The sequence below is a fragment of the Diuraphis noxia genome, unplaced genomic scaffold, assembly GCF_037042655.1.
Source record: "Diuraphis noxia isolate RWA-SAM2 unplaced genomic scaffold, SU_Dnox_SAM2 contig0010, whole genome shotgun sequence".
Lineage (NCBI taxonomy): Eukaryota > Metazoa > Arthropoda > Insecta > Hemiptera > Aphididae > Diuraphis > Diuraphis noxia.
In genome coordinates, this window is record NW_028301720.1 from 2,246,601 (window position 1) to 2,318,689 (window position 72,089).

A 72,089-nucleotide genomic window follows, 5' to 3' on the forward strand; every position below is an offset into this window, starting at 1 on the left:
TTTTTATATTTTTATCGTTAAGTTCACATTATTTTACATCTAAAACACGTATTTACAATACATTTGGGTGAATACAAAAAATAGAAAAAAAATTTGGGAAAAAATGGTGATAATTCCGCTAAATATCGTTTTAAGTCATTTGTATTGAACTAATCATACTTTTTATATTTTTATCGTTAAGTTCACATTATTTTACATCTAAAACACGTCTTTACAATACATTTGGGTGAATATAAAAGGTCGTAAAAAAATTTTAAAATACAGGTGATGAATCCGCTAAATATCGTCTTAAGTCATTTCTATTAAACTAATCATACTTTTTATATTTTTAACGTTAAGTTCACATTATTTTACATCTAAAACACGTGTTTACAATACATTTGGGTGAATACAAAAAATAGAAAAAAAATTTGGGAAAAAATTGGGTAAAAAATGGTGATTATTCCGCTAAATATCGTTTAAAGTCATTTGTATTGAACTAATCATACTTTTTATATTTTTATCGTTAAGTTCACATTATTTTACATCTAAAACACGTCTTTACAATACATTTGGGTGAATATAAAAGGTCGTAAAAAAATTTTAAAATACAGGAGATGAATCCGCTAAATATCGTCTTAAGTCATTTCTATTAAACTAATCATACTTTTTATATTTTTATTTTAAGTTCACATTATTTTACATCTAAAACACGTGTTTACAATACATTTGGGTGAATACAAAAAATAGAAAAAAAATTTGGGAAAAAATTGGGTAAAAAATGGTGATAATTCCGCTAAATATCGTTTAAAGTCATTTGTATTGAACTAATCATACTTTTTATATTTTTATTGTTAAGTTCACATTATTTTACATCTAAAACACGTATTTACAATACATTTGGGTGAATACAAAAAATAGATAAAAAATTTGGGAAAAAATTTGGTAAAAAATGGTGATAATTCCGCTAAATATCGTTTAAAGTCATTTGTATTGAACTAATCATACTTTTTATATTTTTATCGTTAAGTTCACATTATTTTACATCTAAAACACGTATTTACAATACATTTGGGTGAATACAAAAAATAGAAAAAAAATTTGGGAAAAAATGGTGATAATTCCGCTAAATATCGTTTTAAGTCATTTGTATTGAACTAATCATACTTTTTATATTTTTATCGTTAAGTTCACATTATTTTACATCTAAAACACGTCTTTACAATACATTTGGGTGAATATAAAAGGTCGTAAAAAAATTTTAAAATACAGGTGATGAATCCGCTAAATATCGTCTTAAGTCATTTCTATTAAACTAATCATACTTTTTATATTTTTAACGTTAAGTTCACATTATTTTACATCTAAAACACGTGTTTACAATACATTTGGGTGAATACAAAAAATAGAAAAAAAATTTGGGAAAAAATTGGGTAAAAAATGGTGATTATTCCGCTAAATATCGTTTAAAGTCATTTGTATTGAACTAATCATACTTTTTATATTTTTATCGTTAAGTTCACATTATTTTACATCTAAAACACGTCTTTACAATACATTTGGGTGAATATAAAAGGTCGTAAAAAAATTTTAAAATACAGGAGATGAATCCGCTAAATATCGTCTTAAGTCATTTCTATTAAACTAATCATACTTTTTATATTTTTAACGTTAAGTTCACATTATTTTACATCTAAAACACGTGTTTACAATACATTTGGGTGAATACAAAAAATAGAAAAAAAATTTGGGAAAAAATTGGGTAAAAAATGGTGATAATTCCGCTAAATATCGTTTAAAGTCATTTGTATTGAACTAATCATACTTTTTATATTTTTATTGTTAAGTTCACATTATTTTACATCTAAAACACGTATTTACAATACATTTGGGTGAATACAAAAAATAGATAAAAAATTTGGGAAAAAATTTGGTAAAAAATGGTGATAATTCCGCTAAATATCGTTTAAAGTCATTTGTATTGAACTAATCATACTTTTTATATTTTTATCGTTAAGTTCACATTATTTTACATCTAAAACACGTATTTACAATACATTTGGGTGAATACAAAAAATAGAAAAAAAATTTGGGAAAAAATTGGGTAAAAAATGGTGAAAATTCCGCTAAATATCGTTTAAAGTCATTTGTATTGAACTAATCATATTTTTTATATTTTTATCGTTAAGTTCACATTATTTTACATCTAAAACACGTCTTTACAATACATTTGGGTGAATATAAAAGGTCGTAAAAAAATTTTAAAATACAGGTGATGAATCCGCTAAATATCGTCTTAAGTCATTTCTATTAAACTAATCATACTTTTTATATTTTTAACGTTAAGTTCACATTATTTTACATCTAAAACACGTGTTTACAATACATTTGGGTGAATACAAAAAATAGAAAAAAAATTTGGGAAAAAATTGGGTAAAAAATGGTGATTATTCCGCTAAATATCGTTTAAAGTCATTTGTATTGAACTAATCATACTTTTTATATTTTTATCGTTAAGTTCACATTATTTTACATCTAAAACACGTCTTTACAATACATTTGGGTGAATATAAAAGGTCGTAAAAAAATTTTAAAATACAGGAGATGAATCCGCTAAATATCGTCTTAAGTCATTTCTATTAAACTAATCATACTTTTTATATTTTTATTTTAAGTTCACATTATTTTACATCTAAAACACGTGTTTACAATACATTTGGGTGAATACAAAAAATAGAAAAAAAATTTGGGAAAAAATTGGGTAAAAAATGGTGATAATTCCGCTAAATATCGTTTAAAGTCATTTGTATTGAACTAATCATACTTTTTATATTTTTATTGTTAAGTTCACATTATTTTACATCTAAAACACGTATTTACAATACATTTGGGTGAATACAAAAAATAGATAAAAAATTTGGGAAAAAATTTGGTAAAAAATGGTGATAATTCCGCTAAATATCGTTTAAAGTCATTTGTATTGAACTAATCATACTTTTTATATTTTTATCGTTAAGTTCACATTATTTTACATCTAAAACACGTATTTACAATACATTTGGGTGAATACAAAAAATAGAAAAAAAATTTGGGAAAAAATGGTGATAATTCCGCTAAATATCGTTTTAAGTCATTTGTATTGAACTAATCATACTTTTTATATTTTTATCGTTAAGTTCACATTATTTTACATCTAAAACACGTCTTTACAATACATTTGGGTGAATATAAAAGGTCGTAAAAAAATTTTAAAATACAGGTGATGAATCCGCTAAATATCGTCTTAAGTCATTTCTATTAAACTAATCATACTTTTTATATTTTTAACGTTAAGTTCACATTATTTTACATCTAAAACACGTGTTTACAATACATTTGGGTGAATACAAAAAATAGAAAAAAAATTTGGGAAAAAATTGGGTAAAAAATTGTGATTATTCCGCTAAATATCGTTTAAAGTCATTTGTATTGAACTAATCATACTTTTTATATTTTTATCGTTAAGTTCACATTATTTTACATCTAAAACACGTCTTTACAATACATTTGGGTGAATATAAAAGGTCGTAAAAAAATTTTAAAATACAGGAGATGAATCCGCTAAATATCGTCTTAAGTCATTTCTATTAAACTAATCATACTTTTTATATTTTTAACGTTAAGTTCACATTATTTTACATCTAAAACACGTGTTTACAATACATTTGGGTGAATACAAAAAATAGAAAAAAAATTTGGGAAAAAATTGGGTAAAAAATGGTGATAATTCCGCTAAATATCGTTTAAAGTCATTTGTATTGAACTAATCATACTTTTTATATTTTTATTGTTAAGTTCACATTATTTTACATCTAAAACACGTATTTACAATACATTTGGGTGAATACAAAAAATAGATAAAAAATTTGGGAAAAAATTTGGTAAAAAATGGTGATAATTCCGCTAAATATCGTTTAAAGTCATTTGTATTGAACTAATCATACTTTTTATATTTTTATCGTTAAGTTCACATTATTTTACATCTAAAACACGTATTTACAATACATTTGGGTGAATACAAAAAATAGAAAAAAAATTTGGGAAAAAATTGGGTAAAAAATGGTGAAAATTCCGCTAAATATCGTTTAAAGTCATTTGTATTGAACTAATCATATTTTTTATATTTTTATCGTTAAGTTCACATTATTTTACATCTAAAACACGTATTTACAATACATTTGGGTGAATACAAAAAATAGATAAAAAATTTGGGAAAAAATTTGGTAAAAAATGGTGATAATTCCGCTAAATATCGTTTAAAGTCATTTGTGTTGAACTAATCATACTTTTTATATTTTTATCGTTAATTTCACATTATTTTACATCTAAAACACGTATTTACAATACATTTGGGTGAATACAAAAAATAGAAAAAAAATTTGGGAAAAAATTGGATAAAAAATGGTGATAATTCCGCTAAATATCGTTTAAAGTCATTTGTATTGAACTAATCATACTTTTTATATTTTTATCGTTAAGTTCACATTATTTTACATCTAAAACACGTCTTTACAATACATTTAGGAGAATATAAAAGGTCGTAAAAAAATTTTGAAATACAGGTGATGAATCCGCTAAATATCGTCTTAAGTCATTTCTATTAAACTAATCATACTTTTTATATTTTTAACGTTAAGTTCACATTATTTTACATCTAAAAAACGTGTTTACAATACATTTGGGTGAATACAAAAAATAGAAAAAAAATTTGGGAAAAAATTGGGTAAAAAATGGTGATAATTCTGCTAAATATCGTTTAAAGTTATTTGTATTAATCTAATCATACTTTTTATATTTTTATCGTTAAGTTCACATTATTTTACATCTAAAACACGTATTTACAATACATTTGGGTGAATACAAAAAATAGAAAAAAAATTTGGGAAAAAATTGGGTAAAAAATGGTGATAATTCCGCTAAATATCGTTTAAAGTCATTTGTATTGAACTAATCATACTTTTTATATTTTTATCGTTAAGTTCACATTATTTTACATCTAAAACACGTATTTACAATACATTTGGGTGAATACAAAAAATAGAAAAAAAATTTGGGAAAAAATTGGGTAAAAAATGTTGATAATTCCGCTAAATATCGTTTAAAGTCATTTGTATTGAACTAATCATACTTTTTATATTTTTATCGTTAAGTTCACATTATTTTACATCTAAAACACGTATTTACAATACATTTGGGTGAATACAAAAAATAGAAAAAAAATTTGGGAAAAAATTTGGTAAAAAATGGTGATAATTTCGCTAAATATCGATTAAACTCATTTGTATTGAACTAATCATACTTTTTATATTTTTATCGTTAAGTTCACATTATTTTACATCTAAAACACGTATTTACAATACATTTGGGTGAATACAAAAAATTGAAAAAAAATTTGGTAAAAAATGGTGATAATTCCGCTAAATATGGTTTAAAGACATTTGTATTGAACTAATCATACTTTTTATATTTTTATCGTTAAGTTAACATAATTTTACATCTAAAACACGTCTTTACAATACATTTGGGTGAATATAAAAGGTCGTAAAAAAATTTTGAAATACGGGTGATGAATCCGCTAAATATCGTTTAAAGTCATTTGTATTGAACTAATCATACTTTTTATATTTTTATCGTTAAGTTCACATTATTTTACATCTAAAACACGTATTTACAATACATTTGGGTGAATACAAAAAATAGATAAAAAATTTGGGAAAAAATTTGGTAAAAAATGGTGATAATTCCGCTAAATATCGTTTAATGTCATTTGTATTGAACTAATCATACTTTTTATATTTTTAACGTTAAGTTCACACTATTTTACATCTAAAACACGTGTTTACAATACTTTTGGGTGAATACAAAAAATAGAAAAAAAATTTGGTAAAAAATGGTGATAATTCCGCTAAATATCGTTTAAAGACATTTGTATTGAACTAATCATACTTTTTATATTTTTATCGTTACGTTCACATAATTTTACATCTAAAACACGTATTTACAATACATTTGGGTGAATACAAAAAATAGAAAAAAAATTTGGGAAAAAATTTGGTAAAAAATGGTGATAATTCCGCTAAATATCGTTTAAAGTCATTTGTATTGAACTAATCATACTTTTTATATTTTTATCGTTAAGTTCACAAAATTTTACATCTAAAACACGTATTTACAATACATTTGGGTGAAAATAAAACGTCGTAAAAAAATTTTGAAATATAGGTGATGAATCCGCTAAATATCGTCTTAAGTCATTTCTATTAAACTAATCATACTTTTTATATTTTTAACGTTAAGTTCACACTATTTTACATCTAAAACACGTGTTTACAATACATTTGGGTGAATACAAAAAATAGAAAAAAAATTTGGGAAAAAATTTGGTAAAAAATGGTGATAATTTCGCTAAATATCGATTAAAGTCATTTGTATTGAACTAATCATACTTTTTATATTTTTATCGTTAAGTTCACATTATTTTACATCTAAAACACGTATTTACAATACATTTGGGTGAATACAAAAAATAGAAAAAAAATTTGGTAAAAAATGGTGATAATTCCGCTAAATATCGTTTAAAGACATTTGTATTGAACTAATCATACTTTTTATATTTTTATCGTTAAGTTCACATAATTTTACATCTAAAACACGTCTTTACAATACATTTGGGTGAATATAAAAGGTCGTAAAAAAATTTTGAAATACGGGTGATGAATCCGCTAAATATCGTCTTAAGTCATTTGTATTGAAGTAATCATACTTTTTATATTTTTATCGTTAAGTTCACATTATTTTACATCTAAAACACGCATTTACAATACATTTGGGTGAATACAAAAAATAGAAAAAAAATTTGGGAAAAAATGGTGATAATTCCGCTAAATATCGTTTATAGTCATTTGTATTGAACTAATCATACTTTTTATATTTTTATCGTTAAGTTCACATAATTTTACATCTAAAACACGTCTTTACAATACATTTGGGTGAATACAAAAAATAGAAAAAAAATTTGGTAAAAAATGGTGATAATTCCGCTAAATATCGTTTAAAGACATTTGTATTGAACTAATCATACTTTTTATATTTTTATCGTTACGTTCACATAATTTTACATCTAAAACACGTATTTACAATACATTTGGGTGAATACAAAAAATAGAAAAAAAATTTGGTAAAAAATGGTGATAATTCCGCTAAATATCGTTTAAAGTCATTTGTATTGAACTAATCATACTTTTTATATTTTTATCGTTAAGTTCACAAAATTTTACATCTAAAACACGTATTTACAATACATTTGGGTGAAAATAAAACGTCGTAAAAAAATTTTGAAATACAGGTGATGAATCCGCTAAATATCGTCTTAAGTCATTTCTATTAAACTAATCATACTTTTTATATTTTTAACGTTAAGTTCACACTATTTTACATCTAAAACACGTGTTTACAATACATTTGGGTGAATACAAAAAATAGAAAAAAAATTTGGGAAAAAATTTGGTAAAAAATGGTGATAATTTCGCTAAATATCGATTAAAGTCATTTGTATTGAACTAATCATACTTTTTATATTTTTATCGTTAAGTTCACATTATTTTACATCTAAAACACGTATTTACAATACATTTGGGTGAATACAAAAAATAGAAAAAAAATTTGGTAAAAAATGGTGATAATTCCGCTAAATATCGTTTAAAGACATTTGTATTGAACTAATCATACTTTTTATATTTTTATCGTTAAGTTCACATAATTTTACATCTAAAACACGTCTTTACAATACATTTGGGTGAATATAAAAGGTCGTAAAAAAATTTTGAAATACGGGTGATGAATCCGCTAAATATCGTCTTAAGTCATTTGTATTGAACTAATCATACTTTTTATATTTTTATCGTTAAGTTCACATTATTTTACATCTAAAACACGTATTTACAATACATTTGGGTGAATACAAAAAATAGAAAAAAAATTTGGGAAAAAATTGGGTAAAAAATGGTGATAATTCCGCTAAATATCGTTTAAAGACATTTGTATTGAACTAATCATACTTTTTATATTTTTATCGTTAAGTTCACATTATTTTACATCTAAAACACGTATTTACAATACATTTGGGTGAATACAAAAAATAGATAAAAAATTTGGGAAAAAATTTGGTAAAAAATGGTGATAATTCCGCTAAATATCGTTTAATGTCATTTGTATTGAACTAATCATACTTTTTATATTTTTATCGTTAAGTTCACATTATTTTACATCTAAAACACGTATTTACAATACATTTGGGTGAATACAAAAAATAGAAAAAAAATTTGGGAAAAAATTTGGTAAAAAATGGTGATAATTCCGCTAAATATCGTTTAAAGTCATTTGTATTGAACTAATCATACTTTTTATATTTTTATCGTTAAGTTCACATTATTTTACATCTAAAACACGTATTTACAATACATTTGCGTGAATACAAAAAATAGAAAAAAAATTTGGGAAAAAATTTGGTAAAAAATGGTGATAATTCCGCTAAAAATCGTTTAAAGTCATTTGTATTGAACTAATCATACTTTTTATATTTTTATCGTTAAGTTCACAAAATTTTACATCTAAAACACGTATTTACAATACATTTGGGTGAATACAAAAAATAGAAAAAAAATTTGGGAAAAAATTTGGTAAAAAATGGTGATAATTTCGCTAAATATCGATTAAAGTCATTTGTATTGAACTAATCATACTTTTTATATTTTTATCGTTAAGTTCACATTATTTTACATCTAAAACACGTATTTACAATACATTTGGGTGAATACAAAAAATAGAAAAAAAATTTGGTAAAAAATGGTGATAATTCCGCTAAATATCGTTTAAAGACATTTGTATTGAACTAATCATACTTTTTATATTTTTATCGTTACGTTCACATAATTTTACATCTAAAACACGTATTTACAATACATTTGGGTGAATACAAAAAATAGAAAAAAAATTTGGTAAAAAATGGTGATAATTCCGCTAAATATCGTTTAAAGTCATTTGTATTGAACTAATCATACTTTTTATATTTTTATCGTTAAGTTCACAAAATTTTACATCTAAAACACGTATTTACAATACATTTGGGTGAAAATAAAACGTCGTAAAAAAATTTTGAAATACAGGTGATGAATCCGCTAAATATCGTCTTAAGTCATTTCTATTAAACTAATCATACTTTTTATATTTTTAACGTTAAGTTCACACTATTTTACATCTAAAACACGTGTTTACAATACATTTGGGTGAATACAAAAAATAGAAAAAAAATTTGGGAAAAAATTTGGTAAAAAATGGTGATAATTTCGCTAAATATCGATTAAAGTCATTTGTATTGAACTAATCATACTTTTTATATTTTTATCGTTAAGTTCACATTATTTTACATCTAAAACACGTAATTACAATACATTTGGGTGAATACAAAAAATAGAAAAAAAATTTGGTAAAAAATGGTGATAATTCCGCTAAATATCGTTTAAAGACATTTGTATTGAACTAATCATACTTTTTATATTTTTATCGTTAAGTTCACATAATTTTACATCTAAAACACGTCTTTACAATACATTTGGGTGAATATAGAAGGTCGTAAAAAAATTTTGAAATACGGGTGATGAATCCGCTAAATATCGTCTTAAGTCATTTGTATTGAACTAATCATACTTTTTATATTTTTATCGTTAAGTTCACATTATTTTACATCTAAAACACGTATTTACAATACATTTGGGTGAATACAAAAAATAGAAAAAAAATTTGGGAAAAAATGGTGATAATTCCGCTAAATATCGTTTATAGTCATTTGTATTGAACTAATCATACTTTTTATATTTTTATCGTTAAGTTCACATAATTTTACATCTAAAACACGTCTTTACAATACATTTGGGTGAATATAAAAGGTCGTAAAAAAATTTTGAAATACGGGTGATGAATCCGCTAAATATCGTCTTAAGTCATTTGTATTGAACTAATCATACTTTTTATATTTTTATCGTTAAGTTCACATTATTTTACATCTAAAAAACGTATTTACAATACATTTGGGTGAATACAAAAAATAGAAAAAAAATTTGGGAAAAAATTGGGTAAAAAATGGTGATAATTCCGCTAAATATCGTTTAAAGACATTTGTATTGAACTAATCATACTTTTTATATTTTTATCGTTAAGTTCACATTATTTTACATCTAAAACACGTATTTACAATACATTTGGGTGAATACAAAAAATAGATAAAAAATTTGGGAAAAAATTTGGTAAAAAATGGTGATAATTCCGCTAAATATCGTTTAATGTCATTTGTATTGAACTAATCATACTTTTTATATTTTTATCGTTAAGTTCACATTATTTTACATCTAAAACACGTATTTACAATACATTTGGGTGAATACAAAAAATAGAAAAAAAATTTGGGAAAAAATTTGGTAAAAAATGGTGATAATTCCGCTAAATATCGTTTAAAGTCATTTGTATTGAACTAATCATACTTTTTATATTTTTATCGTTAAGTTCACATTATTTTACATCTAAAACACGTATTTACAATACATTTGCGTGAATACAAAAAATAGAAAAAAAATTTGGGAAAAAATTTGGTAAAAAATGGTGATAATTCCGCTAAAAATCGTTTAAAGTCATTTGTATTGAACTAATCATACTTTTTATATTTTTATCGTTAAGTTCACAAAATTTTACATCTAAAACACGTATTTACAATACATTTGGGTGAATATAAAACGTCGTAAAAAAATTTTGAAATACAGGTGATGAATCCGCTAAATATCGTCTTAAGTCATTTCTATTAAACTAATCATACTTTTTATATTTTTAACGTTAAGTTCACATTATTTTACATCTAAAACACGTGTTTACAATACATTTGGGTGAATACAAAAAATAGAAAAAAAATTTGGGAAAAAATTTGGTAAAAAATGGTGATAATTTCGCTAAATATCGATTAAAGTCATTTGTATTGAACTAATCATACTTTTTATATTTTTATCGTTAAGTTCACATTATTTTACATCTAAAACACGTATTTACAATACATTTGGGTGAATACAAAAAATAGAAAAAAAATTTGGTAAAAAATGGTGATAATTCCGCTAAATATCGTTTAAAGACATTTGTATTGAACTAATCATACTTTTTATATTTTTATCGTTAAGTTCGCATAATTTTACATCTAAAACACGTCTTTACAATACATTTGGGTGAATATAAAAGGTCGTAAAAAAATTTTGAAATACGGGTGATGAATCCGCTAAATATCGTCTTAAGTCATTTGTATTGAACTAATCATACTTTTTATATTTTTATCGTTAAGTTCACATTATTTTACATCTAAAACACGTATTTACAATACATTTGGGTGAATACAAAAAATAGATAAAAAATTTGGGAAAAAATTTGGTAAAAAATGGTGATAATTCCGCTAAATATCGTTTAAAGTCATTTGTATTGAACTAATCATACTTTTTATATTTTTATCGTTAAGTTCACAAAATTTTACATCTAAAACACGTATTTACAATACATTTGGGTGAAAATAAAACGTCGTAAAAAAATTTTGAAATACAGGTGATGAATCCGCTAAATATCGTCTTAAGTCATTTCTATTAAACTAATCATACTTTTTATATTTTTAACGTTAAGTTCACACTATTTTACATCTAAAACACGTGTTTACAATACATTTGGGTGAATACAAAAAATAGAAAAAAAATTTGGGAAAAAATTTGGTAAAAAATGGTGATAATTTCGCTAAATATCGATTAAAGTCATTTGTATTGAACTAATCATACTTTTTATATTTTTATCGTTAAGTTCACATTATTTTACATCTAAAACACGTATTTACAATACATTTGGGTGAATACAAAAAATAGAAAAAAAATTTGGTAAAAAATGGTGATAATTCCGCTAAATATCGTTTAAAGACATTTGTATTGAACTAATCATACTTTTTATATTTTTATCGTTAAGTTCACATAATTTTACATCTAAAACACGTCTTTACAATACATTTGGGTGAATATAAAAGGTCGTAAAAAAATTTTGAAATACGGGTGATGAATCCGCTAAATATCGTCTTAAGTCATTTGTATTGAACTAATCATACTTTTTATATTTTTATCGTTAAGTTCACATTATTTTACATCTAAAACACGTATTTACAATACATTTGGGTGAATACAAAAAATAGAAAAAAAATTTGGGAAAAAATTGGGTAAAAAATGGTGATAATTCCGCTAAATATCGTTTAAAGACATTTGTATTGAACTAATCATACTTTTTATATTTTTATCGTTAAGTTCACATTATTTTACATCTAAAACACGTATTTACAATACATTTGGGTGAATACAAAAAATAGATAAAAAATTTGGGAAAAAATTTGGTAAAAAATGGTGATAATTCCGCTAAATATCGTTTAATGTCATTTGTATTGAACTAATCATACTTTTTATATTTTTATCGTTAAGTTCACATTATTTTACATCTAAAACACGTATTTACAATACATTTGGGTGAATACAAAAAATAGAAAAAAAATTTGGGAAAAAATTTGGTAAAAAATGGTGATAATTCCGCTAAATATCGTTTAAAGTCATTTGTATTGAACTAATCATACTTTTTATATTTTTATCGTTAAGTTCACATTATTTTACATCTAAAACACGTATTTACAATACATTTGCGTGAATACAAAAAATAGAAAAAAAATTTGGGAAAAAATTTGGTAAAAAATGGTGATAATTCCGCTAAAAATCGTTTAAAGTCATTTGTATTGAACTAATCATACTTTTTATATTTTTATCGTTAAGTTCACAAAATTTTACATCTAAAACACGTATTTACAATACATTTGGGTGAATACAAAAAATAGAAAAAAAATTTGGGAAAAAATTTGGTAAAAAATGGTGATAATTTCGCTAAATATCGATTAAAGTCATTTGTATTGAACTAATCATACTTTTTATATTTTTATCGTTAAGTTCACATTATTTTACATCTAAAACACGTATTTACAATACATTTGGGTGAATACAAAAAATAGAAAAAAAATTTGGTAAAAAATGGTGATAATTCCGCTAAATATCGTTTAAAGACATTTGTATTGAACTAATCATACTTTTTATATTTTTATCGTTACGTTCACATAATTTTACATCTAAAACACGTATTTACAATACATTTGGGTGAATACAAAAAATAGAAAAAAAATTTGGTAAAAAATGGTGATAATTCCGCTAAATATCGTTTAAAGTCATTTGTATTGAACTAATCATACTTTTTATATTTTTATCGTTAAGTTCACAAAATTTTACATCTAAAACACGTATTTACAATACATTTGGGTGAAACTAAAACGTCGTAAAAAAATTTTGAAATACAGGTGATGAATCCGCTAAATATCGTCTTAAGTCATTTCTATTAAACTAATCATACTTTTTATATTTTTAACGTTAAGTTCACACTATTTTACATCTAAAACACGTGTTTACAATACATTTGGGTGAATACAAAAAATAGAAAAAAAATTTGGGAAAAAATTTGGTAAAAAATGGTGATAATTTCGCTAAATATCGATTAAAGTCATTTGTATTGAACTAATCATACTTTTTATATTTTTATCGTTAAGTTCACATTATTTTACATCTAAAACACGTAATTACAATACATTTGGGTGAATACAAAAAATAGAAAAAAAATTTGGTAAAAAATGGTGATAATTCCGCTAAATATCGTTTAAAGACATTTGTATTGAACTAATCATACTTTTTATATTTTTATCGTTAAGTTCACATAATTTTACATCTAAAACACGTCTTTACAATACATTTGGGTGAATATAGAAGGTCGTAAAAAAATTTTGAAATACGGGTGATGAATCCGCTAAATATCGTCTTAAGTCATTTGTATTGAACTAATCATACTTTTTATATTTTTATCGTTAAGTTCACATTATTTTACATCTAAAACACGTATTTACAATACATTTGGGTGAATACAAAAAATAGAAAAAAAATTTGGGAAAAAATGGTGATAATTCCGCTAAATATCGTTTATAGTCATTTGTATTGAACTAATCATACTTTTTATATTTTTATCGTTAAGTTCACATAATTTTACATCTAAAACACGTCTTTACAATACATTTGGGTGAATATAAAAGGTCGTAAAAAAATTTTGAAATACGGGTGATGAATCCGCTAAATATCGTCTTAAGTCATTTGTATTGAACTAATCATACTTTTTATATTTTTATCGTTAAGTTCACATTATTTTACATCTAAAAAACGTATTTACAATACATTTGGGTGAATACAAAAAATAGAAAAAAAATTTGGGAAAAAATTGGGTAAAAAATGGTGATAATTCCGCTAAATATCGTTTAAAGACATTTGTATTGAACTAATCATACTTTTTATATTTTTATCGTTAAGTTCACATTATTTTACATCTAAAACACGTATTTACAATACATTTGGGTGAATACAAAAAATAGATAAAAAATTTGGGAAAAAATTTGGTAAAAAATGGTGATAATTCCGCTAAATATCGTTTAATGTCATTTGTATTGAACTAATCATACTTTTTATATTTTTATCGTTAAGTTCACATTATTTTACATCTAAAACACGTATTTACAATACATTTGGGTGAATACAAAAAATAGAAAAAAAATTTGGGAAAAAATTTGGTAAAAAATGGTGATAATTCCGCTAAATATCGTTTAAAGTCATTTGTATTGAACTAATCATACTTTTTATATTTTTATCGTTAAGTTCACATTATTTTACATCTAAAACACGTATTTACAATACATTTGCGTGAATACAAAAAATAGAAAAAAAATTTGGGAAAAAATTTGGTAAAAAATGGTGATAATTCCGCTAAAAATCGTTTAAAGTCATTTGTATTGAACTAATCATACTTTTTATATTTTTATCGTTAAGTTCACAAAATTTTACATCTAAAACACGTATTTACAATACATTTGGGTGAATATAAAACGTCGTAAAAAAATTTTGAAATACAGGTGATGAATCCGCTAAATATCGTCTTAAGTCATTTCTATTAAACTAATCATACTTTTTATATTTTTAACGTTAAGTTCACATTATTTTACATCTAAAACACGTGTTTACAATACATTTGGGTGAATACAAAAAATAGAAAAAAAATTTGGGAAAAAATTTGGTAAAAAATGGTGATAATTTCGCTAAATATCGATTAAAGTCATTTGTATTGAACTAATCATACTTTTTATATTTTTATCGTTAAGTTCACATTATTTTACATCTAAAACACGTATTTACAATACATTTGGGTGAATACAAAAAATAGAAAAAAAATTTGGTAAAAAATGGTGATAATTCCGCTAAATATCGTTTAAAGACATTTGTATTGAACTAATCATACTTTTTATATTTTTATCGTTAAGTTCGCATAATTTTACATCTAAAACACGTCTTTACAATACATTTGGGTGAATATAAAAGGTCGTAAAAAAATTTTGAAATACGGGTGATGAATCCGCTAAATATCGTCTTAAGTCATTTGTATTGAACTAATCATACTTTTTATATTTTTATCGTTAAGTTCACATTATTTTACATCTAAAACACGTATTTACAATACATTTGGGTGAATACAAAAAATAGATAAAAAATTTGGGAAAAAATTTGGTAAAAAATGGTGATAATTCCGCTAAATATCGTTTAAAGTCATTTGTATTGAACTAATCATACTTTTTATATTTTTATCGTTAAGTTCACATTATTCTACATCTAAAACACGTATTTACAATACATTTGGGTGAATACAAAAAATAGAAAAAAAATTTGGGAAAAAATTGGGTAAAAAATGGTGATAATTCCGCTAAATATCGTTTAAAGTCATTTGTATTGAACTAATCATACTTTTTATATTTTTATCGTTAAGTTCACATTATTTTACATCTAAAACACGTCTTTACAATACATTTGGGTGAATACAAAAAATAGAAAAAAAATTTGGTAAAAAATGGTGATAATTCCGCTAAATATCGTTTAAAGACATTTGTATTGAACTAATCATACTTTTTATATTTTTATCGTTACGTTCACATAATTTTACATCTAAAACACGTATTTACAATACATTTGGGTGAATACAAAAAATAGAAAAAAAATTTGGTAAAAAATGGTGATAATTCCGCTAAATATCGTTTAAAGTCATTTGTATTGAACTAATCATACTTTTTATATTTTTATCGTTAAGTTCACAAAATTTTACATCTAAAACACGTCTTTACAATACATTTGGGTGAATATAAAAGGTCGTAAAAAAATTTTGAAATACGGGTGATGAATCCGCTAAATATCGTCTTAAGTCATTTGTATTGAACTAATCATACTTTTTATATTTTTATCGTTAAGTTCACATTATTTTACATCTAAAAAACGTATTTACAATACATTTGGGTGAATACAAAAAATAGAAAAAAAATTTGGGAAAAAATTGGGTAAAAAATGGTGATAATTCCGCTAAATATCGTTTAAAGACATTTGTATTGAACTAATCATACTTTTTATATTTTTATCGTTAAGTTCACATTATTTTACATCTAAAACACGTATTTACAATACATTTGGGTGAATACAAAAAATAGATAAAAAATTTGGGAAAAAATTTGGTAAAAAATGGTGATAATTCCGCTAAATATCGTTTAATGTCATTTGTATTGAACTAATCATACTTTTTATATTTTTATCGTTAAGTTCACATTATTTTACATCTAAAACACGTATTTACAATACATTTGGGTGAATACAAAAAATAGAAAAAAAATTTGGGAAAAAATTTGGTAAAAAATGGTGATAATTCCGCTAAATATCGTTTAAAGTCATTTGTATTGAACTAATCATACTTTTTATATTTTTATCGTTAAGTTCACATTATTTTACATCTAAAACACGTATTTACAATACATTTGCGTGAATACAAAAAATAGAAAAAAAATTTGGGAAAAAATTTGGTAAAAAATGGTGATAATTCCGCTAAAAATCGTTTAAAGTCATTTGTATTGAACTAATCATACTTTTTATATTTTTATCGTTAAGTTCACAAAATTTTACATCTAAAACACGTATTTACAATACATTTGGGTGAATATAAAACGTCGTAAAAAAATTTTGAAATACAGGTGATGAATCCGCTAAATATCGTCTTAAGTCATTTCTATTAAACTAATCATACTTTTTATATTTTTAACGTTAAGTTCACATTATTTTACATCTAAAACACGTGTTTACAATACATTTGGGTGAATACAAAAAATAGAAAAAAAATTTGGGAAAAAATTTGGTAAAAAATGGTGATAATTTCGCTAAATATCGATTAAAGTCATTTGTATTGAACTAATCATACTTTTTATATTTTTATCGTTAAGTTCACATTATTTTACATCTAAAACACGTATTTACAATACATTTGGGTGAATACAAAAAATAGAAAAAAAATTTGGTAAAAAATGGTGATAATTCCGCTAAATATCGTTTAAAGACATTTGTATTGAACTAATCATACTTTTTATATTTTTATCGTTAAGTTCGCATAATTTTACATCTAAAACACGTCTTTACAATACATTTGGGTGAATATAAAAGGTCGTAAAAAAATTTTGAAATACGGGTGATGAATCCTCTAAATATCGTCTTAAGTCATTTGTATTGAACTAATCATACTTTTTATATTTTTATCGTTAAGTTCACATTATTTTACATCTAAAACACGTATTTACAATACATTTGGGTGAATACAAAAAATAGATAAAAAATTTGGGAAAAAATTTGGTAAAAAATGGTGATAATTCCGCTAAATATCGTTTAAAGTCATTTGTATTGAACTAATCATACTTTTTATATTTTTATCGTTAAGTTCACATTATTCTACATCTAAAACACGTATTTACAATACATTTGGGTGAATATAAAACGTCGTAAAAAAATTTTGAAATACAGGTGATGAATCCGCTAAATATCGTCTTAAGTCATTTCTATTAAACTAATCATACTTTTTATATTTTTAACGTTAAGTTCACATTATTTTACATCTAAAACACGTGTTTACAATACATTTGGGTGAATACAAAAAATAGAAAAAAAATTTGGGAAAAAATTTGGTAAAAAATGGTGATAATTTCGCTAAATATCGATTAAAGTCATTTGTATTGAACTAATCATACTTTTTATATTTTTATCGTTAAGTTCACATTATTTTACATCTAAAACACGTATTTACAATACATTTGGGTGAATACAAAAAATAGAAAAAAAATTTGGTAAAAAATGGTGATAATTCCGCTAAATATCGTTTAAAGACATTTGTATTGAACTAATCATACTTTTTATATTTTTATCGTTAAGTTCGCATAATTTTACATCTAAAACACGTCTTTACAATACATTTGGGTGAATATAAAAGGTCGTAAAAAAATTTTGAAATACGGGTGATGAATCCGCTAAATATCGTCTTAAGTCATTTGTATTGAACTAATCATACTTTTTATATTTTTATCGTTAAGTTCACATTATTTTACATCTAAAACACGTATTTACAATACATTTGGGTGAATACAAAAAATAGATAAAAAATTTGGGAAAAAATTTGGTAAAAAATGGTGATAATTCCGCTAAATATCGTTTAAAGTCATTTGTATTGAACTAATCATACTTTTTATATTTTTATCGTTAAGTTCACATTATTCTACATCTAAAACACGTATTTACAATACATTTGGGTGAATACAAAAAATAGAAAAAAAATTTGGGAAAAAATTGGGTAAAAAATGGTGATAATTCCGCTAAATATCGTTTAAAGTCATTTGTATTGAACTAATCATACTTTTTATATTTTTATCGTTAAGTTCACATTATTTTACATCTAAAACACGTCTTTACAATACATTTGGGTGAATACAAAAAATAGAAAAAAAATTTGGTAAAAAATGGTGATAATTCCGCTAAATATCGTTTAAAGACATTTGTATTGAACTAATCATACTTTTTATATTTTTATCGTTACGTTCATATAATTTTACATCTAAAACACGTATTTACAATACATTTGGGTGAATACAAAAAATAGAAAAAAAATTTGGTAAAAAATGGTGATAATTCCGCTAAATATCGTTTAAAGTCATTTGTATTGAACTAATCATACTTTTTATATTTTTATCGTTAAGTTCACAAAATTTTACATCTAAAACACGTCTTTACAATACATTTGGGTGAATATAAAAGGTCGTAAAAAAATTTTGAAATACGGGTGATGAATCCGCTAAATATCGTCTTAAGTCATTTGTATTGAACTAATCATACTTTTTATATTTTTATCGTTAAGTTCACATTATTTTACATCTAAAAAACGTATTTACAATACATTTGGGTGAATACAAAAAATAGAAAAAAAATTTGGGAAAAAATTGGGTAAAAAATGGTGATAATTCCGCTAAATATCGTTTAAAGACATTTGTATTGAACTAATCATACTTTTTATATTTTTATCGTTAAGTTCACATTATTTTACATCTAAAACACGTATTTACAATACATTTGGGTGAATACAAAAAATAGATAAAAAATTTGGGAAAAAATTTGGTAAAAAATGGTGATAATTCCGCTAAATATCGTTTAATGTCATTTGTATTGAACTAATCATACTTTTTATATTTTTATCGTTAAGTTCACATTATTTTACATCTAAAACACGTATTTACAATACATTTGGGTGAATACAAAAAATAGAAAAAAAATTTGGGAAAAAATTTGGTAAAAAATGGTGATAATTCCGCTAAATATCGTTTAAAGTCATTTGTATTGAACTAATCATACTTTTTATATTTTTATCGTTAAGTTCACATTATTTTACATCTAAAACACGTATTTACAATACATTTGCGTGAATACAAAAAATAGAAAAAAAATTTGGGAAAAAATTTGGTAAAAAATGGTGATAATTCCGCTAAAAATCGTTTAAAGTCATTTGTATTGAACTAATCATACTTTTTATATTTTTATCGTTAAGTTCACAAAATTTTACATCTAAAACACGTATTTACAATACATTTGGGTGAATATAAAACGTCGTAAAAAAATTTTGAAATACAGGTGATGAATCCGCTAAATATCGTCTTAAGTCATTTCTATTAAACTAATCATACTTTTTATATTTTTAACGTTAAGTTCACATTATTTTACATCTAAAACACGTGTTTACAATACATTTGGGTGAATACAAAAAATAGAAAAAAAATTTGGTAAAAAATGGTGATAATTCCGCTAAATATCGTTTAAAGACATTTGTATTGAACTAATCATACTTTTTATATTTTTATCGTTAAGTTCGCATAATTTTACATCTAAAACACGTCTTTACAATACATTTGGGTGAATATAAAAGGTCGTAAAAAAATTTTGAAATACGGGTGATGAATCCGCTAAATATCGTCTTAAGTCATTTGTATTGAACTAATCATACTTTTTATATTTTTATCGTTAAGTTCACATTATTTTACATCTAAAACACGTATTTACAATACATTTGGGTGAATACAAAAAATAGATAAAAAATTTGGGAAAAAATTTGGTAAAAAATGGTGATAATTCCGCTAAATATCGTTTAAAGTCATTTGTATTGAACTAATCATACTTTTTATATTTTTATCGTTAAGTTCACATTATTCTACATCTAAAACACGTATTTACAATACATTTGGGTGAATACAAAAAATAGAAAAAAAATTTGGGAAAAAATTGGGTAAAAAATGGTGATAATTCCGCTAAATATCGTTTAAAGTCATTTGTATTGAACTAATCATACTTTTTATATTTTTATCGTTAAGTTCACATTATTTTACATCTAAAACACGTCTTTACATTACATTTGGGTGAATACAAAAAATAGAAAAAAAATTTGGTAAAAAATGGTGATAATTCCGCTAAATATCGTTTAAAGACATTTGTATTGAACTAATCATACTTTTTATATTTTTATCGTTACGTTCACATAATTTTACATCTAAAACACGTATTTACAATACATTTGGGTGAATACAAAAAATAGAAAAAAAATTTGGTAAAAAATGGTGATAATTCCGCTAAATATCGTTTAAAGTCATTTGTATTGAACTAATCATACTTTTTATATTTTTATCGTTAAGTTCACAAAATTTTACATCTAAAACACGTATTTACAATACATTTGGGTGAAAATAAAACGTCGTAAAAAAATTTTGAAATACAGGTGATGAATCCGCTAAATATCGTCTTAAGTCATTTCTATTAAACTAATCATACTTTTTATATTTTTAACGTTAAGTTCACACTATTTTACATCTAAAACACGTGTTTACAATACATTTGGGTGAATACAAAAAATAGAAAAAAAATTTGGGAAAAAATTTGGTAAAAAATGGTGATAATTTCGCTAAATATCGATTAAAGTCATTTGTATTGAACTAATCATACTTTTTATATTTTTATCGTTAAGTTCACATTATTTTACATCTAAAACACGTAATTACAATACATTTGGGTGAATACAAAAAATAGAAAAAAAATTTGGTAAAAAATGGTGATAATTCCGCTAAATATCGTTTAAAGACATTTGTATTGAACTAATCATACTTTTTATATTTTTATCGTTAAGTTCACATAATTTTACATCTAAAACACGTCTTTACAATACATTTGGGTGAATATAAAAGGTCGTAAAAAAATTTTGAAATACGGGTGATGAATCCGCTAAATATCGTCTTAAATCATTCCTATTAAACTAATCATACTTTTTATATTTTTAACGTTAAGTTCACATTATTTTACATCTAAAACACGTATTTACAATACATTTGGGTGAATACAAAAAATAGAAAAAAAATTTGGTAAAAAATGGTGATAATTCCGCTAAATATCGATTAAAGTCATTTGTATTGAACTAATCATACTTTTTATATTTTTATCGTTAAGTTCACATAACTTTACATCTAAAACACGTCTTTACAATACATTTGGGTGAATACAAAAAATAGAAAAAAAATTTGGTAAAAAATGGTGATAATTCCGCTAAATATCGTTTAAAGACATTTGTATTGAACTAATCATACTTTTTATATTTTTATCGTTACGTTCACATAATTTTACATCTAAAACACGTATTTACAATACATTTGGGTGAATACAAAAAATAGAAAAAAAATTTGGTAAAAAATGGTGATAATTCCGCTAAATATCGTTTAAAGTCATTTGTATTGAACTAATCATACTTTTTATATTTTTATCGTTAAGTTCACAAAATTTTACATCTAAAACACGTATTTACAATACATTTGGGTGAAAATAAAACGTCGTAAAAAAATTTTGAAATACAGGTGATGAATCCGCTAAATATCGTCTTAAGTCATTTCTATTAAACTAATCATACTTTTTATATTTTTAACGTTAAGTTCACACTATTTTACATCTAAAACACGTGTTTACAATACATTTGGGTGAATACAAAAAATAGAAAAAAAATTTGGGAAAAAATTTGGTAAAAAATGGTGATAATTTCGCTAAATATCGATTAAAGTCATTTGTATTGAACTAATCATACTTTTTATATTTTTATCGTTAAGTTCACATTATTTTACATCTAAAACACGTATTTACAATACATTTGGGTGAATACAAAAAATAGAAAAAAAATTTGGTAAAAAATGGTGATAATTCCGCTAAATATCGTTTAAAGACATTTGTATTGAACTAATCATACTTTTTATATTTTTATCGTTAAGTTCACATAATTTTACATCTAAAACACGTCTTTACAATACATTTGGGTGAATATAAAAGGTCGTAAAAAAATTTTGAAATACGGGTGATGAATCCGCTAAATATCGTCTTAAGTCATTTGTATTGAACTAATCATACTTTTTATATTTTTATCGTTAAGTTCACATTATTTTACATCTAAAACACGCATTTACAATACATTTGGGTGAATACAAAAAATAGAAAAAAAATTTGGGAAAAAATGGTGATAATTCCGCTAAATATCGTTTATAGTCATTTGTATTGAACTAATCATACTTTTTATATTTTTATCGTTAAGTTCACATAATTTTACATCTAAAACACGTCTTTACAATACATTTGGGTGAATACAAAAAATAGAAAAAAAATTTGGTAAAAAATGGTGATAATTCCGCTAAATATCGTTTAAAGACATTTGTATTGAACTAATCATACTTTTTATATTTTTATCGTTACGTTCACATAATTTTACATCTAAAACACGTATTTACAATACATTTGGGTGAATACAAAAAATAGAAAAAAAATTTGGTAAAAAATGGTGATAATTCCGCTAAATATCGTTTAAAGTCATTTGTATTGAACTAATCATACTTTTTATATTTTTATCGTTAAGTTCACAAAATTTTACATCTAAAACACGTATTTACAATACATTTGGGTGAAAATAAAACGTCGTAAAAAAATTTTGAAATACAGGTGATGAATCCGCTAAATATCGTCTTAAGTCATTTCTATTAAACTAATCATACTTTTTATATTTTTAACGTTAAGTTCACACTATTTTACATCTAAAACACGTGTTTACAATACATTTGGGTGAATACAAAAAATAGAAAAAAAATTTGGGAAAAAATTTGGTAAAAAATGGTGATAATTTCGCTAAATATCGATTAAAGTCATTTGTATTGAACTAATCATACTTTTTATATTTTTATCGTTATGTTCACATTATTTTACATCTAAAACACGTATTTACAATACATTTGGGTGAATACAAAAAATAGAAAAAAAATTTGGTAAAAAATGGTGATAATTCCGCTAAATATCGTTTAAAGACATTTGTATTGAACTAATCATACTTTTTATATTTTTATCGTTAAGTTCACAAAATTTTACATCTAAAACACGTATTTACAATACATTTGGGTGAAAATAAAACGTCGTAAAAAAATTTTGAAATACAGGTGATGAATCCGCTAAATATCGTCTTAAGTCATTTCTATTAAACTAATCATACTTTTTATATTTTTAACGTTAAGTTCACACTATTTTACATCTAAAACACGTGTTTACAATACATTTGGGTGAATACAAAAAATAGAAAAAAAATTTGGGAAAAAATTTGGTAAAAAATGGTGATAATTTCGCTAAATATCGATTAAAGTCATTTGTATTGAACTAATCATACTTTTTATATTTTTATCGTTAAGTTCACATTATTTTACATCTAAAACACGTATTTACAATACATTTGGGTGAATACAAAAAATAGAAAAAAAATTTGGTAAAAAATGGTGATAATTCCGCTAAATATCGTTTAAAGACATTTGTATTGAACTAATCATACTTTTTATATTTTTATCGTTAAGTTCACATAATTTTACATCTAAAACACGTCTTTACAATACATTTGGGTGAATATAAAAGGTCGTAAAAAAATTTTGAATTACGGGTGATGAATCCGCTAAATATCGTCTTAAGTCATTTGTATTGAACTAATCATACTTTTTATATTTTTATCGTTAAGTTCACATTATTTTACATCTAAAACACGCATTTACAATACATTTGGGTGAATACAAAAAATAGAAAAAAAATTTGGGAAAAAATGGTGATAATTCCGCTAAATATCGTTTATAGTCATTTGTATTGAACTAATCATACTTTTTATATTTTTATCGTTAAGTTCACATAATTTTACATCTAAAACACGTCTTTACAATACATTTGGGTGAATACAAAAAATAGAAAAAAAATTTGGTAAAAAATGGTGATAATTCCGCTAAATATCGTTTAAAGACATTTGTATTGAACTAATCATACTTTTTATATTTTTATCGTTACGTTCACATAATTTTACATCTAAAACACGTATTTACAATACATTTGGGTGAATACAAAAAATAGAAAAAAAATTTGGTAAAAAATGGTGATAATTCCGCTAAATATCGTTTAAAGTCATTTGTATTGAACTAATCATACTTTTTATATTTTTATCGTTAAGTTCACATAATTTTACATCTAAAACACGTATTTACAATACATTTGGGTGAATACAAAAAATAGAAAAAAAATTTGGGAAAAAATTTGGTAAAAAATGGTGATAATTTCGCTAAATATCGATTAAAGTCATTTGTATTGAACTAATCATACTTTTTATATTTTTATCGTTAAGTTCACATTATTTTACATCTAAAACACGTATTTACAATACATTTGGGTGAATACAAAAAATAGAAAAAAAATTTGGTAAAAAATGGTGATAATTCCGCTAAATATCGTTTAAAGACATTTGTATTGAACTAATCATACTTTTTATATTTTTATCGTTAAGTTCACATAATTTTACATCTAAAACACGTCCTTACAATACATTTGGGTGAATATAAAAGGTCGTAAAAAAATTTTGAAATACGGGTGATGAATCCGCTAAATATCGTCTTAAGTCATTTTTATTGAACTAATCATACTTTTTATATTTTTATCGTTAAGTTCACATTATTTTACATCTAAAACACGTATTTACAATACATTTGGGTGAATACAAAAAATAGAAAAAAAATTTGGGAAAAAATTGGGTAAAAAATGGTGATAATTCCGCTAAATATCGTTTAAAGACATTTGTATTGAACTAATCATACTTTTTATATTTTTATCGTTAAGTTCACATTATTTTACATCTAAAACACGTATTTACAATACATTTGGGTGAATACAAAAAATAGATAAAAAATTTGGGAAAAAATTTGGTAAAAAATGGTGATAATTCCGCTAAATATCGTTTAATGTCATTTGTATTGAACTAATCATACTTTTTATATTTTTATCGTTAAGTTCACATTATTTTACATCTAAAACACGTATTTACAATACATTTGGGTGAATACAAAAAATAGAAAAAAAATTTGGGAAAAAATTTGGTAAAAAATGGTGATAATTCCGCTAAAAATCGTTTAAAGTCATTTGTATTGATCTAATCATACTTTTTATATTTTTATCGTTAAGTTCACAAAATTTTACATCTAAAACACGTATTTACAATACATTTGGGTGAATATAAAACGTCGTAAAAAAATTTTGAAATACAGGTGATGAATCCGCTAAATATCGTCTTAAGTCATTTCTATTAAACTAATCATACTTTTTATATTTTTAACGTTAAGTTCACATTATTTTACATCTAAAACACGTGTTTACAATACATTTGGGTGAATACAAAAAATAGAAAAAAAATTTGGGAAAAAATTTGGTAAAAAATGGTGATAATTTCGCTAAATATCGATTAAAGTCATTTGTATTGAACTAATCATACTTTTTATATTTTTATCGTTAAGTTCACATTATTTTACATCTAAAACACGTATTTACAATACATTTGGGTGAATACAAAAAATAGAAAAAAAATTTGGTAAAAAATGGTGATAATTCCGCTAAATATCGTTTAAAGACATTTGTATTGAACTAATCATACTTTTTATATTTTTATCGTTAAGTTCGCATAATTTTACATCTAAAACACGTCTTTACAATACATTTGGGTGAATATAAAAGGTCGTAAAAAAATTTTGAAATACGGGTGATGAATCCGCTAAATATCGTCTTAAGTCATTTGTATTGAACTAATCATACTTTTTATATTTTTATCGTTAAGTTCACATTATTTTACATCTAAAACACGTATTTACAATACATTTGGGTGAATACAAAAAATAGAAAAAAAATTTGGGAAAAAATTGGGTAAAAAATGGTGATAATTCCGCTAAATATCGTTTAAAGACATTTGTATTGAACTAATCATACTTTTTATATTTTTATCGTTAAGTTCACATAATTTTACATCTAAAACACGTCTTTACAATACATTTGGGTGAATATAAAAGGTCGTAAAAAAATTTTAAAATACAGGTGATGAATCCGCTAAATATCATCTTAAGTCATTTCTATTAAACTAATCATACTTTTTATATTTTTAACGTTAAGTTCACATTATTTTACATCTAAAACACGTGTTTACAATACATTTGGGTGAAGACAAAAAATAGAAAAAAAATTTGGGAAAAAATTGGGTAAAAAATGGTGATAATTCCGCTAAATATCGTTTAAAGTCATTTGTATTGAACTAATCATACTTTTTATATTTTTATCGTTAAGTTCACATTATTTTACATCTAAAACACGTATTTACAATACATTTGGGTGAATACAAAAAATAGATAAAAAATTTGGGAAAAAATTTGGTAAAAAATGGTGATAATTCCGCTAAATATCGTTTAAAGTCATTTGTATTGAACTAATCATACTTTTTATATTTTTATCGTTAAGTTCACATTATTCTACATCTAAAACACGTATTTACAATACATTTGGGTGAATACAAAAAATAGAAAAAAAATTTGGGAAAAAATTGGGTAAAAAATGGTGATAATTCCGCTAAATATCGTTTAAAGTCATTTGTATTGAACTAATCATACTTTTTATATTTTTATCGTTAAGTTCACATTATTTTACATCTAAAACACGTCTTTACAATACATTTGGGTGAATATAAAAGGTCGTAAAAAAATGTTGAATTACAGGTGATGAATCCACTAAATATCGTCTTAAATCATTTCTATTAAACTAATCATACTTTTTATATTTTTAACGTTAAGTTCACATTATTTTACATCTAAAACACGTATTTACAATACATTTGGGTGAATACAAAAAATAGAAAAAAAATTTGGTAAAAAATGGTGATAATTCCGCTAAATATCGATTAAAGTCATTTGTATTGAACTAATCATACTTTTTATATTTTTATCGTTAAGTTCACATAATTTTACATCTAAAACACGTCTTTACAATACATTTGGGTGAATACAAAAAATAGAAAAAAAATTTGGTAAAAAATGGTGATAATTCCGCTAAATATCGTTTAAAGTCATTTGTATTGAACTAATCATACTTTTTATATTTTTATCGTTAAGTTCACAAAATTTTACATCTAAAACACGTATTTACAATACATTTGGGTGAAAATAAAACGTCGTAAAAAAATTTTGAAATACAGGTGATGAATCCGCTAAATATCGTCTTAAGTCATTTCTATTAAACTAATCATACTTTTTATATTTTTAACGTTAAGTTCACACTATTTTACATCTAAAACACGTGTTTACAATACATTTGGGTGAATACAAAAAATAGAAAAAAAATTTGGGAAAAAATTTGGTAAAAAATGGTGATAATTTCGCTAAATATCGATTAAAGTCATTTGTATTGAACTAATCATACTTTTTATATTTTTATCGTTAAGTTCACATTATTTTACATCTAAAACACGTATTTACAATACATTTGGGTGAATACAAAAAATAGAAAAAAAATTTGGTAAAAAATGGTGATAATTCCGCTAAATATCGTTTAAAGACATTTGTATTGAACTAATCATACTTTTTATATTTTTATCGTTAAGTTCACATAATTTTACATCTAAAACACGTCTTTACAATACATTTGGGTGAATATAAAAGGTCGTAAAAAAATTTTGAAATACGGGTGATGAATCCGCTAAATATCGTCTTAAGTCATTTGTATTGAACTAATCATACTTTTTATATTTTTATCGTTAAGTTCACATTATTTTACATCTAAAACACGTATTTACAATACATTTGGGTGAATACAAAAAATAGAAAAAAAATTTGGGAAAAAATGGTGATAATTCCGCTAATTATCGTTTATAGTCATTTGTATTGAACTAATCATACTTTTTATATTTTTATCGTTAAGTTCACATTATTTTACATCTAAAACACGTCTTTACAATACATTTGGGTGAATATAAAAGGTCGTAAAAAAATGTTGAATTACAGGTGATGAATCCGCTAAATATCGTCTTAAATCATTTCTATTAAACTAATCATACTTTTTATATTTTTATCGTTACGTTCACATAATTTTACATCTAAAACACGTATTTACAATACATTTGGGTGAATACAAAAAATAGAAAAAAAATTTGGTAAAAAATGGTGATAATTCCGCTAAATATCGTTTAAAGTCATTTGTATTGAACTAATCATACTTTTTATATTTTTATCGTAAGTTCACAAAATTTTACATCTAAAACACGTATTTACAATACATTTGGGTGAAAATAAAACGTCGTAAAAAAATTTTGAAATACAGGTGATGAATCCGCTAAATATCGTCTTAAGTCATTTCTATTAAACTAATCATACTTTTTATATTTTTAACGTTAAGTTCACACTATTTTACATCTAAAACACGTGTTTACAATACATTTGGGTGAATACAAAAAATAGAAAAAAAATTTGGGAAAAAATTTGGTAAAAAATGGTGATAATTTCGCTAAATATCGATTAAAGTCATTTGTATTGAACTAATCATACTTTTTATATTTTTATCGTTAAGTTCACATTATTTTACATCTAAAACACGTATTTACAATACATTTGGGTGAATACAAAAAATAGAAAAAAAATTTGGTAAAAAATGGTGATAATTCCGCTAAATATCGTTTAAAGACATTTGTATTGAACTAATCATACTTTTTATATTTTTATCGTTAAGTTCACATAATTTTACATCTAAAACACGTCTTTACAATACATTTGGGTGAATATAAAAGGTCGTAAAAAAATTTTGAAATACGGGTGATGAATCCGCTAAATATCGTCTTAAGTCATTTTTATTGAACTAATCATACTTTTTATATTTTTATCGTTAAGTTCACATTATTTTACATCTAAAACACGTATTTACAATACATTTGGGTGAATACAAAAAATAGAAAAAAAATTTGGGAAAAAATTGGGTAAAAAATGGTGATAATTCCGCTAAATATCGTTTAAAGACATTTGTATTGAACTAATCATACTTTTTATATTTTTATCGTTAAGTTCACATTATTTTACATCTAAAACACGTATTTACAATACATTTGGGTGAATACAAAAAATAGATAAAAAATTTGGGAAAAAATTTGGTAAAAAATGGTGATAATTCCGCTAAATATCGTTTAATGTCATTTGTATTGAACTAATCATACTTTTTATATTTTTATCGTTAAGTTCACATTATTTTACATCTAAAACACGTATTTACAATACATTTGGGTGAATACAAAAAATAGAAAAAAAATTTGGGAAAAAATTTGGTAAAAAATGGTGATAATTCCGCTAAAAATCGTTTAAAGTCATTTGTATTGATCTAATCATACTTTTTATATTTTTATCGTTAAGTTCACAAAATTTTACATCTAAAACACGTATTTACAATACATTTGGGTGAATATAAAACGTCGTAAAAAAATTTTGAAATACAGGTGATAATTCCGCTAAATATCGTTTAAAGTCATTTGTATTGAACTAATCATACTTTTTATATTTTTATCGTTAAGTTCACATTATTTTACATCTAAAACACGTGTTTACAATACATTTGGGTGAATACAAAAAATAGAAAAAAAATTTGGGAAAAAATTGGGTAAAAAATGGTGATAATTCCGCTAAATATCGTTTAAAGTCATTTGTATTGAACTAATCATACTTTTTATATTTTTATCGTTAAGTTCACATTATTTTACATCTAAAACACGTATTTACAATACATTTGGGTGAATACAAAAAATAGATAAAAAATTTGGGAAAAAATTTGGTAAAAAATTGTGATAATTCCGCTAAATATCGTTTAAAGTCATTTGTATTGAACTAATCATACTTTTTATATTTTTATCGTTAAGTTCACATTATTCTACATCTAAAACACGTATTTACAATACATTTGGGTGAATACAAAAAATAGAAAAAAAATTTGGGAAAAAATTGGGTAAAAAATGGTGATAATTCCGCTAAATATCGTTTAAAGTCATTTGTATTGAACTAATCATACTTTTTATATTTTTATCGTTAAGTTCACATTATTTTACATCTAAAACACGTCTTTACAATACATTTGGGTGAATATAAAAGGTCGTAAAAAAATGTTGAATTACAGGTGATGAATCCGCTAAATATCGTCTTAAATCATTTCTATTAAACTAATCATACTTTTTATATTTTTAACGTTAAGTTCACATTATTTTACATCTAAAACACGTATTTACAATACATTTGGGTGTATACAAAAAATAGAAAAAAAATTTGGTAAAAAATGGTGATAATTCCGCTAAATATCGTTTAAAGTCATTTGTATTGAACTAATCATACTTTTTATATTTTTATCGTTAAGTTCACATAATTTTACATCTAAAACACGTCTTTACAATACATTTGGGTGAATACAAAAAATAGAAAAAAAATTTGGTAAAAAATGGTGATAATTCCGCTAAATATCGTTTAAAGACATTTGTATTGAACTAATCATACTTTTTATATTTTTATCGTTACGTTCACATAATTTTACATCTAAAACACGTATTTACAATACATTTGGGTGAATACAAAAAATAGAAAAAAAATTTGGTAAAAAATGGTGATAATTCCGCTAAATATCGTTTAAAGTCATTTGTATTGAACTAATCATACTTTTTATATTTTTATCGTTAAGTTCACAAAATTTTACATCTAAAACACGTATTTACAATACATTTGGGTGAAAATAAAACGTCGTAAAAAAATTTTGAAATACAGGTGATGAATCCGCTAAATATCGTCTTAAGTCATTTCTATTAAACTAATCATACTTTTTATAATTTTAACGTTAAGTTCACACTATTTTACATCTAAAACACGTGTTTACAATACATTTGGGTGAATACAAAAAATAGAAAAAAAATTTGGGAAAAAATTTGGTAAAAAATGGTGATAATTTCGCTAAATATCGATTAAAGTCATTTGTATTGAACTAATCATACTTTTTATATTTTTATCGTTATGTTCACATTATTTTACATCTAAAACACGTATTTACAATACATTTGGGTGAATACAAAAAATAGAAAAAAAATTTGGTAAAAAATGGTGTTAATTCCGCTAAATATCGTTTAAAGACATTTGTATTGAACTAATCATACTTTTTATATTTTTATCGTTAAGTTCACATAATTTTACATCTAAAACACGTCTTTACAATACATTTGGGTGAATATAAAAGGTCGTAAAAAAATTTTGAAATACGGGTGATGAATCCGCTAAATATCGTCTTAAGTCATTTGTATTGAACTAATCATACTTTTTATATTTTTATCGTTAAGTTCACATTATTTTACATCTAAAACACGTATTTACAATACATTTGGGTGAATACAAAAAATAGAAAAAAAATTTGGGAAAAAATTGGGTAAAAAATGGTGATAATTCCGCTAAATATCGTTTAAAGACATTTGTATTGAACTAATCATACTTTTTATATTTTTATCGTTAAGTTCACATTATTTTACATCTAAAACACGTATTTACAATACATTTGGGTGAATACAAAAAATAGATAAAAAATTTGGGAAAAAATTTGGTAAAAAATGGTGATAATTCCGCTAAATATCGTTTAATGTCATTTGTATTGAACTAATCATACTTTTTATATTTTTATCGTTAAGTTCACATTATTTTACATCTAAAACACGTATTTACAATACATTTGGGTGAATACAAAAAATAGAAAAAAAATTTGGGAAAAAATTTGGTAAAAAATGGTGATAATTCCGCTAAAAATCGTTTAAAGTCATTTGTATTGAACTAATCATACTTTTTATATTTTTATCGTTAAGTTCACAAAATTTTACATCTAAAACACGTATTTACAATACATTTGGGTGAATATAAAACGTCGTAAAAAAATTTTGAAATACAGGTGATGAATCCGCTAAATATCGTCTTAAGTCATTTGTATTGAACTAATCATACTTTTTATATTTTTATCGTTAAGTTCACATTATTTTACATCTAAAACACGTATTTACAATACATTTGGGTGAATACAAAAAATAGAAAAAAAATTTGGGAAAAAATTGGGTAAAAAATGGTGATAATTCCGCTAAATATCGTTTAAAGACATTTGTATTGAACTAATCATACTTTTTATATTTTTATCGTTAAGTTCACATTATTTTACATCTAAAACACGTATTTACAATACATTTGGGTGAATACAAAAAATAGATAAAAAATTTGGGAAAAAATTTGGTAAAAAATGGTGATAATTCCGCTAAATATCGTTTAATGTCATTTGTATTGAACTAATCATACTTTTTATATTTTTATCGTTAAGTTCACATTATTTTACATCTAAAACACGTATTTACAATACATTTGGGTGAATACAAAAAATAGAAAAAAAATTTGGGAAAAAATTTGGTAAAAAATGGTGATAATTCCGCTAAAAATCGTTTAAAGTCATTTGTATTGAACTAATCATACTTTTTATATTTTTATCGTTAAGTTCACAAAATTTTACATCTAAAACACGTATTTACAATACATTTGGGTGAATATAAAACGTCGTAAAAAAATTTTGAAATACAGGTGATGAATCCGCTAAATATCGTCTTAAGTCATTTCTATTAAACTAATCATACTTTTTATATTTTTAACGTTAAGTTCACATTATTTTACATCTAAAACACGTGTTTACAATACATTTGGGTGAATACAAAAAATAGAAAAAAAATTTGGGAAAAAATTTGGTAAAAAATGGTGATAATTTCGCTAAATATCGATTAAAGTCATTTGTATTGAACTAATCATACTTTTTATATTTTTATCGTTAAGTTCACATTATTTTACATCTAAAACACGTATTTACAATACATTTGGGTGAATACAAAAAATAGAAAAAAAATTTGGTAAAAAATGGTGATAATTCCGCTAAATATCGTTTAAAGACATTTGTATTGAACTAATCATACTTTTTATATTTTTATCGTTAAGTTCACATAATTTTACATCTAAAACACGTCTTTACAATACATTTGGGTGAATATAAAAGGTCGTAAAAAAATTTTGAAATACGGGTGATGAATCCGCTAAATATCGTCTTAAGTCATTTGTATTGAACTAATCATACTTTTTATATTTTTATCGTTAAGTTCACATTATTTTACATCTAAAACACGTATTTACAATACATTTGGGTGAATACAAATAATAGAAAAAAAATTTGGGAAAAAATTGGGTAAAAAATGGTGATAATTCCGCTAAATATCGTTTAAAGACATTTGTATTGAACTAATCATACTTTTTATATTTTTATCGTTAAGTTCACATAATTTTACATCTAAAACACGTCTTTACAATACATTTGGGTGAATATAAAAGGTCGTAAAAAAATTTTAAAATACAGGTGATGAATCCGCTAAATATCATCTTAAGTCATTTCTATTAAACTAATCATACTTTTTATATTTTTAACGTTAAGTTCACATTATTTTACATCTAAAACACGTGTTTACAATACATTTGGGTGAATACAAAAAATAGAAAAAAAATTTGGGAAAAAATTGGGTAAAAAATGGTGATAATTCCGCTAAATATCGTTTAAAGTCATTTGTATTGAACTAATCATACTTTTTATATTTTTATCGTTAAGTTCACATTATTTTACATCTAAAACACGTATTTACAATACATTTGGGTGAATACAAAAAATAGATAAAAAATTTAGGAAAAAATTTGGTAAAAAATGGTGATAATTCCGCTAAATATCGTTTAAAGTCATTTGTATTGAACTAATCATACTTTTTATATTTTTATCGTTAAGTTCACATTATTCTACATCTAAAACACGTATTTACAATACATTTGGGTGAATACAAAAAATAGAAAAAAAATTTGGGAAAAAATTGGGTAAAAAATGGTGATAATTCCGCTAAATATCGTTTAAAGTCATTTGTATTGAACTAATCATACTTTTTATATTTTTATCGTTAAGTTCACATTATTTTACATCTAAAACACGTCTTTACAATACATTTGGGTGAATATAAAAGGTCGTAAAAAAATGTTGAATTACAGGTGATGAATCCGCTAAATATCGTCTTAAATCATTTCTATTAAACTAATCATACTTTTTATATTTTTAACGTTAAGTTCACATTATTTTACATCTAAAACACGTATTTACAATACATTTGGGTGAATACAAAAAATAGAAAAAAAATTTGGTAAAAAATGGTGATAATTCCGCTAAATATCGTTTAAAGTCATTTGTATTGAACTAATCATACTTTTTATATTTTTATCGTTAAGTTCACATAATTTTACATCTAAAACACGTCTTTACAATACATTTGGGTGAATACAAAAAATAGAAAAAAAATTTGGTAAAAAATGGTGATAATTCCGCTAAATATCGTTTAAAGACATTTGTATTGAACTAATCATACTTTTTATATTTTTATCGTTACGTTCACATAATTTTACATCTAAAACACGTATTTACAATACATTTGGGTGAATACAAAAAATAGAAAAAAAATTTGGGAAAAAATTTGGTAAAAAATGGTGATAATTCCGCTAAATATCGTTTAAAGACATTTGTATTGAACTAATCATACTTTTTATATTTTTAACGTTAAGTTCACACTATTTTACATCTAAAACACGTGTTTACAATACTTTTGGGTGAATACAAAAAATAGAAAAAAAATTTGGGAAAAAATTTGGTAAAAAATGGTGATAATTTCGCTAAATATCGATTAAAGTCATTTGTATTGAACTAATCATACTTTTTATATTTTTATCGTTAAGTTCACATTATTTTACATCTAAAACACGTATTTACAATACATTTGGGTGAATACAAAAAATAGAAAAAAAATTTGGTAAAAAATGGTGATAATTCCGCTAAATATCGTTTAAAGACATTTGTATTGAACTAATCATACTTTTTATATTTTTATCGTTAAGTTCACATAATTTTACATCTAAAACACGTCTTTACAATACATTTGGGTGAATATAAAAGGTCGTAAAAAAATTTTGAAATACGGGTGATGAATCCGCTAAATATCGTCTTAAGTCATTTGTATTGAACTAATCATACTTTTTATATTTTTATCGTTAAGTTCACATTATTTTACATCTAAAACACGTATTTACAATACATTTGGGTGAATACAAAAAATAGAAAAAAAATTTGGGAAAAAATTGGGTAAAAAATGGTGATAATTCCTCCTAAATATCGTTTAAAGACATTTGTATTGAACTAATCATACTTTTTATATTTTTATCGTTAAGTTCACTTTATTTTACATCTAAAACACGTATTTACAATACATTTGGGTGAATACAAAAAATAGAAAAAAAATTTGGGAAAAAATTGGGTAAAAAATGGTGATAATTCCTCCTAAATATCGTTTAAAGACATTTGTATTGAACTAATCATACTTTTTATATTTTTATCGTTAAGTTCACATTATTTTACATCTAAAACACGTATTTACAATACATTTGGGTGAATACAAAAAATAGATAAAAAATTTGGGAAAAAATTTGGTAAAAAATGGTGATAATTCCGCTAAATATCGTTTAATGTCATTTGTATTGAACTAATCATACTTTTTATTTTTTTATCGTTAAGTTCACATTATTTTACATCTAAAACACGTATTTACAATACATTTGGGTGAATACAAAAAATAGAAAAAAAATTTGGGAAAAAATTTGGTAAAAAATGGTGATAATTCCGCTAAATATCGTTTAAAGTCATTTGTATTGAACTAATCATACTTTTTATATTTTTAACGTTAAGTTCACATTATTTTACATCTAAAACACGTATTTACAATACATTTGGGTGAATACAAAAAATAGAAAAAAAATTTGGTAAAAAATGGTGATAATTCCGCTAAATATCGTTTAAAGTCATTTGTATTGAACTAATCATACTTTTTATATTTTTATCGTTAAGTTCACATAATTTTACATCTAAAACACGTCTTTACAATACATTTGGGTGAATATAAAAGGTCGTAAAAAAATGTTGAATTACAGATGATGAATCCGCTAAATATCGTCTTAAATCATTTCTATTAAACTAATCATACTTTTTATATTTTTAACGTTAAGTTCACATTATTTTACATCTAAAACACGTATTTACAATACATTTGGGTGAATACAAAAAATAGAAAAAAAATTTGGTAAAAAATGGTGATAATTCCGCTAAATATCGTTTAAAGTCATTTGTATTGAACTAATCATACTTTTTATATTTTTATCGTTAAGTTCACATAATTTTACATCTAAAACACGTCTTTACAATACATTTGGGTGAATACAAAAAATAGAAAAAAAATTTGGTAAAAAATGGTGATAATTCCGCTAAATATCGTTTAAAGACATTTGTATTGAACTAATCATACTTTTTATATTTTTATCGTTAAGTTCACATTATTTTACATCTAAAACACGTATTTACAATACATTTGGGTGAATACAAAAAATAGAAAAAAAATTTGGGAAAAAATTGGGTAAAAAATGGTGATAATTCCTCCTAAATGTCGTTTAAAGACATTTGTATTGAACTAATCATACTTTTTATATTTTTATCGTTAAGTTCACATTATTTTACATCTAAAACACGTATTTACAATACATTTGGGTGAATACAAAAAATAGATAAAAAATTTGGGAAAAAATTTGGTAAAAAATGGTGATAATTCCGCTAAATATCGTTTAATGTCATTTGTATTGAACTAATCATACTTTTTATATTTTTATCGTTAAGTTCACATTATTTTACATCTAAAACACGTATTTACAATACATTTGGGTGAATACAAAAAATAGAAAAAAAATTTGGGAAAAAATTTGGTAAAAAATGGTGATAATTCCGCTAAAAATCGTTTAAAGTCATTTGTATTGAACTAATCATACTTTTTATATTTTTATCGTTAAGTTCACAAAATTTTACATCTAAAACACGTATTTACAATACATTTGGGTGAATATAAAACGTCGTAAAAAAATTTTGAAATACAGGTGATGAATCCGCTAAATATCGTCTTAAGTCATTTGTATTGAACTAATCATACTTTTTATATTTTTATCGTTAAGTTCACATTATTTTACATCTAAAACACGTATTTACAATACATTTGGGTGAATACAAAAAATAGAAAAAAAATTTGGGAAAAAATTGGGTAAAAAATGGTGATAATTCCGCTAAATATCGTTTAAAGACATTTGTATTGAACTAATCATACTTTTTATATTTTTATCGTTAAGTTCACATTATTTTACATCTAAAACACGTATTTACAATACATTTGGGTGAATACAAAAAATAGATAAAAAATTTGGGAAAAAATTTGGTAAAAAATGGTGATAATTCCGCTAAATATCGTTTAATGTCATTTGTATTGAACTAATCATACTTTTTATATTTTTATCGTTAAGTTCACATTATTTTACATCTAAAACACGTATTTACAATACATTTGGGTGAATACAAAAAATAGAAAAAAAATTTGGGAAAAAATTTGGTAAAAAATGGTGATAATTCCGCTAAAAATCGTTTAAAGTCATTTGTATTGAACTAATCATACTTTTTATATTTTTATCGTTAAGTTCACAAAATTTTACATCTAAAACACGTATTTACAATACATTTGGGTGAATATAAAACGTCGTAAAAAAATTTTGAAATACAGGTGATGAATCCGCTAAATATCGTCTTAAGTCATTTCTATTAAACTAATCATACTTTTTATATTTTTAACGTTAAGTTCACATTATTTTACATCTAAAACACGTGTTTACAATACATTTGGGTGAATACAAAAAATAGAAAAAAAATTTGGGAAAAAATTTGGTAAAAAATGGTGATAATTTCGCTAAATATCGATTAAAGTCATTTGTATTGAACTAATCATACTTTTTATATTTTTATCGTTAAGTTCACATTATTTTACATCTAAAACACGTATTTACAATACATTTGGGTGAATACAAAAAATAGAAAAAAAATTTGGTAAAAAATGGTGATAATTCCGCTAAATATCGTTTAAAGACATTTGTATTGAACTAATCATACTTTTTATATTTTTATCGTTAAGTTCACATAATTTTACATCTAAAACACGTCTTTACAATACATTTGGGTGAATATAAAAGGTCGTAAAAAAATTTTGAAATACGGGTGATGAATCCGCTAAATATCGTCTTAAGTCATTTGTATTGAACTAATCATACTTTTTATATTTTTATCGTTAAGTTCACATTATTTTACATCTAAAACACGTATTTACAATACATTTGGGTGAATACAAATAATAGAAAAAAAATTTGGGAAAAAATTGGGTAAAAAATGGTGATAATTCCGCTAAATATCGTTTAAAGACATTTGTATTGAACTAATCATACTTTTTATATTTTTATCGTTAAGTTCACATAATTTTACATCTAAAACACGTCTTTACAATACATTTGGGTGAATATAAAAGGTCGTAAAAAAATTTTAAAATACAGGTGATGAATCCGCTAAATATCATCTTAAGTCATTTCTATTAAACTAATCATACTTTTTATATTTTTAACGTTAAGTTCACATTATTTTACATCTAAAACACGTGTTTACAATACATTTGGGTGAATACAAAAAATAGAAAAAAAATTTGGGAAAAAATTGGGTAAAAAATGGTGATAATTCCGCTAAATATCGTTTAAAGTCATTTGTATTGAACTAATCATACTTTTTATATTTTTATCGTTAAGTTCACATTATTTTACATCTAAAACACGTATTTACAATACATTTGGGTGAATACAAAAAATAGATAAAAAATTTAGGAAAAAATTTGGTAAAAAATGGTGATAATTCCGCTAAATATCGTTTAAAGTCATTTGTATTGAACTAATCATACTTTTTATATTTTTATCGTTAAGTTCACATTATTCTACATCTAAAACACGTATTTACAATACATTTGGGTGAATACAAAAAATAGAAAAAAAATTTGGGAAAAAATTGGGTAAAAAATGGTGATAATTCCGCTAAATATCGTTTAAAGTCATTTGTATTGAACTAATCATACTTTTTATATTTTTATCGTTAAGTTCACATTATTTTACATCTAAAACACGTCTTTACAATACATTTGGGTGAATATAAAAGGTCGTAAAAAAATGTTGAATTACAGGTGATGAATCCGCTAAATATCGTCTTAAATCATTTCTATTAAACTAATCATACTTTTTATATTTTTAACGTTAAGTTCACATTATTTTACATCTAAAACACGTATTTACAATACATTTGGGTGAATACAAAAAATAGAAAAAAAATTTGGTAAAAAATGGTGATAATTCCGCTAAATATCGTTTAAAGTCATTTGTATTGAACTAATCATACTTTTTATATTTTTATCGTTAAGTTCACATAATTTTACATCTAAAACACGTCTTTACAATACATTTGGGTGAATACAAAAAATAGAAAAAAAATTTGGTAAAAAATGGTGATAATTCCGCTAAATATCGTTTAAAGACATTTGTATTGAACTAATCATACTTTTTATATTTTTATCGTTACGTTCACATAATTTTACATCTAAAACACGTATTTACAATACATTTGGGTGAATACAAAAAATAGAAAAAAAATTTGGGAAAAAATTTGGTAAAAAATGGTGATAATTCCGCTAAATATCGTTTAAAGACATTTGTATTGAACTAATCATACTTTTTATATTTTTAACGTTAAGTTCACACTATTTTACATCTAAAACACGTGTTTACAATACTTTTGGGTGAATACAAAAAATAGAAAAAAAATTTGGGAAAAAATTTGGTAAAAAATGGTGATAATTTCGCTAAATATCGATTAAAGTCATTTGTATTGAACTAATCATACTTTTTATATTTTTATCGTTAAGTTCACATTATTTTACATCTAAAACACGTATTTACAATACATTTGGGTGAATACAAAAAATAGAAAAAAAATTTGGTAAAAAATGGTGATAATTCCGCTAAATATCGTTTAAAGACATTTGTATTGAACTAATCATACTTTTTATATTTTTATCGTTAAGTTCACATAATTTTACATCTAAAACACGTCTTTACAATACATTTGGGTGAATATAAAAGGTCGTAAAAAAATTTTGAAATACGGGTGATGAATCCGCTAAATATCGTCTTAAGTCATTTGTATTGAACTAATCATACTTTTTATATTTTTATCGTTAAGTTCACATTATTTTACATCTAAAACACGTATTTACAATACATTTGGGTGAATACAAAAAATAGAAAAAAAATTTGGGAAAAAATTGGGTAAAAAATGGTGATAATTCCTCCTAAATATCGTTTAAAGACATTTGTATTGAACTAATCATACTTTTTATATTTTTATCGTTAAGTTCACTTTATTTTACATCTAAAACACGTATTTACAATACATTTGGGTGAATACAAAAAATAGAAAAAAAATTTGGGAAAAAATTGGGTAAAAAATGGTGATAATTCCTCCTAAATATCGTTTAAAGACATTTGTATTGAACTAATCATACTTTTTATATTTTTATCGTTAAGTTCACATTATTTTACATCTAAAACACGTATTTACAATACATTTGGGTGAATACAAAAAATAGATAAAAAATTTGGGAAAAAATTTGGTAAAAAATGGTGATAATTCCGCTAAATATCGTTTAATGTCATTTGTATTGAACTAATCATACTTTTTATTTTTTTATCGTTAAGTTCACATTATTTTACATCTAAAACACGTATTTACAATACATTTGGGTGAATACAAAAAATAGAAAAAAAATTTGGGAAAAAATTTGGTAAAAAATGGTGATAATTCCGCTAAATATCGTTTAAAGTCATTTGTATTGAACTAATCATACTTTTTATATTTTTAACGTTAAGTTCACATTATTTTACATCTAAAACACGTATTTACAATACATTTGGGTGAATACAAAAAATAGAAAAAAAATTTGGTAAAAAATGGTGATAATTCCGCTAAATATCGTTTAAAGTCATTTGTATTGAACTAATCATACTTTTTATATTTTTATCGTTAAGTTCACATAATTTTACATCTAAAACACGTCTTTACAATACATTTGGGTGAATATAAAAGGTCGTAAAAAAATGTTGAATTACAGATGATGAATCCGCTAAATATCGTCTTAAATCATTTCTATTAAACTAATCATACTTTTTATATTTTTAACGTTAAGTTCACATTATTTTACATCTAAAACACGTATTTACAATACATTTGGGTGAATACAAAAAATAGAAAAAAAATTTGGTAAAAAATGGTGATAATTCCGCTAAATATCGTTTAAAGTCATTTGTATTGAACTAATCATACTTTTTATATTTTTATCGTTAAGTTCACATAATTTTACATCTAAAACACGTCTTTACAATACATTTGGGTGAATACAAAAAATAGAAAAAAAATTTGGTAAAAAATGGTGATAATTCCGCTAAATATCGTTTAAAGACATTTGTATTGAACTAATCATACTTTTTATATTTTTATCGTTAAGTTCACATTATTTTACATCTAAAACACGTATTTACAATACATTTGGGTGAATACAAAAAATAGAAAAAAAATTTGGGAAAAAATTGGGTAAAAAATGGTGATAATTCCTCCTAAATGTCGTTTAAAGACATTTGTATTGAACTAATCATACTTTTTATATTTTTATCGTTAAGTTCACATTATTTTACATCTAAAACACGTATTTACAATACATTTGGGTGAATACAAAAAATAGATAAAAAATTTGGGAAAAAATTTGGTAAAAAATGGTGATAATTCCGCTAAATATCGTTTAATGTCATTTGTATTGAACTAATCATACTTTTTATATTTTTATCGTTAAGTTCACATTATTTTACATCTAAAACACGTATTTACAATACATTTGGGTGAATACAAAAAATAGAAAAAAAATTTGGGAAAAAATTTGGTAAAAAATGGTGATAATTCCGCTAAAAATCGTTTAAAGTCATTTGTATTGAACTAATCATACTTTTTATATTTTTATCGTTAAGTTCACAAAATTTTACATCTAAAACACGTATTTACAATACATTTGGGTGAATATAAAACGTCGTAAAAAAATTTTGAAATACAGGTGATGAATCCGCTAAATATCGTCTTAAGTCATTTGTATTGAACTAATCATACTTTTTATATTTTTATCGTTAAGTTCACATTATTTTACATCTAAAACACGTATTTACAATACATTTGGGTGAATACAAAAAATAGAAAAAAAATTTGGGAAAAAATTGGGTAAAAAATGGTGATAATTCCGCTAAATATCGTTTAAAGACATTTGTATTGAACTAATCATACTTTTTATATTTTTATCGTTAAGTTCACATTATTTTACATCTAAAACACGTATTTACAATACATTTGGGTGAATACAAAAAATAGATAAAAAATTTGGGAAAAAATTTGGTAAAAAATGGTGATAATTCCGCTAAATATCGTTTAATGTCATTTGTATTGAACTAATCATACTTTTTATATTTTTATCGTTAAGTTCACATTATTTTACATCTAAAACACGTATTTACAATACATTTGGGTGAATACAAAAAATAGAAAAAAAATTTGGGAAAAAATTTGGTAAAAAATGGTGATAATTCCGCTAAAAATCGTTTAAAGTCATTTGTATTGAACTAATCATACTTTTTATATTTTTATCGTTAAGTTCACAAAATTTTACATCTAAAACACGTATTTACAATACATTTGGGTGAATATAAAACGTCGTAAAAAAATTTTGAAATACAGGTGATGAATCCGCTAAATATCGTCTTAAGTCATTTCTATTAAACTAATCATACTTTTTATATTTTTAACGTTAAGTTCACATTATTTTACATCTAAAACACGTGTTTACAATACATTTGGGTGAATACAAAAAATAGAAAAAAAATTTGGGAAAAAATTTGGTAAAAAATGGTGATAATTTCGCTAAATATCGATTAAAGTCATTTGTATTGAACTAATCATACTTTTTATATTTTTATCGTTAAGTTCACATTATTTTACATCTAAAACACGTATTTACAATACATTTGGGTGAATACAAAAAATAGAAAAAAAATTTGGTAAAAAATGGTGATAATTCCGCTAAATATCGTTTAAAGACATTTGTATTGAACTAATCATACTTTTTATATTTTTATCGTTAAGTTCACATAATTTTACATCTAAAACACGTCTTTACAATACATTTGGGTGAATATAAAAGGTCGTAAAAAAATTTTGAAATACGGGTGATGAATCCGCTAAATATCGTCTTAAGTCATTTGTATTGAACTAATCATACTTTTTATATTTTTATCGTTAAGTTCACATTATTTTACATCTAAAACACGTATTTACAATACATTTGGGTGAATACAAATAATAGAAAAAAAATTTGGGAAAAAATTGGGTAAAAAATGGTGATAATTCCGCTAAATATCGTTTAAAGACATTTGTATTGAACTAATCATACTTTTTATATTTTTATCGTTAAGTTCACATAATTTTACATCTAAAACACGTCTTTACAATACATTTGGGTGAATATAAAAGGTCGTAAAAAAATTTTAAAATACAGGTGATGAATCCGCTAAATATCATCTTAAGTCATTTCTATTAAACTAATCATACTTTTTATATTTTTAACGTTAAGTTCACATTATTTTACATCTAAAACACGTGTTTACAATACATTTGGGTGAATACAAAAAATAGAAAAAAAATTTGGGAAAAAATTGGGTAAAAAATGGTGATAATTCCGCTAAATATCGTTTAAAGTCATTTGTATTGAACTAATCATACTTTTTATATTTTTATCGTTAAGTTCACATTATTTTACATCTAAAACACGTATTTACAATACATTTGGGTGAATACAAAAAATAGATAAAAAATTTAGGAAAAAATTTGGTAAAAAATGGTGATAATTCCGCTAAATATCGTTTAAAGTCATTTGTATTGAACTAATCATACTTTTTATATTTTTATCGTTAAGTTCACATTATTCTACATCTAAAACACGTATTTACAATACATTTGGGTGAATACAAAAAATAGAAAAAAAATTTGGGAAAAAATTGGGTAAAAAATGGTGATAATTCCGCTAAATATCGTTTAAAGTCATTTGTATTGAACTAATCATACTTTTTATATTTTTATCGTTAAGTTCACATTATTTTACATCTAAAACACGTCTTTACAATACATTTGGGTGAATATAAAAGGTCGTAAAAAAATGTTGAATTACAGGTGATGAATCCGCTAAATATCGTCTTAAATCATTTCTATTAAACTAATCATACTTTTTATATTTTTAACGTTAAGTTCACATTATTTTACATCTAAAACACGTATTTACAATACATTTGGGTGAATACAAAAAATAGAAAAAAAATTTGGTAAAAAATGGTGATAATTCCGCTAAATATCGTTTAAAGTCATTTGTATTGAACTAATCATACTTTTTATATTTTTATCGTTAAGTTCACATAATTTTACATCTAAAACACGTCTTTACAATACATTTGGGTGAATACAAAAAATAGAAAAAAAATTTGGTAAAAAATGGTGATAATTCCGCTAAATATCGTTTAAAGACATTTGTATTGAACTAATCATACTTTTTATATTTTTATCGTTACGTTCACATAATTTTACATCTAAAACACGTATTTACAATACATTTGGGTGAATACAAAAAATAGAAAAAAAATTTGGGAAAAAATTTGGTAAAAAATGGTGATAATTCCGCTAAATATCGTTTAAAGACATTTGTATTGAACTAATCATACTTTTTATATTTTTAACGTTAAGTTCACACTATTTTACATCTAAAACACGTGTTTACAATACTTTTGGGTGAATACAAAAAATAGAAAAAAAATTTGGGAAAAAATTTGGTAAAAAATGGTGATAATTTCGCTAAATATCGATTAAAGTCATTTGTATTGAACTAATCATACTTTTTATATTTTTATCGTTAAGTTCACATTATTTTACATCTAAAACACGTATTTACAATACATTTGGGTGAATACAAAAAATAGAAAAAAAATTTGGTAAAAAATGGTGATAATTCCGCTAAATATCGTTTAAAGACATTTGTATTGAACTAATCATACTTTTTATATTTTTATCGTTAAGTTCACATAATTTTACATCTAAAACACGTCTTTACAATACATTTGGGTGAATATAAAAGGTCGTAAAAAAATTTTGAAATACGGGTGATGAATCCGCTAAATATCGTCTTAAGTCATTTGTATTGAACTAATCATACTTTTTATATTTTTATCGTTAAGTTCACATTATTTTACATCTAAAACACGTATTTACAATACATTTGGGTGAATACAAAAAATAGAAAAAAAATTTGGGAAAAAATTGGGTAAAAAATGGTGATAATTCCTCCTAAATATCGTTTAAAGACATTTGTATTGAACTAATCATACTTTTTATATTTTTATCGTTAAGTTCACTTTATTTTACATCTAAAACACGTATTTACAATACATTTGGGTGAATACAAAAAATAGAAAAAAAATTTGGGAAAAAATTGGGTAAAAAATGGTGATAATTCCTCCTAAATATCGTTTAAAGACATTTGTATTGAACTAATCATACTTTTTATATTTTTATCGTTAAGTTCACATTATTTTACATCTAAAACACGTATTTACAATACATTTGGGTGAATACAAAAAATAGATAAAAAATTTGGGAAAAAATTTGGTAAAAAATGGTGATAATTCCGCTAAATATCGTTTAATGTCATTTGTATTGAACTAATCATACTTTTTATTTTTTTATCGTTAAGTTCACATTATTTTACATCTAAAACACGTATTTACAAAACATTTGGGTGAATACAAAAAATAGAAAAAAAATTTGGGAAAAAATTTGGTAAAAAATGGTGATAATTCCGCTAAATATCGTTTAAAGTCATTTGTATTGAACTAATCATACTTTTTATATTTTTAACGTTAAGTTCACATTATTTTACATCTAAAACACGTATTTACAATACATTTGGGTGAATACAAAAAATAGAAAAAAAATTTGGTAAAAAATGGTGATAATTCCGCTAAATATCGTTTAAAGTCATTTGTATTGAACTAATCATACTTTTTATATTTTTATCGTTAAGTTCACATAATTTTACATCTAAAACACGTCTTTACAATACATTTGGGTGAATATAAAAGGTCGTAAAAAAATGTTGAATTACAGATGATGAATCCGCTAAATATCGTCTTAAATCATTTCTATTAAACTAATCATACTTTTTATATTTTTAACGTTAAGTTCACATTATTTTACATCTAAAACACGTATTTACAATACATTTGGGTGAATACAAAAAATAGAAAAAAAATTTGGTAAAAAATGGTGATAATTCCGCTAAATATCGTTTAAAGTCATTTGTATTGAACTAATCATACTTTTTATATTTTTATCGTTAAGTTCACATAATTTTACATCTAAAACACGTCTTTACAATACATTTGGGTGAATACAAAAAATAGAAAAAAAATTTGGTAAAAAATGGTGATAATTCCGCTAAATATCGTTTAAAGACATTTGTATTGAACTAATCATACTTTTTATATTTTTATCGTTAAGTTCACATTATTTTACATCTAAAACACGTATTTACAATACATTTGGGTGAATACAAAAAATAGAAAAAAAATTTGGGAAAAAATTGGGTAAAAAATGGTGATAATTCCTCCTAAATGTCGTTTAAAGACATTTGTATTGAACTAATCATACTTTTTATATTTTTATCGTTAAGTTCACATTATTTTACATCTAAAACACGTATTTACAATACATTTGGGTGAATACAAAAAATAGATAAAAAATTTGGGAAAAAATTTGGTAAAAAATGGTGATAATTCCGCTAAATATCGTTTAATGTCATTTGTATTGAACTAATCATACTTTTTATTTTTTTATCGTTAAGTTCACATAATTTTACATCTAAAACACGTCTTTACAATACATTTGGGTGAATATAAAAGGTCGTAAAAAAATGTTGAATTACAGGTGATGAATCCGCTAAATATCGTCTTAAATCATTTCTATTAAACTAATCATACTTTTTATATTTTTAACGTTAAGTTCACATTATTTTACATCTAAAACACGTATTTACAATACATTTGGGTGAATACAAAAAATAGAAAAAAAATTTGGTAAAAAATGGTGATAATTCCGCTAAATATCGTTTAAAGTCATTTGTATTGAACTAATCATACTTTTTATATTTTTATCGTTAAGTTCACATAATTTTACATCTAAAACACGTCTTTACAATACATTTGGGTGAATACAAAAAATAGAAAAAAAATTTGGTAAAAAATGGTGATAATTCCGCTAAATATCGTTTAAAGACATTTGTATTGAACTAATCATACTTTTTATATTTTTATCGTTACGTTCACATAATTTTACATCTAAAACACGTATTTACAATACATTTGGGTGAATACAAAAAATAGAAAAAAAATTTGGGAAAAAATTTGGTAATAAATGGTGATAATTCCGCTAAATATCGTTTAAAGACATTTGTATTGAACTAATCATACTTTTTATATTTTTATCGTTAAGTTCACATTATTTTACATCTAAAACACGTATTTACAATACATTTGGGTGAATACAAAAAATAGAAAAAAAATTTGGGAAAAAATTGGGTAAAAAATGGTGATAATTCCTCCTAAATATCGTTTAAAGACATTTGTATTGAACTAATCATACTTTTTATATTTTTATCGTTAAGTTCACATTATTTTACATCTAAAACACGTATTTACAATACATTTGGGTGAATACAAAAAATAGAAAAAAAATTTGGGAAAAAATTGGGTAAAAAATGGTGATAATTCCTCCTAAATATCGTTTAAAGACATTTGTATTGAACTAATCATACTTTTTATATTTTTATCGTTAAGTTCACATTATTTTACATCTAAAACACGTATTTACAATACATTTGGGTGAATACAAAAAATAGATAAAAAATTTGGGAAAAAATTTGGTAAAAAATGGTGATAATTCCGCTAAATATCGTTTAATGTCATTTGTATTGAACTAATCATACTTTTTATTTTTTTATCGTTAAGTTCACATTATTTTACATCTAAAACACGTATTTACAATACATTTGGGTGAATACAAAAAATAGAAAAAAAATTTGGGAAAAAATTTGGTAAAAAATGGTGATAATTCCGCTAAATATCGTTTAAAGTCATTTGTATTGAACTAATCATACTTTTTATATTTTTAACGTTAAGTTCACATTATTTTACATCTAAAACACGTATTTACAATACATTTGGGTGAATACAAAAAATAGAAAAAAAATTTGGTAAAAAATGGTGATAATTCCGCTAAATATCGTTTAAAGTCATTTGTATTGAACTAATCATACTTTTTATATTTTTATCGTTAAGTTCACATAATTTTACATCTAAAACACGTCTTTACAATACATTTGGGTGAATATAAAAGGTCGTAAAAAAATGTTGAATTACAGATGATGAATCCGCTAAATATCGTCTTAAATCATTTCTATTAAACTAATCATACTTTTTATATTTTTAACGTTAAGTTCACATTATTTTACATCTAAAACACGTATTTACAATACATTTGGGTGAATACAAAAAATAGAAAAAAAATTTGGTAAAAAATGGTGATAATTCCGCTAAATATCGTTTAAAGTCATTTGTATTGAACTAATCATACTTTTTATATTTTTATCGTTAAGTTCACATAATTTTACATCTAAAACACGTCTTTACAATACATTTGGGTGAATACAAAAAATAGAAAAAAAATTTGGTAAAAAATGGTGATAATTCCGCTAAATATCGTTTAAAGACATTTGTATTGAACTAATCATACTTTTTATATTTTTATCGTTACGTTCACATAATTTTACATCTAAAACACGTATTTACAATACATTTGGGTGAATACAAAAAATAGAAAAAAAATTTGGGAAAAAATTTGGTAATAAATGGTGATAATTCCGCTAAATATCGTTTAAAGACATTTGTATTGAACTAATCATACTTTTTATATTTTTATCGTTAAGTTCACATAATTTTACATCTAAAACACGTCTTTACAATACATTTGGGTGAATATAAAAGGTCGTAAAAAAATTTTGAAATACGGGGGATGAATCCGCTAAATATCGTCTTAAGTCATTTGTATTGAACTAATCATACTTTTTATATTTTTATCGTTAAGTTCACATTATTTTACATCTAAAACACGTATTTACAATACATTTGGGTGAATACAAAAAATAGAAAAAAAATTTGGGAAAAAATTGGCTAAAAAATGGTGATAATTCCGCTAAATATCGTTTAAAGACATTTGTATTGAACTAATCATACTTTTTATATTTTTATCGTTAAGTTCACATTATTTTACATCTAAAACACGTATTTACAATACATTTGGGTGAATACAAAAAATAGATAAAAAATTTGGGAAAAAATTTGGTAAAAAATGGTGATAATTCCGCTAAATATCGTTTAATGTCATTTGTATTGAACTAATCATACTTTTTATATTTTTATCGTTAAGTTCACATTATTTTACATCTAAAACACGTATTTACAATACATTTGGGTGAATACAAAAAATAGAAAAAAAATTTGGGAAAAAATTTGGTAAAAAATGGTGATAATTTCGCTAAATATCGATTAAAGTCATTTGTATTGAACTAATCATACTTTTTATATTTTTATCGTTAAGTTCACATTATTTTACATCTAAAACACGTATTTACAATACATTTGGGTGAATACAAAAAATAGAAAAAAAATTTGGTAAAAAATGGTGATAATTCCGCTAAATATCGTTTAAAGACATTTGTATTGAACTAATCATACTTTTTATATTTTTATCGTTAAGTTCACATAATTTTACATCTAAAACACGTCTTTACAATACATTTGGGTGAATATAAAAGGTCGTAAAAAAATTTTGAAATACGGGTGATGAATCCGCTAAATATCGTCTTAAGTCATTTGTATTGAACTAATCATACTTTTTATATTTTTATCGTTAAGTTCACATTATTTTACATCTAAAACACGTATTTACAATACATTTGGGTGAATACAAAAAATAGAAAAAAAATTTGGGAAAAAATTGGGTAAAAAATGGTGATAATTCCTCCTAAATATCGTTTAAAGACATTTGTATTGAACTAATCATACTTTTTATATTTTTATCGTTAAGTTCACATTATTTTACATCTAAAACACGTATTTACAATACATTTGGGTGAATACAAAAAATAGAAAAAAAATTTGGGAAAAAATTGGGTAAAAAATGGTGATAATTCCTCCTAAATGTCGTTTAAAGACATTTGTATTGAACTAATCATACTTTTTATATTTTTATCGTTAAGTTCACATTATTTTACATCTAAAACACGTATTTACAATACATTTGGGTGAATACAAAAAATAGATAAAAAATTTGGGAAAAAATTTGGTAAAAAATGGTGATAATTCCGCTAAATATCGTTTAATGTCATTTGTATTGAACTAATCATACTTTTTATTTTTTTATCGTTAAGTTCACATTATTTTACATCTAAAACACGTATTTACAATACATTTGGGTGAATACAAAAAATAGAAAAAAAATTTGGGAAAAAATTTGGTAAAAAATGGTGATAATTCCGCTAATTATCGTTTAAAGTCATTTGTATTGAACTAATCATACTTTTTATATTTTTAACGTTAAGTTCACATTATTTTACATCTAAAACACGTATTTACAATACATTTGGGTGAATACAAAAAATAGAAAAAAAATTTGGTAAAAAATGGTGATAATTCCGCTAAATATCGTTTAAAGTCATTTGTATTGAACTAATCATACTTTTTATATTTTTATCGTTAAGTTCACATAATTTTACATCTAAAACACGTCGTTACAATACATTTGGGTGAATATAAAAGGTCGTAAAAAAATGTTGAATTACAGGTGATGAATCCGCTAAATATCGTCTTAAATCATTTCTATTAAACTAATCATACTTTTTATATTTTTAACGTTAAGTTCACATTATTTTACATCTAAAACACGTATTTACAATACATTTGGGTGAATACAAAAAATAGAAAAAAAATTTGGTAAAAAATGGTGATAATTCCGCTAAATATCGTTTAAAGTCATTTGTATTGAACTAATCATACTTTTTATATTTTTATCGTTAAGTTCACATAATTTTACATCTAAAACACGTCTTTACAATACATTTGGGTGAATACAAAAAATAGAAAAAAAATTTGGTAAAAAATGGTGATAATTCCGCTAAATATCGTTTAAAGACATTTGTATTGAACTAATCATACTTTTTATATTTTTATCGTTACGTTCACATAATTTTACATCTAAAACACGTATTTACAATACATTTGGGTGAATACAAAAAATAGAAAAAAAATTTGGGAAAAAATTTGGTAATAAATGGTGATAATTCCGCTAAATATCGTTTAAAGACATTTGTATTGAACTAATCATACTTTTTATATTTTTATCGTTAAGTTCACATAATTTTACATCTAAAACACGTCTTTACAATACATTTGGGTGAATATAAAAGGTCGTAAAAAAATTTTGAAATACGGGTGATGAATCCGCTAAATATCGTCTTAAGTCATTTGTATTGAACTAATCATACTTTTTATATTTTTATCGTTAAGTTCACATTATTTTACATCTAAAACACGTATTTACAATACATTTGGGTGAATACAAAAAATAGAAAAAAAATTTGGGAAAAAATTGGCTAAAAAATGGTGATAATTCCGCTAAATATCGTTTAAAGACATTTGTATTGAACTAATCATACTTTTTATATTTTTATCGTTAAGTTCACATTATTTTACATCTAAAACACGTATTTACAATACATTTGGGTGAATACAAAAAATAGATAAAAAATTTGGGAAAAAATTTGGTAAAAAATGGTGATAATTCCGCTAAATATCGTTTAATGTCATTTGTATTGAACTAATCATACTTTTTATATTTTTATCGTTAAGTTCACATTATTTTACATCTAAAACACGTATTTACAATACATTTGGGTGAATACAAAAAATAGAAAAAAAATTTGGGAAAAAATTTGGTAAAAAATGGTGATAATTCCGCTAAATATCGTTTAAAGTCATTTGTATTGAACTAATCATACTTTTTATATTTTTATCGTTAAGTTCACAAAATTTTACATCTAAAACACGTATTTACAATACATTTGGGTAAATATAAAACGTCGTAAAAAAATTTTGAAATACAGGTGATGAATCCGCTAAATATCGTCTTAAGTCATTTCTATTAAACTAATCATACTTTTTATATTTTTAAAGTTAAGTTCACATTATTTTACATCTAAAACACGTGTTTACAATACATTTTGGTGAATACAAAAAATAGAAAAAAAATTTGGGAAAAAATTTGGTAAAAAATGGTGATAATTTCGCTAAATATCGATTAAAGTCATTTGTATTGAACTAATCATACTTTTTATATTTTTATCGTTAAGTTCACATTATTTTACATCTAAAACACGTATTTACAATACATTTGGGTGAATACAAAAAATAGAAAAAAAATTTGGTAAAAAATGGTGATAATTCCGCTAAATATCGTTTAAAGACATTTGTATTGAACTAATCATACTTTTTATATTTTTATCGTTACGTTCACATAATTTTACATCTAAAACACGTATTTACAATACATTTGGGTGAATACAAAAAATAGAAAAAAAATTTGGGAAAAAATTTGGTAAAAAATGGTGATAATTCCGCTAAATATCGTTTAAAGTCATTTGTATTGAACTAATCATACTTTTTATATTTTTATCGTTAAGTTCACAAAATTTTACATCTAAAACACGTATTTACAATACATTTGGGTGAAAATAAAACGTCGTAAAAAATTTTGAAATACAGGTGATGAATCCGCTAAATATCGTCTTAAGTCATTTCTATTAAACTAATCATACTTTTTATATTTTTAACGTTAAGTTCACACTATTTTACATCTAAAACACGTGTTTACAATACATTTGGGTGAATACAAAAAATAGAAAAAAAATTTGGGAAAAAATTTGGTAAAAAATGGTGATAATTTCGCTAAATATCGATTAAAGTCATTTGTATTGAACTAATCATACTTTTTATATTTTTATCGTTAAGTTCACATTATTTTACATCTAAAACACGTATTTACAATACATTTGGGTGAATACAAAAAATAGAAAAAAATTTGGTAAAAAATGGTGATAATTCCGCTAAATATCGTTTAAAGACATTTGTATTGAACTAATCATACTTTTTATATTTTTATCGTTAAGTTCACATAATTTTACATCTAAAACACGTCTTTACAATACATTTGGGTGAATATAAAAGGTCGTAAAAAAATTTTGAAATACGGGTGATGAATCCGCTAAATATCGTCTTAAGTCATTTGTATTGAACTAATCATACTTTTTATATTTTTATCGTTAAGTTCACATTATTTTACATCTAAAACACGTATTTACAATACATTTGGGTGAATACAAAAAATAGAAAAAAAATTTGGGAAAAAATTGGGTAAAAAATGGTGATAATTCCGCTAAATATCGTTTAAAGACATTTGTATTGAACTAATCATACTTTTTATATTTTTATCGTTAAGTTCACATTATTTTACATCTAAAACACGTATTTACAATACATTTGGGTGAATACAAAAAATAGATAAAAAATTTGGGAAAAAATTTGGTAAAAAATGGTGATAATTCCGCTAAATATCGTTTAATGTCATTTGTATTGAACTAATCATACTTTTTATATTTTTATCGTTAAGTTCACATTATTTTACATCTAAAACACGTATTTACAATACATTTGGGTGAATACAAAAAATAGAAAAAAAATTTGGGAAAAAATTTGGTAAAAAATGGTGATAATTCCGCTAAATATCGTTTAAAGTCATTTGTATTGAACTAATCATACTTTTTATATTTTTATCGTTAAGTTCACATTATTTTACATCTAAAACACGTATTTACAATACATTTGGGTGAATACAAAAAATAGAAAAAAAATTTGGGAAAAAATTTGGTAAAAAATGGTGATAATTCCGCTAAAAATCGTTTAAAGTCATTTGTATTGAACTAATCATACTTTTTATATTTTTATCGTTAAGTTCAAAAAATTTTACATCTAAAACACGTATTTACAATACATTTGGGTGAATATAAAACGTCGTAAAAAAATTTTGAAATACAGGTGATGAATCCGCTAAATATCGTCTTAAGTCATTTCTATTAAACTAATCATACTTTTTATATTTTTAACGTTAAGTTCACATTATTTTACATCTAAAACACGTGTTTACAATACATTTGGGTGAATACAAAAAATAGAAAAAAAATTTGGGAAAAAATTTGGTAAAAAATGGTGATAATTTCGCTAAATATCGATTAAAGTCATTTGTATTGAACTAATCATACTTTTTATATTTTTATCGTTAAGTTCACATTATTTTACATCTAAAACACGTATTTACAATACATTTGGGTGAATACAAAAAATAGAAAAAAATTTGGTAAAAAATGGTGATAATTCCGCTAAATATCGTTTAAAGACATTTGTATTGAACTAATCATACTTTTTATATTTTTATCGTTAAGTTCACATAATTTTACATCTAAAACACGTCTTTACAATACATTTGGGAGAATATAAAAGGTCGTAAAAAAATTTTGAAATACGGGTGATGAATCCGCTAAATATCGTCTTAAGTCATTTGTATTGAACTAATCATACTTTTTATATTTTTATCGTTAAGTTCACATTATTTTACATCTAAAACACGTGTTTACAATACATTTGGGTGAATACAAAAAATAGAAAAAAAATTGGGTAAAAAATGGTGATAATTCCGCTAAATATCGTTTAAAGACATTTGTATTGAACTAATCATACTTTTTATATTTTTATCGTTAAGTTCACATTATTTTACATCTAAAACACGTATTTACAATACATTTGGGTGAATACAAAAAATAGATAAAAAATTTGGGAAAAAATTTGGTAAAAAATGGTGATAATTCCGCTAAATATCGTTTAATGTCATTTGTATTGAACTAATCATACTTTTTATATTTTTATCGTTAAGTTCACATTATTTTACATCTAAAACACGTATTTACAATACATTTGGGTGAATACAAAAAATAGAAAAAAAATTTGGGAAAAAATTTGGTAAAAAATGGTGATAATTCCGCTAAATATCGTTTAAAGTCATTTGTATTGAACTAATCATACTTTTTATATTTTTATCGTTAAGTTCACATTATTTTACATCTAAAACACGTATTTACAATACATTTGGGTGAATACAAAAAATAGAAAAAAAATTTGGGAAAAAATTTGGTAAAAAATGGTGATAATTCCGCTAAAAATCGTTTAAAGTCATTTGTATTGAACTAATCATACTTTTTATATTTTTATCGTTAAGTTCAAAAAATTTTACATCTAAAACACGTATTTACAATACATTTGGGTGAATATAAAACGTCGTAAAAAAATTTTGAAATACAGGTGATGAATCCGCTAAATATCGTCTTAAGTCATTTCTATTAAACTAATCATACTTTTTATATTTTTAACGTTAAGTTCACATTATTTTACATCTAAAACACGTGTTTACAATACATTTGGGTGAATACAAAAAATAGAAAAAAAATTTGGGAAAAAATTTGGTAAAAAATGGTGATAATTTCGCTAAATATCGATTAAAGTCATTTGTATTGAACTAATCATACTTTTTATATTTTTATCGTTAAGTTCACATTATTTTACATCTAAAACACGTATTTACAATACATTTGGGTGAATACAAAAAATAGAAAAAAAATTTGGTAAAAAATGGTGATAATTCCGCTAAATATCGTTTAAAGACATTTGTATTGAACTAATCATACTTTTTATATTTTTATCGTTAAGTTCACATTATTTTACATCTAAAACACGTATTTACAATACATTTGGGTGAATACAAAAAATAGATAAAAAATTTGGGAAAAAATTTGGTAAAAAATGGTGATAATTCCGCTAAATATCGTTTAATGTCATTTGTATTGAACTAATCATACTTTTTATATTTTTATCGTTAAGTTCACATTATTTTACATCTAAAACACGTATTTACAATACATTTGGGTGAATACAAAAAATAGAAAAAAAATTTGGGAAAAAATTTGGTAAAAAATGGTGATAATTCCGCTAAATATCGTTTAAAGTCATTTGTATTGAACTAATCATACTTTTTATATTTTTATCGTTAAGTTCACAAAATTTTACATCTAAAACACGTATTTACAATACATTTGGGGGAATATAAAACGTCGTAAAAAAATTTTGAAATACAGGTGATGAATCCGCTAAATATCGTCTTAAGTCATTTCTATTAAACTAATCATACTTTTTATATTTTTAACGTTAAGTTCACATTATTTTACATCTAAAACACGTGTTTACAATACATTTGGGTGAATACAAAAAATAGAAAAAAAATTTGGGAAAAAATTTGGTAAAAAATGGTGATAATTTCGCTAAATATCGATTAAAGTCATTTGTATTGAACTAATCATACTTTTTATATTTTTATCGTTAAGTTCACATTATTTTACATCTAAAACACGTATTTACAATACATTTGGGTGAATACAAAAAATAGAAAAAAATTTGGTAAAAAATGGTGATAATTCCGCTAAATATCGTTTAAAGACATTTGTATTGAACTAATCATACTTTTTATATTTTTATCGTTAAGTTCACATAATTTTACATCTAAAACACGTCTTTACAATACATTTGGGAGAATATAAAAGGTCGTAAAAAAATTTTGAAATACGGGTGATGAATCCGCTAAATATCGTCTTAAGTCATTTGTATTGAACTAATCATACTTTTTATATTTTTATCGTTAAGTTCACATTATTTTACATCTAAAACACGTGTTTACAATACATTTGGGTGAATACAAAAAATAGAAAAAAAATTTGGGAAAAAATTGGGTAAAAAATGGTGATAATTCCGCTAAATATCGTTTAAAGACATTTGTATTGAACTAATCATACTTTTTATATTTTTATCGTTAAGTTCACATTATTTTACATCTAAAACACGTATTTACAATACATTTGGGTGAATACAAAAAATAGATAAAAAATTTGGGAAAAAATTTGGTAAAAAATGGTGATAATTCCGCTAAATATCGTTTAATGTCATTTGTATTGAACTAATCATACTTTTTATATTTTTATCGTTAAGTTCACATTATTTTACATCTAAAACACGTATTTACAATACATTTGGGTGAATACAAAAAATAGAAAAAAAATTTGGGAAAAAATTTGGTAAAAAATGGTGATAATTCCGCTAAATATCGTTTAAAGTCATTTGTATTGAACTAATCATACTTTTTATATTTTTATCGTTAAGTTCACATTATTTTACATCTAAAACACGTATTTACAATACATTTGGGTGAATACAAAAAATAGAAAAAAAATTTGGGAAAAAATTTGGTAAAAAATGGTGATAATTCCGCTAAAAATCGTTTAAAGTCATTTGTATTGAACTAATCATACTTTTTATATTTTTATCGTTAAGTTCAAAAAATTTTACATCTAAAACACGTATTTACAATACATTTGGGTGAATATAAAACGTCGTAAAAAAATTTTGAAATACAGGTGATGAATCCGCTAAATATCGTCTTAAGTCATTTCTATTAAACTAATCATACTTTTTATATTTTTAACGTTAAGTTCACATTATTTTACATCTAAAACACGTGTTTACAATACATTTGGGTGAATACAAAAAATAGAAAAAAAATTTGGGAAAAAATTTGGTAAAAAATGGTGATAATTTCGCTAAATATCGATTAAAGTCATTTGTATTGAACTAATCATACTTTTTATATTTTTATCGTTAAGTTCACATTATTTTACATCTAAAACACGTATTTACAATACATTTGGGTGAATACAAAAAATAGAAAAAAAATTTGGTAAAAAATGGTGATAATTCCGCTAAATATCGTTTAAAGACATTTGTATTGAACTAATCATACTTTTTATATTTTTATCGTTAAGTTCACATTATTTTACATCTAAAACACGTATTTACAATACATTTGGGTGAATACAAAAAATAGATAAAAAATTTGGGAAAAAATTTGGTAAAAAATGGTGATAATTCCGCTAAATATCGTTTAATGTCATTTGTATTGAACTAATCATACTTTTTATATTTTTATCGTTAAGTTCACATTATTTTACATCTAAAACACGTATTTACAATACATTTGGGTGAATACAAAAAATAGAAAAAAAATTTGGGAAAAAATTTGGTAAAAAATGGTGATAATTCCGCTAAATATCGTTTAAAGTCATTTGTATTGAACTAATCATACTTTTTATATTTTTATCGTTAAGTTCACAAAATTTTACATCTAAAACACGTATTTACAATACATTTGGGGGAATATAAAACGTCGTAAAAAAATTTTGAAATACAGGTGATGAATCCGCTAAATATCGTCTTAAGTCATTTCTATTAAACTAATCATACTTTTTATATTTTTAACGTTAAGTTCACATTATTTTACATCTAAAACACGTGTTTACAATACATTTGGGTGAATACAAAAAATAGAAAAAATATTTGGGAAAAAATTTGGTAAAAAATTGTGATAATTTCGCTAAATATCGATTAAAGTCATTAGTATTGAACTAATCATACTTTTTATATTTTTATCGTTAAGTTCACATTATTTTACATCTAAAACACGTATTTACAATACATTTGGGTGAATACAAAAAATATAAAAAAAATTTGGTAAAAAATGGTGATAATTTCGCTAAATATCGTTTAAAGTCGTTTGTATTGAACTAATCATACTTTTTATATTTTTATCGTTAAGTTCACATTATTTTACATCTAAAACACGTATTTACAATACATTTGGGTGAATATAAAAGGTCGTAAAAAAATTTTGAAATACAGGTGATGAATCCGCTAAATATCGTCTTAAGTCATTTCTATTAAACTAATCATACTTTTTATATTTTTAACGTTAAGTTCACATTATTTTACATCTAAAACACGTGTTTACAATACATTTGGGTGAATACAAAAAATAGAAAAAAAATTTGGTAAAAAATGGTGATAATTTCGCTAAATATCGATTAAAGTCATTTGTATTGAACTAATCATACTTTTTATATTTTTATCGTTAAGTTCACATTATTTTACATCTAAAACACGTATTTACAATACATTTGGGTGAATACAAAAAATAGAAAAAAAATTTGGTAAAAAATGGTGATAATTCCGCTAAATATCGTTTAAAGACATTTGTATTGAACTAATCATACTTTTTATATTTTTATCGTTAAGTTCACATAATTTTACATCTAAAACACGTCTTTACAATACATTTGGGTGAATATAAAAGGTCGTAAAAAAATTTTGAAATACGGGTGATGAATCCGCTAAATATCGTCTTAAGTCATTTGTATTGAACTAATCATACTTTTTATATTTTTATCGTTAAGTTCACATTATTTTACATCTAAAACACGTCTTTACAATACATTTGGGTGAATACAAAAAATAGAAAAAAAATTTGGGAAAAAATTGGGTAAAAAATGGTGATAATTCCGCTAAATATCGTTTAAAGTCATTTGTATTGAACTAATCATACTTTTTATATTTTTATCGTTAAGTTCACATTATTTTACATCTAAAACACGTATTGACAATACATTTGGGTGAATACAAAAAATAGAAAAAAAATTTGGGAAAAAATTTGGTAAAAAATGGTGATAATTCCGCTAAATATCATTTAAAGTCATTTGTATTGAACTAATCATACTTTTTATATTTTTATCGTTAAGTTCACATTATGTTACATCTAAAACACGTATTTACAATACATTTGGGTGAATACAAAAAATAGAAAAAAAATTTGGGAAAAAATTTGGTAAAAAATGGTGATAATTCCGCTAAATATCGTTTAAAGTCATTTGTATTGAACTAATCATACTTTTTATATTTTTATCGTTAAGTTCACATTATTTTACATCTAAAACACGTATTTACAATACATTTGGGTGAATACAAAAAATAGAAAAAAAATTTGGGAAAAAATTTGGTAAAAAATGGTGATAATTCCGCTAAAAATCGTTTAAAGTCATTTGTATTGAACTAATCATACTTTTTATATTTTTATCGTTAAGTTCAAAAAATTTTACATCTAAAACACGTATTTACAATACATTTGGGTGAATATAAAACGTCGTAAAAAAATTTTGAAATACAGGTGATGAATCCGCTAAATATCGTCTTAAGTCATTTCTATTAAACTAATCATACTTTTTATATTTTTAACGTTAAGTTCACATTATTTTACATCTAAAACACGTGTTTACAATACATTTGGGTGAATACAAAAAATAGAAAAAAAATTTGGGAAAAAAATTGGTAAAAAATGGTGATAATTTCGCTAAATATCGATTAAAGTCATTTGTATTGAACTAATCATACTTTTTATATTTTTATCGTTAAGTTCACATTATTTTACATCTAAAACACGTATTTACAATACATTTGGGTGAATATAAAAGGTCGTAAAAAAATTTTGAAATACAGGTGATGAATCCGCTAAATATCGTCTTAAGTCATTTCTATTAAACTAATCATACTTTTTATATTTTTAACGTTAAGTTCACATTATTTTACATCTAAAACACGTGTTTACAATACATTTGGGTGAATACAAAAAATAGAAAAAAAATTTGGGAAAAAATTTGGTAAAAAATGGTGATAATTTCGCTAAATATCGATTAAAGTCATTTGTATTGAACTAATCATACTTTTTATATTTTTATCGTTAAGTTCACATTATTTTACATCTAAAACACGTATTTACAATACATTTGGGTGAATACAAAAAATAGAAAAAAAATTTGGTAAAAAATGGTGATAATTCCGCTAAATATCGTTTAAAGACATTTGTATTGAACTAATCATACTTTTTATATTTTTATCGTTAAGTTCACATAATTTTACATCTAAAACACGTCTTTACAATACATTTGGGTGAATATAAAAGGTCGTAAAAAAATTTTGAAATACGGGTGATGAATCCGCTAAATATCGTCTTAAGTCATTTGTATTGAACTAATCATACTTTTTATATTTTTATCGTTAAGTTCACATTATTTTACATCTAAAACACGTCTTTACAATACATTTGGGTGAATACAAAAAATAGAAAAAAAATTTGGGAAAAAATTGGGTAAAAAATGGTGATAATTCCGCTAAATATCGTTTAAAGTCATTTGTATTGAACTAATCATACTTTTTATATTTTTATCGTTAAGTTCACATTATTTTACATCTAAAACACGTATTGACAATACATTTGGGTGAATACAAAAAATAGAAAAAAAATTTGGGAAAAAATTTGGTAAAAAATGGTGATAATTCCGCTAAATATCATTTAAAGTCATTTGTATTGAACTAATCATACTTTTTATATTTTTATCGTTAAGTTCACATTATGTTACATCTAAAACACGTATTTACAATACATTTGGGTGAATACAAAAAATAGAAAAAAAATTTGGGAAAAAATTTGGTAAAAAATGGTGATAATTCCGCTAAATATCGTTTAAAGTCATTTGTATTGAACTAATCATACTTTTTATATTTTTATCGTTAAGTTCACATTATTTTACATCTAAAACACGTATTTACAATACATTTGGGTGAATACAAAAAATAGAAAAAAAATTTGGGAAAAAATTTGGTAAAAAATGGTGATAATTCCGCTAAAAATCGTTTAAAGTCATTTGTATTGAACTAATCATACTTTTTATATTTTTATCGTTAAGTTCAAAAAATTTTACATCTAAAACACGTATTTACAATACATTTGGGTGAATATAAAACGTCGTAAAAAAATTTTGAAATACAGGTGATGAATCCGCTAAATATCGTCTTAAGTCATTTCTATTAAACTAATCATACTTTTTATATTTTTAACGTTAAGTTCACATTATTTTACATCTAAAACACGTGTTTACAATACATTTGGGTGAATACAAAAAATAGAAAAAAAATTTGGGAAAAAATTTGGTAAAAAATGGTGATAATTTCGCTAAATATCGATTAAAGTCATTTGTATTGAACTAATCATACTTTTTATATTTTTATCGTTAAGTTCACATTATTTTACATCTAAAACACGTATTTACAATACATTTGGGTGAATATAAAAGGTCGTAAAAAAATTTTGAAATACAGGTGATGAATCCGCTAAATATCGTCTTAAGTCATTTCTATTAAACTAATCATACTTTTTATATTTTTAACGTTAAGTTCACATTATTTTACATCTAAAACACGTGTTTACAATACATTTGGGTGAATACAAAAAATAGAAAAAAAATTTGGGAAAAAATTTGGTAAAAAATGGTGATAATTTCGCTAAATATCGATTAAAGTCATTTGTATTGAACTAATCATACTTTTTATATTTTTATCGTTAAGTTCACATTATTTTACATCTAAAACACGTATTTACAATACATTTGGGTGAATACAAAAAATAGAAAAAAAATTTGGTAAAAAATGGTGATAATTCCGCTAAATATCGTTTAAAGACATTTGTATTGAACTAATCATACTTTTTATATTTTTATCGTTAAGTTCACATAATTTTACATCTAAAACACGTCTTTACAATACATTTGGGTGAATATAAAAGGTCGTAAAAAAATTTTGAAATACGGGTGATGAATCCGCTAAATATCGTCTTAAGTCATTTGTATTGAACTAATCATACTTTTTATATTTTTATCGTTAAGTTCACATTATTTTACATCTAAAACACGTCTTTACAATACATTTGGGTGAATACAAAAAATAGAAAAAAAATTTGGGAAAAAATTGGGTAAAAAATGGTGATAATTCCGCTAAATATCGTTTAAAGTCATTTGTATTGAACTAATCATACTTTTTATATTTTTATCGTTAAGTTCACATTATTTTACATCTAAAACACGTATTTACAATACATTTGGGTGAATACAAAAAATAGAAAAAAAATTTGGGAAAAAATTTGGTAAAAAATGGTGATAATTCCGCTAAATATCGTTTAAAGTCATTTGTATTGAACTAATCATACTTTTTATATTTTTATCGTTAAGTTCACATTATGTTACATCTAAAACACGTATTTACAATACATTTGGGTGAATACAAAAAATAGAAAAAAAATTTGGGAAAAAATTTGGTAAAAAATGGTGATAATTCCGCTAAATATCGTTTAAAGTCATTTGTATTGAACTAATCATACTTTTTATATTTTTATCGTTAAGTTCACATTATTTTACATCTAAAACACGTATTTACAATACATTTGGGTGAATACAAAAAATAGAAAAAAAATTTGGGAAAAAATTTGGTAAAAAATGGTGATAATTCCGCTAAAAATCGTTTAAAGTCATTTGTATTGAACTAATCATACTTTTTATATTTTTATCGTTAAGTTCAAAAAATTTTACATCTAAAACACGTATTTACAATACATTTGGGTGAATATAAAAGGTCGTAAAAAAATTTTGAAATACAGGTGATGAATCCGCTAAATATCGTCTTAAGTCATTTCTATTAAACTAATCATACTTTTTATATTTTTAACGTTAAGTTCACATTATTTTACATCTAAAACACGTGTTTACAATACATTTGGGTGAATACAAAAAATAGAAAAAAAATTTGGGAAAAAATTTGGTAAAAAATGGTGATAATTTCGCTAAATATCGATTAAAGTCATTTGTATTGAACTAATCATACTTTTTATATTTTTATCGTTAAGTTCACATTATTTTACATCTAAAACACGTATTTACAATACATTTGGGTGAATATAAAACGTCGTAAAAAAATTTTGAAATACAGGTGATGAATCCGCTAAATATCGTCTTAAGTCATTTCTATTAAACTAATCATACTTTTTATATTTTTAACGTTAAGTTCACATTATTTTACATCTAAAACACGTGTTTACAATACATTTGGGTGAATACAAAAAATAGAAAAAAAATTTGGGAAAAAATTTGGTAAAAAATGGTGATAATTTCGCTAAATATCGATTAAAGTCATTTGTATTGAACTAATCATACTTTTTATATTTTTATCGTTAAGTTCACATTATTTTACATCTAAAACACGTATTTACAATACATTTGGGTGAATACAAAAAACAGAAAAAAAATTTGGTAAAAAATGGTGATAATTCCGCTAAATATCGTTTAAAGACATTTGTATTGAACTAATCATACTTTTTATATTTTTATCGTTAAGTTCACATAATTTTACATCTAAAACACGTCTTTACAATACATTTGGGTGAATATAAAAGGTCGTAAAAAAATTTTGAAATACGGGTGATGAATCCGCTAAATATCGTCTTAAGTCATTTGTATTGAACTAATCATACTTTTTATATTTTTATCGTTAAGTTCACATTATTTTACATCTAAAACACGTCTTTACAATACATTTGGGTGAATACAAAAAATAGAAAAAAAATTTGGGAAAAAATTGGGTAAAAAATGGTGATAATTCCGCTAAATATCGTTTAAAGTCATTTGTATTGAACTAATAATACTTTTTATATTTTTATCGTTAAGTTCACATTATTTTACATCTAAAACACGTATTTACAATACATTTGGGTGAATACAAAAAATAGAAAAAAAATTTGGGAAAAAATTTGGTAAAAAATGGTGATAATTCCGCTAAATATCGTTTAAAGTCATTTGTATTGAACTAATCATACTTTTTATATTTTTATCGTTAAGTTCACATTATTTTACATCTAAAACACGTATTTACAATACATTTGGGTGAATACAAAAAATAGAAAAAAAATTTGGGAAAAAATTGGGTAAAAAATGGTGATAATTCCGCTAAATATCGTTTAAAGTCATTTGTATTGAACTAATCATACTTTTTAAATTTTTATCGTTAAGTTCACATTATTTTACATCTAAAACACGTCTTTACAATACATTTGGGTGAATATAAAAGGTCGTAAAAAAATTTTGAAATACAGGTGATGAATCCGCTAAATATCGTCTTAAGTCATTTCTATTAAACTAATCATACTTTTTATATTTTTAACGTTAAGTTCACATTATTTTACATCTAAAACACGTATTTACAATACATTTGGGTGAATACAAAAAATAGAAAAAAAATTTGGTAAAAAATGGTGATAATTCCGCTAAATATCGTTTAAAGACATTTGTATTGAACTAATCATACTTTTTATATTTTTATCGTTAAGTTCACATTATTTTACATCTAAAACACGTATTTACAATACATTTGGGTGAATACAAAAAATAGATAAAAAATTTGGGAAAAAATTTGGTAAAAAATGGTGATAATTCCGCTAAATATCGTTTAATGTCATTTGTATTGAACTAATCATACTTTTTATATTTTTATCGTTAAGTTCACATTATTTTACATCTAAAACACGTATTTACAATACATTTGGGTGAATACAAAAAATAGAAAAAAAATTTGGGAAAAAATTTGGTAAAAAATGGTGATAATTCCGCTAAATATCGTTTAAAGTCATTTGTATTGAACTAATCATACTTTTTATATTTTTATCGTTAAGTTCACATTATTTTACATCTAAAACACGTATTTACAATACATTTGGGTGAATACAAAAAATAGAAAAAAAATTTGGTAAAAAATGGTGATAATTTCGCTAAATATCGTTTAAAGTCATTTGTATTGAACTAATCATACTTTTTATATTTTTATCGTTAAGTTCACATTATTTTACATCTAAAACACGTATTTACAATACATTTGGGTGAATATAAAAGGTCGTAAAAAAATTTTGAAATACAGGTGATGAATCCGCTAAATATCGTCTTAAGTCATTTCTATTAAACTAATCATACTTTTTATATTTTTAACGTTAAGTTCACATTATTTTACATCTAAAACACGTGTTTACAATACATTTGGGTGAATACAAAAAATAGAAAAAAAATTTGGGAAAAAATTTGGTAAAAAATGGTGATAATTTCGCTAAATATCGATTAAAGTCATTTGTATTGAACTAATCATACTTTTTATATTTTTATCGTTAAGTTCACATTATTTTACATCTAAAACACGTATTTACAATACATTTGGGTGAATACAAAAAATAGAAAAAAAATTTGGTAAAAAATGGTGATAATTCCGCTAAATATCGTTTAAAGACATTTGTATTGAACTAATCATACTTTTTATATTTTTATCGTTAAGTTCACATAATTTTACATCTAAAACACGTCTTTACAATACATTTGGGTGAATATAAAAGGTCGTAAAAAAATTTTGAAATACGGGTGATGAATCCGCTAAATATCGTCTTAAGTCATTTGTATTGAACTAATCATACTTTTTATATTTTTATCGTTAAGTTCACATTATTTTACATCTAAAACACGTCTTTACAATACATTTGGGTGAATACAAAAAATAGAAAAAAAATTTGGGAAAAAATTGGGTAAAAAATGGTGATAATTCCGCTAAATATCGTTTAAAGTCATTTGTATTGAACTAATCATACTTTTTATATTTTTATCGTTAAGTTCACATTATTTTACATCTAAAACACGTATTTACAATACATTTGGGTGAATACAAAAAATAGAAAAAAAATTTGGGAAAAAATTTGGTAAAAAATGGTGATAATTCCGCTAAATATCGTTTAAAGTCATTTGTATTGAACTAATCATACTTTTTATATTTTTATCGTTAAGTTCACATTATGTTACATCTAAAACACGTATTTACAATACATTTGGGTGAATACAAAAAATAGAAAAAAAATTTGGGAAAAAATTTGGTAAAAAATGGTGATAATTTCGCTAAATATCGATTAAAGTCATTTGTATTGAACTAATCATACTTTTTATATTTTTATCGTTAAGTTCACATTATTTTACATCTAAAACACGTATTTACAATACATTTGGGTGAATACAAAAAATAGAAAAAAAATTTGGTAAAAAATGGTGATAATTCCGCTAAATATCGTTTAAAGTCATTTGTATTGAACTAATCATACTTTTTATATTTTTATCGTTAAGTTCAAAAAATTTTACATCTAAAACACGTATTTACAATACATTTGGGTGAATATAAAACGTCGTAAAAAAATTTTGAAATACAGGTGATGAATCCGCTAAATATCGTCTTAAGTCATTTCTATTAAACTAATCATACTTTTTATATTTTTAACGTTAAGTTCACATTATTTTACATCTAAAACACGTGTTTACAATACATTTGGGTGAATACAAAAAATAGAAAAAAAATTTGGGAAAAAATTTGGTAAAAAATGGTGATAATTTCGCTAAATATCCATTAAAGTCATTTGTATTGAACTAATCATACTTTTTATATTTTTATCGTTAAGTTCACATTATTTTACATCTAAAACACGTATTTACAATACATTTGGGTGAATACAAAAAACAGAAAAAAAATTTGGTAAAAAATGGTGATAATTCCGCTAAATATCGTTTAAAGACATTTGTATTGAACTAATCATACTTTTTATATTTTTATCGTTAAGTTCACATAATTTTACATCTAAAACACGTCTTTACAATACATTTGGGTGAATATAAAAGGTCGTAAAAAAATTTTGAAATACGGGTGATGAATCCGCTAAATATCGTCTTAAGTCATTTGTATTGAACTAATCATACTTTTTATATTTTTATCGTTAAGTTCACATTATTTTACATCTAAAACACGTCTTTACAATACATTTGGGTGAATACAAAAAATAGAAAAAAAATTTGGGAAAAAATTGGGTAAAAAATGGTGATAATTCCGCTAAATATCGTTTAAAGTCATTTGTATTGAACTAATAATACTTTTTATATTTTTATCGTTAAGTTCACATTATTTTACATCTAAAACACGTATTTACAATACATTTGGGTGAATACAAAAAATAGAAAAAAAATTTGGGAAAAAATTTGGTAAAAAATGGTGATAATTCCGCTAAATATCGTTTAAAGTCATTTGTATTGAACTAATCATACTTTTTATATTTTTATCGTTAAGTTCACATTATTTTACATCTAAAACACGTATTTACAATACATTTGGGTGAATACAAAAAATAGAAAAAAAATTTGGGAAAAAATTGGGTAAAAAATGGTGATAATTCCGCTAAATATCGTTTAAAGTCATTTGTATTGAACTAATCATACTTTTTAAATTTTTATCGTTAAGTTCACAAAATTTTACATCTAAAACACGTATTTACAATACATTTGGGGGAATATAAAACGTCGTAAAAAAATTTTGAAATACAGGTGATGAATCCGCTAAATATCGTCTTAAGTCATTTCTATTAAACTAATCATACTTTTTATATTTTTAACGTTAAGTTCACATTATTTTACATCTAAAACACGTGTTTACAATACATTTGGGTGAATACAAAAAATAGAAAAAAAATTTGGGAAAAAATTTGGTAAAAAATTGTGATAATTTCGCTAAATATCGATTAAAGTCATTAGTATTGAACTAATCATACTTTTTATATTTTTATCGTTAAGTTCACATTATTTTACATCTAAAACACGTATTTACAATACATTTGGGTGAATACAAAAAATAGAAAAAAAATTTGGTAAAAAATGGTGATAATTTCGCTAAATATCGTTTAAAGTCATTTGTATTGAACTAATCATACTTTTTATATTTTTATCGTTAAGTTCACATTATTTTACATCTAAAACACGTATTTACAATACATTTGGGTGAATATAAAAGGTCGTAAAAAAATTTTGAAATACAGGTGATGAATCCGCTAAATATCGTCTTAAGTCATTTCTATTAAACTAATCATACTTTTTATATTTTTAACGTTAAGTTCACATTATTTTACATCTAAAACACGTGTTTACAATACATTTGGGTGAATACAAAAAATAGAAAAAAAATTTGGGAAAAAATTTGGTAAAAAATGGTGATAATTTCGCTAAATATCGATTAAAGTCATTTGTATTGAACTAATCATATTTTTTATATTTTTATCGTTAAGTTCACATTATTTTACATCTAAAACACGTATTTACAATACATTTGGGTGAATACAAAAAATAGAAAAAAAATTTGGTAAAAAATGGTGATAATTCCGCTAAATATCGTTTAAAGACATTTGTATTGAACTAATCATACTTTTTATATTTTTATCGTTAAGTTCACATTATTTTACATCTAAAACACGTATTTACAATACATTTGGGTGAATACAAAAAATAGAAAAAAAATTTGGGAAAAAATTTGGTAAAAAATGGTGATAATTCCGCTAAATATCGTTTAAAGTCATTTGTATTGAACTAATCATACTTTTTATATTTTTATCGTTAAGTTCACATTATTTTACATCTAAAACACGTATTTACAATACATTTGGGTGAATACAAAAAATAGAAAAAAAATTTGGGAAAAAATTGGGTAAAAAATGGTGATAATTCCGCTAAATATCGTTTAAAGACATTTGTATTGAACTAATCATACTTTTTATATTTTTATCGTTAAGTTCACATAATTTTACATCTAAAACACGTCTTTACAATACATTTGGGTGAATATAAAAGGTCGTAAAAAAATTTTGAAATACGGGTGATGAATCCGCTAAATATCGTCTTAAGTCATTTGTATTGAACTAATCATACTTTTTATATTTTTATCGTTAAGTTCACATTATTTTACATCTAAAACACGTCTTTACAATACATTTGGGTGAATACAAAAAATAGAAAAAAAATTTGGGAAAAAATTGGGTAAAAAATGGTGATAATTCCGCTAAATATCGTTTAAAGTCATTTGTATTGAACTAATCATACTTTTTATATTTTTATCGTTAAGTTCACATTATTTTACATCTAAAACACGTATTTACAATACATTTGGGTGAATACAAAAAATAGAAAAAAAATTTGGGAAAAAATTTGGTAAAAAATGGTGATAATTCCGCTAAATATCGTTTAAAGTCATTTGTATTGAACTAATCATACTTTTTATATTTTTATCGTTAAGTTCACATTATGTTACATCTAAAACACGTATTTACAATACATTTGGGTGAATACAAAAAATAGAAAAAAAATTTGGGAAAAAATTTGGTAAAAAATGGTGATAATTTCGCTAAATATCGATTAAAGTCATTTGTATTGAACTAATCATACTTTTTATATTTTTATCGTTAAGTTCACATTATTTTACATCTAAAACACGTATTTACAATACATTTGGGTGAATACAAAAAATAGAAAAAAAATTTGGTAAAAAATGGTGATAATTCCGCTAAATATCGTTTAAAGTCATTTGTATTGAACTAATCATACTTTTTATATTTTTATCGTTAAGTTCAAAAAATTTTACATCTAAAACACGTATTTACAATACATTTGGGTGAATATAAAACGTCGTAAAAAAATTTTGAAATACAGGTGATGAATCCGCTAAATATCGTCTTAAGTCATTTCTATTAAACTAATCATACTTTTTATATTTTTAACGTTAAGTTCACATTATTTTACATCTAAAACACGTGTTTACAATACATTTGGGTGAATACAAAAAATAGAAATAAAATTTGGGAAAAAATTTGGTAAAAAATGGTGATAATTTCGCTAAATATCGATTAAAGTCATTTGTATTGAACTAATCATACTTTTTATATTTTTATCGTTAAGTTCACATTATTTTACATCTAAAACACGTATTTACAATACATTTGGGTGAATACAAAAAACAG